General features: G+C 37.5%; 3 protein-coding genes and 1 non-coding gene across 5 annotated transcripts; 1 reads left to right on the top strand and 3 right to left on the bottom strand.

Moving 5' to 3' along the window:
• Positions 1-14,526: 14,526 nt before the first annotated feature.
• Positions 14,527-14,630, bottom strand: LOC113354642. Its single transcript, XR_003361975.1, has one exon. It is a non-coding gene; the product is annotated as a small nucleolar RNA R71 (small nucleolar RNA).
• An 18,618-nt stretch (positions 14,631-33,248) lies between these two features.
• LOC113352681 lies at positions 33,249-33,635 on the top strand. The gene has a single exon (XM_026596477.1). It carries the CDS (start codon positions 33,249-33,251, stop codon positions 33,633-33,635), a length of 387 nt encoding a protein of 128 aa, XP_026452262.1.
• A 163-nt stretch (positions 33,636-33,798) lies between these two features.
• On the bottom strand, positions 33,799-38,551 carry LOC113350355 (polyadenylate-binding protein-interacting protein 4-like). 2 transcript variants are annotated; one of them, XM_026594468.1, is made up of 14 exons: positions 38,228-38,551; positions 38,001-38,153; positions 37,438-37,574; positions 37,130-37,320; positions 36,754-36,931; positions 36,450-36,680; positions 36,176-36,264; positions 35,855-35,927; positions 35,716-35,749; positions 35,051-35,364; positions 34,778-34,924; positions 34,567-34,671; positions 34,367-34,429; positions 33,799-34,216 (listed from the first exon to the last, which is right to left on the bottom strand). In XM_026594468.1, the coding sequence occupies exons 1-14, from the start codon at positions 38,376-38,378 to the stop codon at positions 34,187-34,189; spliced, it is 1,896 nt and encodes a 631-aa protein (XP_026450253.1). In that variant the 5' UTR covers positions 38,379-38,551; the 3' UTR covers positions 33,799-34,186. The 2 variants fall into 2 exon arrangements, with proteins under 2 accessions (XP_026450253.1, XP_026450254.1); XM_026594469.1 differs by having other exon boundaries at positions 36,459-36,680; positions 38,228-38,550.
• A 6,310-nt stretch (positions 38,552-44,861) lies between these two features.
• On the bottom strand, positions 44,862-50,131 carry LOC113350354 (phospholipid:diacylglycerol acyltransferase 1-like). Its single transcript, XM_026594467.1, has 6 exons — positions 49,518-50,131; positions 47,839-48,061; positions 47,129-47,412; positions 46,677-47,004; positions 45,661-45,920; positions 44,862-45,552 (listed from the first exon to the last, which is right to left on the bottom strand). Exons 1-6 carry the CDS (start codon positions 49,955-49,957, stop codon positions 45,063-45,065), a joined length of 2,025 nt encoding a protein of 674 aa, XP_026450252.1. The 5' UTR covers positions 49,958-50,131; the 3' UTR covers positions 44,862-45,062.
• Positions 50,132-72,089: the final 21,958 nt, after the last annotated feature.

The raw sequence follows: 72,089 nt of genomic DNA, 5'->3' as shown, positions 1-72,089 counted from the left end.
ACATTTCTATGTAACGCAGAACACGCCTGAAATTGAGCCTTACATAGAGTAAGTATTAATTTGTTTATTTTCCTGTATTTTTTTTGGTACAAAATATAATAACATTGGTTATGTACATACCAGCCGACACAAGCTCTATTTGGAAACAAAATATTCTACTAAAAAGCGAGCATGGCTGGAGAAAGAGCACTCTAACTCTTTTGGCGATTGGTTAAAAAATGAGGTAATAGGTTGTAGAGAAAGTGTCTTGTTTGATGTGTTATATTCCTTTAAAGTCAAGGTTCATCCTAATAATGAATTTCACGTTGAAAAAGAGTTGGCAGACGACAGAGAAAGTATCACAGAGAATTTAAGATGGATATCACACGACCCGCACTATGAGGTAACGAAATGTACTGTATATCGCATCAATGGATATATGTTCCGCACAAGATCCCGTGATCGTAGAATTCACCAGAATAGTGGGGTTAGCGTCGCGGAAAATGACATGCACATATCTAGAGATGATGGCGTTACATATGGTAAAGCCTCTTATTATGATGTCTTGCAAGAGATATGGGAGTTAGATTACTGTGAAAGAAAAGTTCATCTGCTCAAGTGCAATTGGGTTGATAATAAACGTGGGGTCAAAAGAGATGCTCTTGGCTACAAGATTGTTGACCTTACTATGTTGGGATACAAAAATGATCCTTTTATTTTAGCCTCACAAGCTAGGCAGGTATTTTATGTCAAAGACCAGTTAGATATGAAAAAGTCCATTGTTTTTGTGACACCTCCCAAAAATTATAGAGATGCGTGTGATGATGGAAACGATGAGGAGTTCAGTACAGTAATCTTTTCTGGGAATGATAATATCTTGCCGTCTGTAGATCCACAAGACTTGGGTAAAGAATCCCGAAATGATTACTTCCGAACTGACTGTCGGGGTTTACTTATACGCAAGCCAAAATGACACACTCCCGCTGGTATGTCGCTGTATTTCATTTAATATGTGGTTAATCAGTTAGTGACATGATATTGATAAAACGAAAATGATGGAACTTATGTTTAATTATGTTCCTTAGAATGCTTTATGCATGTTTGCGTGCTTTATTCTTTGTAAAATGAGTAACATCATTCTATATGTGTCTCATATGGAACTTCAATTGAAATTGCTACTACTGTACTTGGAAACTTTCTACTCTGGTCACTTTTAAATAAATATCCAAGAGAATGAGAGTTGCTATGTTTTTGTCCTACTGCTTGGATATATTTATGGGCACATGCACTATAACTGCATGTTGTACTTGTATTTCAGAAATCTTTTATATACTTCATAACATTACTCAAAGCATACAGTGAAATTGAATTCGAAGTACTCCAAATTAGATTCATAACCCTGTAGATGTATGATGGAACCTCCAGTTCATTAACCACAAAAACAAGCATTTAAAATGATGGTGCTATAGGTCTTATGGTTCTCAATTTTATGGTGAAAGCATTTGGGCGCGGACTGATGCTTTTTCCTAAGTGAATTGCATGTAGCGGTTCACTTGCTTGTGTGAGAAGTTTGTATCGTGTAGTCTGTATGAAGAATACTGAATTCTAATCTCATTTTACTTGTTCCAGTTTGAACCCTCAACCGTTTTGAATACTTGGTGGACCCGGGAAAGCGTGAAAATTAAGCGATAAAAAACGGGCCTACAGTAATACCGCAAGTGCACGGTCGTCGGTTGTAGCTCGTGCAAGTACGGGTCGATCCACAGAGATTGGGAGTGTTTGGAGTTTCTAGCTATTTGGGCTCTAAATTGCTTTTGGGCCTTGAAATGGACTATGGTCTATTGGTCTCAAAACCTTATGTTGGGCTTATGAACTCTTAGCCTAACCCAAGAAGTAAATGTGGACTGGGCCCTTAACCTACTAAACTTTTAAACAATAAACTGGGCTTGGGCCTTAGTTAATGGAACTCTAGCTGGACCTCAGACTTGGAGTTGGGCTTGACTAGGCTTGGACTGAACTGGGCCTCAGAGGCTTTTGGGAGCTAGGCCTCAGTTATGTACACAGTAGACTGGGCTTAACTTCACCCAATGATGAAATGGGCTTCAACTTTTGGTTCTAACCTGGGCTTGGTATTGAACTGAGAACTGGGCTTGGTGACCTAATGATGAGCTGGGCTTGTGCTGTGAACCAAGCTCAGCTGCAGCAGCAGCAGTGGAAAGAGGAAGGAAAGCAGCAGCAGCAGCACAAGCAGTGGAAGGGAGGCAGCAAGCCAAGGGGAAGAAAACAGTGGGGCAATAATACAGAGGCAGTTAGCCTAAGTCAAAGACAATGGAGAAAATTTACAATGGAAGCAACACAGGGCAACACAGGGCAAAAGCAACACAGGGCAAAAGGATGAAAATTTACAATGGCAAAAGCAAACAGCACAAAAGCATTATGAGAAGGTGACAGAACACTGCAACTACAAGCAGAGAACAATGGAAGTAAACCAAGGCCTAAGCCAAGGGCAGGGGAGATGGTGAAGGTGAGATGGTGAAGGTGAGCCTAGGCATACTACTAGAGTGGGAAGAGAACTAGTTTGCTCACAGTCACTAGTGAGCACTAGTTTCTCCCCACTGCTCAATCAACACAATGCCTCAAAGCTAAACTTCTACCACTAACAGTGAACAAAACATGAATTTAAACACAATAACATAACATGGGAAGCACATAACAGTGGATAAACTTAGAACAATTGAGGAACTAAACATTAACATCACATAGTATTAAACATAAAACATCACAGTGAACATAAATGGAACAGCACAAAAAAATTGGAGAGACTGGCTAATCCAGCTCTCCCAAAATCAGACCAAATGACACTGGTTATTCCAGCATATTCTCTCACACACACCCTCCAGTTCTATTTATACCCAAAACATCAAATTAGGGTTATCACCCATTTTCCCAAAATCCCAAAATAAAACAGTACAATTAGGTTTACTGTTTTTCTAATGTCATGGGTCTAATTGAGACCATTTCCCTACTCTAATCCTCTCCTGGTACGGTCCCAACATGAATTAGGGTTTCTAGAGAAACCCCCAAATTACAGAGAAATTAGGGTTAGTGATACTCACCCAAATCGAGGAAATTTCTTCCATGTAGTCTCGACCCATGCTTCCTCTGACCTTCCTGCTCTTCTCGACTGCTTCAATTCTGTCTCTAACCTCACCTATTTCATCAACTTCTAAACTAGGGTTTTCGGGTTGAGAAGTTGATGTAATAGATGGCTAGAGAAGAAGGGGACGTGATGGTGGTATCTGCTACGGTCTGGGAAGAAGTGATGGTGGTGGAGAAGGCGAGGTAGTGACAGTTTGCAGAGACAGGGCATGGAGGTGGTGGTGGTTCTGCAACTGATTTTGGGAGAAGGGGAAGAAGCTCGACTGTTTTGGGAGAAAGGAAGTGTTTGTTTGGGTATAGGGTATCGGGTTCTACGGTGTGAAGCGGGGACATCAAGTGGTGATGTTTTGTGAGATGGGCCGTGGGATGTGAAAATGATGGATTGATCGGATGGCTCCAAGTGAAGAGACTGGTAGCGACCGTCGGATGCCTTGATATAACGAAGTTAACGGCGAAGATCGAGGTTAGGTGTTGTAGTGTTTAGCGGAAGTATCGATATTTTATGAACATGCATAAGAGCGACTGTAGGATTCAAATGCAATCTAATCTGAAGGCTTGGAATTTAATCACAATGGTGTTTTGCAGGGACTTCAGATTTTGATGAACGATGAAGAAGCGACCATTGGATGATGAGATGGATCCGATTTAACGGGTGAGAATGGAGGCGGGTGTGGATATAGAAAATGGGTTTGGGTAAGGGTTTTGGGTAAGGGTTTTGGGCCTTGGGTATGCCAAGCCCATATCTTCTTCAAGAACAATTCTTCCTTCTTGAGCCCATTCCTAGCTTTTTGGACGTGCGCTCCATTCTTTGCGGCTTCCTTGCGTAATTTCTTCCGGCTTTTCACCACTCTTCAGCTCTTTTCCGCTCCGCAAGTTATCCAGACTTTATTTATTACCTAAAAATGCAAAATTAAGTAAGAAAAATATTTATTCTTGAAAACAATGAAAATACAGAATATGGGATAAAATGTAGAATTACTGCACAAAAGATGAGTTAAATGCCAACAAAAAGGGATAAATATATACAATATTTGGCACTCATCAAATACCCCCAAACCTGAATTTTACTTGTCCTCAAGTAAAACAAAACTAAGGAAATCCTAACTATACCACTGTCGCTGGTCTCTCGAATGCATTTAGCGTATGCACTAAGCCTTTTAAACCACTAAGTGTCCCTAGTGGACGAGTTGAAGTCTCGTGAAGGTTTGCTTAGAACGTACCTACAAAGTTCTAGGTCAAAATATAAGCTCAGATTCCATCAAATGTGACATGTGCAAGTCAGTTAAGCTCACAGCAAAATGGAGATGTCAATCTAGCTATCAAAGGCACAATCCTAGCACTGATAACAAAAAAAGACATGTGATAAGAGTGTAAAATGTATCTACACATGTGTAAAGAAAGATCTGAAGTTATGACTACTAATCACCAAGAGATAGTTTCTCAGGCTAAGAACCGAGGTCGAAATCTAGCTAGCTGTCCGGACTTTACGAGAATTGTGAATGAGTTGGAGGTATTTCACAATTACTCGCGTTGTACATCAATGGCATACACCCTCCTTGCTTATTACAATGAAACAACAAAATGACTCTTTACATGACTCTTATTTACATTGACTACTCTCTTTTATTTTTGGAACAAGAGATGATGGAATTGATAAATACTTGATTTTTTTTTTTGTATTTTTCTGATATTTTTTTTTTTTTTCTGAATATACATCGTTTTTTTTTTTTTTTTTTTTTTTTTTTTTGATTTTTTTGGAAGAACTTTTGATACATATACAAAAGGAAACAAAAATTACATGACACTTTGCAAGAGGTAGCCCTTTTTGATGCACCCAGTTAAATTCGATGGTTGTCTTTCTTAATGTAACCTTCACCTTCTATCCCAACCAACCAAAGAACAAGCTAGTCAAGTTTCGTTCAGTATTCTAAAGTGATTGGCAATCGTAACTTCCTATCAAACACCTTGAAGATCGAGGCCATACATGTATTGGTAGATCGTGCGCGTGCAAATTTCTTATCACTATGTGAATTGTGCTAGAATCAGGGTGCCTAAATATCTAGACTAAGACTCCTAATAATTACATATTTGCACAAGAGTCAACATTTCAAGGTAAATGAGCTCCATTTTTATGATTTTTCATTTTTTTTAATTTTTTTCAATTTTGATTTTTCAATTTTTTCAAAAAGATGGAGTTTTGTTTTCAATTATGGCATATTATCAAAGTATCTACTTTTCACCCCCAAACCTAGACTAAACATTGTCCTCAATGTTTCAAAATATGAACAAAATTATAATACAACATATGAAGAGGATCATGTTGAGTAGAGAAAAAGGAAAGAGAATACCCGATTTCGGCGAAAGCAATATTAGAACTCCGTTATTCAAGGCAAGAATCCAACATATGTCAGCCGAGATCATATTGGATTAGAAAAATATATACAAAAGGAACAAAAGGGTTTTTAAGAAATTTTATCTACCGGATTATATACAAAAATTCACCATACACTAACAATCTAAAGAGTTGAGGATCAACCCAAAAGACAAAGTGTAGACATTTTAACAGCTTCACACAATAATAATATGATAGAAACGCAAGTGAAACTGTGAAACAAAATGAGCTACCCCCAAACCTGTATTTTTCAACGGATAAAATTTTGGAAACAAAATCTCGCAGTTTTGGGGGTTCATCATGCACAAGGTCTAGCTCGAAATGAACTTTGCTAGGGACGGGCAAACATGCTAATTCCAACTGTGGTTCCTCAAATGTATTATACTTAGAAGCGAAATAGTCCAAAAGGACTTGGGAAGCACACAGTTCCAAACCTAGATTAGGGACTCTCAGAAAAGTTGGTTTGACAATATCGGTACAAACCAAATCTAGGTTGGATGGAAGGCCATCAGATTGTGACTCATGTAGGAGAATAGGTACGTCATTATCAATCAAATCAAAATCTCCTAAATCATCTACACATGTCACATCATGCTCACAATCATCAAACAAATTGGCAAGATCACAATCAGAGTCATCAACATCATCAACAAATTTATTCTCGTGCATCGGCAAATCAGGAGAAATATCACAATGTGACCTAGGTAGAGAATCAGACACATCAAATATATTTTCATGCATATTAGTGTCTGCAGAAGATTCAACTATTCCTATGTCATGCTCATCTTCACAGAATAATTGTACGAATCCCATGTCAATATCAAAATCATATGAATTACAATGAGTATTAGAAAAAACAACATTCATGAAGGTCGAGGGCGAGAAGCCATATGTTATTGAACCAACAGGTTCCACAATATTTTCATGTTCTTCTAACATATCATCATAATCATCATAATCATCATCATGGTAGCATGCATATTGGTCCTCATTAACAGTGGTGGTGTCATTAGTCGATTCATGTTCCTCTAAATTAGGTTCGTATTCAACATCATTTACATGAATGGGACTAGACACTTCATTAGGGACAACATACATTTCCTCATGAATTTCCTCCTTTTGTAGGTGCAGCAAAATCTGATCTAAATGTGCATGAATTCGTGATGTAGATCTATCATAGTCTTGCTTGCAGAGTCTTAAAGCTTCTGTGGTGGAGTCTGAATTCATGGGAGTACCAAATTCTTCATGTTCAAATTGTGGTGAATGGTACATGTGTGCATGGTCATTAGGGTTTACAAAATATTGATCGCAACCCTCAAAGGATTGATCATGGTCCCAATGACTACCATCCTCACAATTTATGGGCATTTCATACCTTGGATTTTCTCTAGATTGCCTAAAATCATGCAAACTATGACAATTCTCAACAGGGTGGTCTAAACTACCACATGCGGGACATGCATAGATTTCAGGTTGCCTAAGAAAATTAGATGTGACAGATTCCTCATGTGATTGCATTTCTAAAGCTGTGATTCGAGCTTCTATTTGATCCATAAGTGATGATTGTGTGAGTGAGGCTCTAGCAGAATGTTCATTTTCACGTTGTGATGAATGATGCATGTGTGAATAGTTATTAGGGCTCATGTATTGAGGCTCGGGACTTTGAAAATGTCCATTATAATTCCTATAACTATTGACATCATGGAATGGGGGAGGATCACAATGTGAATTTGGCCCGTAAGCAAGTTCTCTAAGTGTTTTGTTTCCACTCCCCGAAGCAGGCCAAAATCTAGACATGATTGGCTCAAAAGCTAAGTAACTATGTACAAAGCTCAGAATTTGGTTTTTAAAGGGTTTGGATTTTTGGGAAAAATTTGGTTTTGGTGGGAGACATTTTTTTTTTGGTTTTTTAAAATTTTGGGAGCAAGTTTGGTTTTAATGGGTTAAAGAAGAAAAAATTTGGTTGTTAAAATGGGAGCAAGTAAAAATTTTGGTTTTTAAAGAGGGAGAATTTTTTTTTTTTTTTTTTTTTTTTTTTTTTTAAGAACAATAAAATGAAGAAAATAAAATTTGGTTTTTGAAATGGGAGCAAGCCCACTGTTGGTTTTGTGTTTGCTTTGGCCCAGCTAGGTTGAAAACTTTTGGTGGAACTGAGTCCAAAATCTCGGCCTAGAATTTGGGTACTCGGCCCACTAACGAGTTCAACTAGCGTGATCGGTTACAAGCTCAGCTGGGTTTAAACCCAGAATACAAGATACAAGTCCAAATTAAACAAGCCCACAAAAAAAAATTAAATACACAAGCCCACCAATTAAACAAACAAGCCCACAAAAATTAAACAAACAAGCCCACAAAAATTAATTACAAACCCAACAGAAAATAAAAGAAGCCCAAAAATTGGCTTTAATATTACAAGCCCACAATTAAAAATTGGAAGCCCACAATTCGGGTTCTCTTAAATGGGTTACCTTTTAAGCACAGCCCAGCTGCTCTGATATTGTTGCAAAAACCCAGTTGGGCTTTGGTTCTTTTCCTTGGTGGCGTCCCAGCAGCGGAAAAATAGGTTCAGAACAGCAGGTCCAACAGCAAATGAAGTGAAGCAGATGCAGATGCAAATGTTATGCAGTGAAATGCAAAAATAGCTAATAAAACTACAAGAAAAACACAGCACCAATCCCCGGCAGCGGCGCCAAAAACTTGGTGGACCCGGGAAAGCGTGAAAATTAAGCGATAAAAAACGGGCCTACAGTAATACCGCAAGTGCACGGTCGTCGGTTGTAGCTCGTGCAAGTACGGGTCGATCCACAGAGATTGGGAGTGTTTGGAGTTTCTAGCTATTTGGGCTCTAAATTGCTTTTGGGCCTTGAAATGGACTATGGTCTATTGGTCTCAAAACCTTATGTTGGGCTTATGAACTCTTAGCCTAACCCAAGAAGTAAATGTGGACTGGGCCCTTAACCTACTAAACTTTTAAACAATAAACTGGGCTTGGGCCTCAGTTAATGGAACTCTAGCTGGACCTCAGACTTGGAGTTGGGCTTGACTAGGCTTGGACTGAACTGGGCCTCAGAGGCTTTTGGGAGCTAGGCCTCAGTTATGTACACAGTAGACTGGGCTTAACTTCACCCAATGATGAAATGGGCTTCAACTTTTGGTTCTAACCTGGGCTTGGTATTGAACTGAGAACTGGGCTTGGTGACCTAATGATGAGCTGGGCTTGTGTTGTGAACCAAGCTCAGCTGCAGCAGCAGCAGTGGAAAGAGGAAGGAAAGCAGCAGCAGCAGCACAAGCAGTGGAAGGGAGGCAGCAAGCCAAGGGGAAGAAAACAGTGGGGCAATAATACAGAGGCAGTTAGCCTAAGTCAAAGACAATGGAGAAAATTTACAATGGAAGCAACACAGGGCAACACAGGGCAAAAGCAACACAGGGCAAAAGGATGAAAATTTACAATGGCAAAAGAAAACAACACAAAAGCATTATGAGAAGGTGACAGAACACTGCAACTACAAACAGAGAACAATGGAAGTAAACCAAGGCCTAAGCCAAGGGCAGGGGAGATGGTGAAGGTGAGATGGTGAAGGTGAGCCTAGGCATACTACTAGAGTGGGAAGAGAACTAGTTTGCTCACAGTCACTAGTGAGCACTAGTTTCTCCCCACTGCTCAATCAACACAATGCCTCAAAGCTAAACTTCTACCACTAACAGTGAACAAAGCATGAATTTAAACACAATAACATAACATGGGAAGCACATAACAGTGGATAAACTTAGAACAATTGAGGAACTAAACATTAACATCACATAGTATTAAACATAAAACATCACAGTGAACATAAATGGAACAGCACAAAAAAATTGGAGAGACTGGCTAATCCAGCTCTCCCAAAATCAGACTAAATGACACTGGTTATTCCAGCATATTCTCTCATACACACCCTCCAGTTCTATTTATACCCAAAACATCAAATTAGGGTTATCACCCATTTTCCCAAAATCCCAAAATAAAACAGTACAATTAGGTTTACTGTTTTTCTAATGTCATGGGTCTAATTGAGCCCATTTCCCTACTCTAATCCTCTCCTGGTACGGTCCCAACATGAATTAGGGTTTCTAGAGAAACCCCCAAATTACAGAGAAATTAGGGTTAGTGATACTCACCCAAATCGAGGAAATTTCTTCCATGTAGTCTCGACCCATGCTTCCTCTGACCTTCCTGCTCTTCTCGGCTGCTTCAATTTCTGTCTCTAACCTCACCTATTTCATCAACTTCTAAACTAGGGTTTTCGGGTTGAGAAGTTGATGTAATAGATGGCTAGAGAAGAAGGGGACGTGATGGTGGTATCTGCTACGGTCGGGGAAGAAGTGATGGTGGTGGAGAAGGCGAGGTAGTGACAGTTTGCAGAGACAGGGCATGGAGGTGGTGGTGGTTCTGCAACTGATTTTGGGAGAAGGGGAAGAAGCTCGACTGTTTTGGGAGAAAGGAAGTGTTTGTTTGGGTATAGGGTATCGGGTTCTACGGTGTGAAGCGGGGACATCAAGTGGTGATGTTTTGTGAGATGGGCCGTGGGATGTGAAAATGATGGATTGATCGGATGGCTCCAAGTGAAGAGACTGGTAGCGACCGTCGGATGCCTTGATATAACGAAGTTAACGGCGAAGATCGAGGTTAGGTGCTGTAGTGTTTAGCGGAAGTATCGATATTTGATGAACATGCATAAGAGCGACCGTAGGATTCAAATGCAATCTAATCTGAAGGCTTGGAATTTAATCACTATGGTGTTTTGCAGGGACTTCAGATTTTGATGAACGATGAAGAAGCGACCATTGGATGATGAGATGGATCCGATCTAACGGGTGAGAATGGAGGCGGGTGTGGATATAGAAAATGGGTTTGGGTAAGGGTTTTGGGCCTTGGGTATGCCAAGCCCATATCTTCTTCAAGAACAATTCTTCCTTCTTGAGCCCATTCCTAGCTTTTTGGACGTGCGCTCCATTCTTTGCGGCTTCCTTGCGTAATTTCTTCCGGCTTTTCACCACTCTTCAGCTCTTTTCCGCTTCGCAAGTTATCCAGACTTTATTTATTACCTAAAAATGCAATAAGTAAGAAAAATATTTATTCTTGAAAACAATGAAAATACAGAATATGGGATAAAATGTAGAATTACTGCACAAAAGATGAGTTAAATGCCAACAAAAAGGGATAAATATATACAATATTTGGCACTCATCAATACTTGACAGGGTTTTTCCCATATCTTGTGAAAGTCCTCTTTGTAAGAAGTCTTGACCACAATTTATGTTGAGTTGGGCTGACACCTTGTATTAATTGTTGTGCCCTCGTTCTTTCTTCCTTGTTTTTGTTGAAATGAGAACCCTATTTTCCTGTTGCAGGTTAGTTGTGGCTATTCAACACTCTACATTGTCCCTGAGATTTGACGAAGTCATTTTTATGCCATCAGATGCCTCTATAAGTTTGATACTTGGATTGTAGGACACGAACTCTGCAATCGCATTTTTATGTCATTTTTATGCCATCAGATGCCTCTATAAGCTTTGACGAAGTCATTTTCGCATTCATTTTTATGGTTTGTTTTGTCTTGTTATATAAAGAGCAAAAGAAATGCATTCCTACTGCAATCGCAGTTTTGGAATGTCTGGCTCCAATATCAATTTGATGTAATATTTTTGTTTTTTTCTTTTTGAAAGAGGTAAATAAAAAATATTGGTTGTACATCTAAATTTTTTCATTAAATATATTGGATAAAAATATACAAGCTTTTGTGAATTGATAAGTTAAACAGGTTTGGTTGGTCTCACAGATGGCTCCCATCGTTTGCAGTCCCTTCTGGATTTGTATGAAAAGTTTAAGATATGGTTTCCCATTTTGGATTTTTGGCGTGGTTATCAATAATGTATATCAGGAATTCTAGGAGAAAGTAACACAATAGAACTCCACTATACATGTTTTATTTTCACAAAACACTCGGCTGCACCCGCTGTATTGTAATTCCCTTGGAATCCACAATCACTTGTAATGTATCCTTCTATACACCAGAGCATGAGGTTTTTGTATTGCAGTGAACAAGAATAAACATTATGCCAGCATATGTTGCTTGAAAATTAATCATACTAGGAGCATTAGGCCTAGAAAAGATTCAGTAACAACCATGGCTAGTACTTTAAAAGTTAAAACTAAATGTCATGTGTCTAGTGGATCTGACGCTATGGTCACAATTTGTTTCTCGTGTAGCCATATCATAATCCTCCCAAAAAAAATGGTGTAACCATATGTCAATCTTTTGTCATGTTTGATAAAATGTGTCTATTCCTTAGTATATGTGATAAGCACGCAAGTACGACACTTTTTTACCCACATTTATACTAGCTAGGTCTCGATATTTATCTAATAATATTGTTTTAAGTCAATTACAAGAATTACAATTGAAATCTATTCACCCGTAGAATAATTGGCTAAACAAGGATCTGAATGGCGTTTCCGAAAACAAAGCCCAGGGCACCAAAAGAGATAAGGCCTATGGTGATCTTCCTTGTATGCCCATGTTGCTCATGGCTCGAACCACTTGCTTAGCTGCATCATTTGACTGCCACGGCTGTAGTTCAGTGGAAGGAAGAAATGTCATTATACCAAGCATGTGAGCCGCACGAGTGGGTCTAAGAATAACAGAAGGAGTGGCTGCTTATGCACCACATTTTCTTATCATCATCTTCTCGTCTTTGTCAAAAAATGAAACATTCATTTCTCACCCGAGAAGCAAAGTAGCAGCAAGACAGATCTGTGAGGTTCTGAAATGGAAATGGAAATGGGTTGTTGACCTAATTTTGGTGGAGCTAATCAATTTCAATGAAGGGGATTTGAGGAAAGAATACATGAATTGTAGCTACAAAAATTTGGGAATTTTCGGAGTGCAAAGGCATGAGCGGTGATTCAATTGACTTGACTTAGCGCCTGCAGAATGAGTTCGATTGTGAACTGGTGATGCTCAAGGCATCTCTTCTCAATCAATTTGTTGTTGATATATCGGGTTCTCGATTTTCTAGTGGTCTTGATAGCGAATTAGGTCTGAGTTTTGGGGGTTCGAAGTTAAATGATGATGTGTACTTGTTTAGTGTATTTGTGGTTTAAAGTATTGAAGGGTCCTTACTGTGAATTTTGGTCCAAAGAAGAAGAGATTAACAGCAGCAACGTTCCAGCAGGCGATGAAGTTAGCTGAATAGGTTTGATGTTAATGGAATAGAAGCTGGGGGTTTCTCGGTGGTTGATTACTTGCAGTTTTGTTTCAATTCCTACAAGGAGGTGCAGACTGTGGCCGGAGTTGGATGTTATGTCCTGACTTTGAAAGGCCCTTAATTAAGAAAGTGGAGGTTTTGATTGGACTGGGCTTTGGTGGTCGCTGTCACCAATACAAGAGAAGAACTAGAGTGCTATTTAAGGCAGGAATGAGGAGAAGAAAGGGGACGCCGTAATCAGGGGTAATCAGGGAAGAAACTAGGTTTTCCTATTTTTCTTTCTGCAATTCATATGCTTTACTTGTTATTATCTATATTATTTTTGATGGCTTTTAAGAAAACCATGTCTAGCTAAACTCCTCATTAGGGTGAAATATGAACTTGTAGGTTGAATTTACTTGTGTTTTCAAACAATGGTTTCAAAAATAAAAGCTTAACGTAATGTTTGTGTTTCTCAAGATTGGGTTGTTTGTTTAATAAGTTTTTCATATTTTAAGCCATGTATATTTCATAGTTGAATTCTTGAACAACATCCATATAGAACCTTGGTGATAAATGATTTATGATAATCCTATGACTACTTATGCCTTGTATGATTAGTGCTCAGGATTTCTACCTTATAGGTTGAGAAGAAACGTATCCTCTTGATAATCCTTATCTACTGTTCTTAATTGAAATATCTTCCATGTTTTGATAGCTAGGTTTGCTATTGTTCATGAGTTAAATGAGACCTTTGTGAGAGACATAAGTGAAACTTTAGCCTACAACGGATTCCGTAACCCTAATATTTCTACATCCTTGATTACATATCATTATAAATTTGCTTTATTTTACTTGACATCTTATTTTCTTAATACAACATCTCTGAAATATTGAATTTTGGTTAGTTCGGTCTTGATATTAATTAGTAGTAGTTTTCGCACTCCTTGAGGGAACGAACCGTGCTTGCTATTGTGTGCTATTTTTGACACCGTGCACTTGCGGTAAAACAAAGTCGCTCTACCGATCCATCAAGTTTTTGGCGCCGCTGCCGGGGAGTGGTTGCATAATACTCTCTAATTGATATCTTTTTGTATATAGCTTATTTTTATATTATTTTTGTACATAATTTGTTTTTGTTTTTTCATTTAGTTTTTTTTTTTTTTACGTAGCTTGTTTGATTATCTTTAGGTACCTTAGCTTGAAGAGCGCAACTGGAATCTGTCGAAAATAGGCAGAAAAGTAAGTATTTCGCTGAGCTTTTGCAAGGTGAGTTTGAACTGAATTCTTCATTTTGTTAGCTTTCGCAAGATCTACCTAGTGGTTGGGTAGAGAATTGTTTAAATCGTCTTGTTAGAGTTAACTCTTTATACATGACGGGAACGAATGGTGAGGGTACGAACCCTCCGATTAAAAGTTTGAGAGACTATATGTATCCAACTAGAGTCTCTCAACTTTCTTGTATTGTTTTTCCTACCACCACAGCAACCTATGAGATTAGAGCAACCACATTCAAGCACTTCCTAAATTTTATGGCGAGGAGAATGAAAATCCTTACTACCACATTAGAGATTTTGAAGAATTCTGTGGAACAATGAAATTCAAGGACTTAGCTGATGAGTATCTTAAACTTAGGTTGTTCCCTTTTTCCTTAAAGGATAAGGCTAAATCTTGGCTAAACGCGTTAGCTCCTTCATCAATTAGTACCCTGGAATGACATGACTAATATATTCTTGCATAAATTCTTTCCTAGGCATAAAACTACTGCCATTCGTCAAAAACTATATAGTTTTTCGCAACAAGAAGGAGAATCTCTTTATGATTATTTAGAGAGGTTTCATGATTTCTTGTTACAATGTCCACACCATGGGTTTGACACTCCTAGGCTCACGTTGATCCTTTATGAGGGATTAGATTACAAAACATTTACTATGGTAGAATCACTTTGTGGTGGTAATTTTCCCGATAAAAGTGCTGAAGAAGGTTATAAATTTTTGCATGAAGTAGCTGAAAAAAACCAAGAGTGGGAGGCTACAGAAACCATAAGATCAGTAACTAGTAGCAATGGGGTTCACAGAGTTGACAATGACTTCGAGGCCAAGTTCGCTGGTTTGACACGAAGACTTGAGTCGTTAGAAAGAAAGGCTAAAATTAAGCCTGTTGATTTTATTACACATCCATCTTATATTCCTAGCGATTTTTCTAACCAAAGTATTCCTAGTTTGGGAGAAATACTGAGCTTGTTTGTGCAGGTTACTCAAAGATCTATGGCGAACTTAGAGCATCAACTAGACTAGCTTGCTAGCCAACTGAATGAGCGGGAGAAGGATCAGATCTCGCGTCAAATCCGGCCCAACTCCAAGGGTCCTTTTGAGGTAAGCACATCTGGTGCTAAGCCGACTCATCATGTCCAGGCCTACTCTACTCTAAGAAGTGGACGGATCGTTGATAACCATGTTAGTGATCCTGAGGAGAACGAGCAAGTTAGGAACCCGCCTACCATTAAACAGGTAACTCCTTCAACACCAAAGGAAACGAATGAAACCGAGAAAGGTAAATATGAAATTTCTTATGTTCCTCGTGCTCCTTTTCCTCAAGCATTACTACCCCGTAAGAAATGAGTTAGCTCCAGTGACATCTTAGAAGTGTTTAAACAGGTTAAAGTTAGCATTCCTCTCTTAGATGCCATTAAACAAATTCCTTATTATGCCAAGTTTCTAAGAGATATGTGCACTGTGAAGCGAAAATTGAATGTACATAAGAAAGCTTTCCTTACTGAACAGGTAAGCTCGATTATTACAAAGAAAACTCCACCCAAATTTAAAGATCCAGGTTGTCGTACGATTTCTTGCACTATAGGAGAACATAGAATTGAACATGCATTGTTAGATTTAGGGGCCAGTGTGAATCTCTTGCCATATTCTGTGTATGTGCAGTTAGAACTTGGTAATTTGAAACCCACTAATGTTACCCTCCAATTGGATGATAGGTCCACTAAAATTCCTGGGGGAGTGGTAGAGGATGTTCTTATACAGGTTGAAGGTTTTATTTATCTCATTGATTTTATTGTTTTGGATACTCAACCTGTTCTTAATCCTAGTGGGCACATTCCTGTCATCTTAGGTATACCTTTCTTGGCTACCTCAAATGCGGTTATCAATTGTCGTAATGGGATCATGGAACTTACTTTTGGAAATATGAAAATGGAGATAAACGTGTTTCTCCTTTCAAGTTCATCTTCGATTTTTGAAACCTGGGAACATGTATGAGTGATTGATAGTGCGAACGATTATACTTGTTGTTACAATGAGAATCTCAAAAACATTTCTGAAAACTTTGCAGATCGTGTGGAGTTTATTGAAACTGAATTATCGGATAATTGCTTATCTTATTTTGTCGATTCTGAAGATCGTGTCTTATACGAAACTTCCTCATTGAATCATTCCTTCATTGATCCATCTATTAGTTCTCAGAATGCTTGTATGAGGATTGAGTATATGGATACTGGTCAGGTAATTCAGAATGACAAAATGGAACAGAAGTTTGTTTGTCTAGATCTTGATGCCAACTCCGATTATCTCATGCTTGCTGAAAATTTTAGTACATTGTCGCTACTGATCTCTAGTGAAAGTAATGTGTCCAGTGGAGTTATTTCAACATTCTTAGGGGAAAATTTAGGATATAAGACAAGTGTTGACATGTCTAAACATCATTTGCATGTTATGCTTATATCTGAGTTGTTTCACATGACCAGATGGGCAGGTTGGAATTATAGTCCTTTTAGTTGCAGGGTTGATATCAATTTGTTCATTACTGTGGGCTTTAATCCTTATTGTTGTATGATCCTATTTTTAGTGGACTTCGTGTGTTGGGTTGATCCCCAACTTTTCAGGCTTTACATATATGTTGGCAGGTTGTTGTTATGCATCAATCTTCACTTTGTTTGAGACTACTTGCTGCTCGCAAGAAGGGAACAAATATCGTTCGCTTCGTGGGAGTCAACCCATCAATTTTGTTCCCTTCACTCTATCTTTTATTTTCATTTTCCTTAGAATTTCCTACCTTAACTCTACGTTGGATGACTCAATTACATTGAGGACAATGTAAAGTTCATTATGGGGGAGTGCTTAAGTATATATAGATTTTTGGTAGGCATTTAATTTCGTTATGAATTTTCTTCAAAAAAAAAAGTATATTTATAAAGAAAAAAGGGATCAATTTTGTGAAGACAAGACCAGCTGTTGAGCGGGTCTTAAAAATTCACTTTTTGCACAACATGACCAGCTGTTGAGCGGGTCTTAAAAAAATTTCTTTTGTATAACATGACCAGCTGCTGAGCGGGTCATTCTGATTATCAGTCTCACTGTTTAGCAGACTTCTTTAAGCCATTATTTAGTGGTTTCGTCTTGTTGTTTAGCAGACACTTCTCAACCACTGTTTAGTGGTTCGTCTTGCTGTTTAGCAGACATCTCCCCATCTCCTATTTTATCCAGCTATTGAGCTGACTTCCTCATCTCCTATATTATCCAGCAGTTGAGAGGATACCCCTATCTCCTATATTATCCAGCTGTAGAGCGGATTTTTGTTTTGTTTTGCTCGGGACTAGCAAAATATAAGTGTGGGGGAATCTGATAAGCACGCAAGTGCTACACTTTTATACCCACATTTATACTATCTAGGTCTCGATATTTATCTAATAATATTGTTTTAAGTCAATTATAGGAATTACAATTGAAATCTGTTCACCCGGAGAATAATTGGCTAAACAAGGATCTGAATGGCATTTCCGAAAACAAAGCCCAGGGCACCAAAAGAGATAAGGCCTATGGTGATCTGCCTTGTATGCCCATGCTGCTCATGGCTCCAACCACTTGCTTAGATGCATCATTTGACTGCCACGGCTGTAGTTCAGTGGAAGGAAGAAATGTCATTATACCAAGCATGTGAGCCGCACCAATGGGTCTAAGAAGAACAGAAGGCGTGGCTGCTTATGCACCACATTTTCTTATCATCATCTTCTCGTCTTTGTAAAAAAAATGAAACATTCATTTCTCACCCGAGAAGCAAAGCAGCAGCAAGACAGATCTGTGAGGTTCTGAAATGGAAATGGAAATGGAAATGGAAATGGGTTGTTGACCTAATTTTGGTGGAGCTAATCAATTTCAAAGAAGGGGATTTGAGGCAAGAATACAGGAATTGTAGCTACAGAAATTTGGGGATTTTCGAAGTGCAAAGGCATGAGCGGTGATTCAATTGACTTGACTTAGCGCCTGCAGAATGAGTTCGATTGTGAACTGGTGATGCTCAAGGCATCTCTTCTCAATCAATTTGTTGTTGATGTATGGGGTTCTCGATTTGCTAGTCGTCTTGATAGCGGATTAGGTCTAAGTTTTTGGGGTTCGAAGTTAAATGATGATGAGTACTTGTTTAGTGGATCTATGGTTTAAAGTATTGAAGGGTCCTTACTGTGAATTTTGGTCCGAACAAGAAGAGATTAACAGCAGCAACGTTCCAGCAGGCGATGAAGTTAGCTGAATAGGTTTGATGTTAATGGAATGGAAGTTGGGGTTTTCTCGGTGGTTGATTAATTGCAGTTTTATTTCAATTCGTACAAGGAGGTGCAGACTGTGGACGGAGTTGGATGCTATGGCCTGACTTTCAAAGGTCATGAATTAAGAAAGTGGAGGCTATGATTGGACTGGGCTTTGGTGGTCGCTGTCACCAATACAAGAGAAGAACTAGAGTGTTATTTAAGGCAGGAATGAGGAGAAGAAAAGGGACGTCGTAATCAGGGAAGAAACTAGGTTTTGTTATTTTGCTTTCTGCAATTCATATGCTTTACTTGTTATTATCTATATTATTTTTGATGGCTTTTAAGAAAACCGTGTCTAGCTAAACTCCTCATTAGGGTGAAAGATGAACTTGTAGGTTGAATTTACGTGTGTTCTCAAACAATGATTTCAAAAATAAAAGCTTAACGTAATGTTTGTGTTTCTCAAGATTGGGTTGTTTGTTTAATGGGTTTTTCATGTCTTAAGCCATGTATGTTTCATAGTTGAATTCTTGAACAACATCCATATAGAACCTTGGTGATAAATGATTTATGATAATCCTATGACTACTTATGCCTTGTATGATTAGTGCTCAGGATTTCTACCTTCTAGGTTCAGAACAAACGTATCCTCTTGATAATCCTTATCTACTGTTCTTAATTGAAATATCTTCCATGTTTTGATAGCTAGGTTTGCTATTGTTCATGAGTTAAATGAGACCTTTGTGAGAGACATAAGTGAAACTTTAGCCTACAACGGATTTCGTAACCCTAATATTTCTACATCCTTGATTACATATCATTATAAATTTGCTTTATTTTACTTGACATCTTATTTTCTTAATATAACATCTCTGAAATATTGAATTTTGGTCAGTTCGGTCTTGATATTAATTAGTAGTAGTTTTTGCACTCCTTGAGGGAACAAACTGTGCTTGCTATTGTGTGCTATTTTTGACACCGTGCACTTGCGGTAAAACGAAGTCGGTCTACCGATCCATCAATATGCATGTCTAATAAACCCGATATTATGGACACATAAACAAACCAATTTGGCTAAATAAATCCTCTTTCTGTCACGGATTAATAGGTGTGTCTACTGTCATCCTACACTTCAGACACATACATAATTATTTAATGTGGCCATATATGCATCTATGGCTACATGTGATGGGATTAGACTGAAAACTATGACCAAACGATACCCTTTGGCTACAGTTGATGGGTTTAGGATTAAACCCGTGACAAAACGGTGCACTATGGCTACATGGTAACACAAAATGTGGCTATAGTTACATTGATGACCAATAGCCACGCAAATAACCCGAAACGTGCCTAGGCTGTAAACCAAAAATCGTGGCCTATGTGAAGGTTTGTACTAGTGGAGAGAGACATTCTTATTGAAGAAAAAAAATTTATTCGACCTCAACTCCTTATAGAAAGTGAAGCTGAGTTTAACTAGGCTGCTAGGGTTCTGAATGATGCTAGAAATAATCTAGGTGTAAATGTTAGTCTTCACACTGATCATTCTACACTGGTCACAGAAATTATTTCCAATTATGAAGGTCATTTGTTGTTCTTTGATCTTCATTCATATTTTCTAAGAATAATTGTCTGTTATCTTAACTCTTTTGTTGATGTTTCGCAGAGAAAGAGAAGTAATATCAAAAGAGAGTTTCAGAGATAGAAACTCGCTTGGCTGCTAAGGAAGAAGAATCATCTGCTCGTAACTCAAAGTATCAGCAATTGAAAAAAAATTGGTTTAACTTAGTCCAGAAGAACAGTAGCGATGCTAATCGTTCTCGTGAGGTTATTGTTAAAAGAGTTTTCCTAGAGAATGGTATTCCTTTGTCGAAATACAACTTTCCAGCGATTCCTGAAAATGTACCAATTCCTGATATCCAAGTTACTGATGGAGAAGAAGATTCCGAAGAAGAAATTAGTGATTCTGAGTCTGGGCAAAATGAAGAAGATGAAACTTGATTGCTTCTTCTTGTAGTAATATACTTGTAAATTCTTGTAAATTCAGTTTTCATCTTTTTAATATGATTCTTCTTTCTTTCGCTTCATATTTATGACTTCTTCATATGCATGTGAGGCTTATCAAAATGGGGCAAATAAGACTTCCTTTTGCATTCCCATTCTTGCCTCTTGTTATTTGGCAAATTTTGATAAACCAAATATGATTGGTATACTTTATCATGAACTTTTTTTGGTGCGAGCATATTTTAAACATTATGAATAATTTATTTATTTTTATTATCTATGAGGTCTTATTTTTGCCTTCCTATATAAAGGTCTTATGTTGCCTCTGTTTATGTGCGACGAAATCGCAGGCAGTCTTTACATCATAGTGTATTGACCCATTGATCTCGTCTTATCATTTTCTTGTATTATTTCCTCTTCAGGTTAATTCGCGTAAATACCACAAATCTTTATACTCGTATGAGTTAAAATTCTTGTGATATTTACGAATTTTGACACAATTCATCTCCCTAATGGAGGGTGTCGTCCTTATCTTCCCCCTGGCTGCCCCTTCAAGGAAGCTTACCTCTATCGTGTTAAGATTATGGCTCTTCCCATCCGGATTTTCAACAACCAGTTGATTTCGCAATCTCGCATACACTACCTATATGGTTTATGGCAGCAAGATCGCACCCTAAGTGGGGTATCTTCAGACCGAGTGCATCATAGTCATGACTTGTCAAGAGTGGAAAGGTACGCTCCAGACGTCCCGGGCACTCTTGACTCAGCCGTGTACCTCGGCGCCCTGATCGAGTTTCCGCACTCCTTGGGAGAGCCTTTCTCACCTTAGTCTCTCAATTTAAGATTTTTATCTTAAAATGAAATGTTAAGGTATCTCTCCCGGATGGGAATTATCGTTTTATTCTCACCCCAAATCTCCACAACTCAAGTTCCGGGGTCGGTGTAGCCTTCCCTTGAGTCATGCCTTATATGTCTTTCCAATTATGACGTGCGATAGGTCTTACTATTTTGCCTCTTGCATATGAGCGAACTAGGGTGCACGCCATATATGGATTCCTATCCAATCTGATAATAAATATCATTTTCTGTAGCCTTTTATAAAGGTCTTATTATAAAGATTTCTCTTTGTGTTTTCTTATTATGGATTTACCATATGAAATTCAAGTTTCTCATTCCAATCTTTTAACTCGTACAACTCTAGTACATAAATGTTTTTTTGAATCACCTTGCTCAAAGAAAATCATACACATTCATTCTACGCATTTGTCTTGTTCACTTTTGAATCTTCGTAAATTCGCATATGTTTATAACCATTCAATTGGTATTGTGCGAAAAATTCCCATCTAATAAACATTACCATCTAGTTTGTTTCTCTTCCTCATGATGATTCTTGATTTTAAACATTCCCATCTAATAAATTCTATCACTTCGCATACTTGTTTCTCAACTTTGTACACCACATCAAACATCAACCATTAATCTCTCTGCTCTCTGACTATCTGCTGCATACTTTTTCCAATTCCTTCTCTTGGATTCTCTTGCTTCGCATCTATCAACATCAATTTCTTGACAATTTTTGCTTTCAACTGTGTCCCCTCTTATAATTCCAACACCCTGAGGTAAAGGAAACTTGATGCAAAAACGAGTATACCATGCAGCCATGGTCTTCAAATGAGAGCATTATATGGTGATTCAACATCCACTACACAGAATGTGATATCTGTTGGTAAGATTTATAGAAGAATTCGCATAGTCACCTCCCCTTTTGGTTTGTTCGCAGAACCATTAAAACCATAGATTTTGTATGTTGAAAGGATCAACTCATCATCTCTTCCACCCATTGTTTTATATATGTGATAAAATAGAATATCCACAGAACTTCTAGTGTCTATAAGAATTTTATTTATCGCCCAGGTGTTTTTCTCATTTTCTTCCTCATCTTCTTCTAACGGTTTTGGATTAATTCCCAATCTCACCACCAATAGGCACTCATGTGATGCTTTTCCTTCTGGTATTTCATCTGCGCTGAACGAGATTTTCTGCCTTTACCAGTCCTTCAAAGATGATATTTTTGCCAGGTTGAAAATTGACCTTCCTTCAGCATCTCTTGCATATACTCGACTTAAGACATTATCATGAAAATCTTCTATGTTTTTGAACGGATATATGATCGAGTTACAATATAGATTATTTTCCTTCGCTCCCACTTCAATAACAAATGTACTCCTGTCCTCCTTTGAATATTTATTTCCTTGAGGTGGTGGTGGTGGTAAATTTCTTGGCTGATTCAGTAAGAAATGGTCCAACTTCCCTTGCTCGATCATTCGCAATATAATCTTCCTCACATTTCTGCAATTGCTTGTTGTGTGACCGTGGAATATATGATAGACACAAAATTCTTTACTCCTTCTCCCTGGAGGTGGCTCTTCGCCTGTATTATGTGGTTCTGGAATAACATCCATTAGGAGAGCAGCTTCCCATACTTTATCCACTGTAGTGTTCAACTTTGGCAGATTTACTTGTTCCCACACTATTCTTCCATCTTTCTTGTTATAATGTGTTTGCTGTCCTGCAGAGCTTTCTGGTTGAATTGTATCAGTACCTCCATATTTTTGAAGTTGCTTGTCTCTGTACTATTTATCAAACTCTGCTTGATCTGCACTGCCCATAGCCACTAACTTTTGTTCCATTTCCGCATTACTCCTTCCTTGATTACCTTGCGATGTACTCGCAACAGCATTTGTGAGCCTCGGAAATAAACTTGTATTTCCACATTTCGAATCAAATATTGCAACTGGGTAAGATTTCATGTCTCTTTGCTTTTCTTCGAGGGCTATATATTCTTCTTGAAATTCGCGCAGTTCCGACATTGTGATTGTATCCTTTACTCTGAAAATTTGGGTATATAATAGGTCTGTTGCAAAGAGAGCATTAATGAATGCGAGAATAATATGTCTCTCATCCACCCGTCTTCCCATTTCACTACACATTGTTCTCCAACGAGTCGTTAGATGACTCAAACTCTCATTTGTTCTTCTGCGAAGTCCGAATGAAGTCTCAATCCCTGGTCTTGATAGATTATTACTTATGTATTGCCCCAAAAAAACATTTTGTAGATGATGAAATGAACCGATGGATTCTACAGGTAGGCCTTCAAACCATTTCAAAGCTTCTCATGCTAGACTTGCAGCAAAATATTTGCACATTACTGCATCATAATTTTTCCACTGCAATAAACATCTAGAACAAGCTTTCACATGTTGTATCGCACATGCGCTTCCATCAAATATACTTGTAAATACCGGTAAACTGCACTTAAATGGTATCGATGCTCTTTGAATTTCTTTTGTAAATGGAGTTTTTCCAGCTTCCTCCACTTCTTCCTCTAGTTGTTTTCTTTCAACATTTCTCTTTGTAGTCATCATTTCTCTTAATTCTGCCATCTCCTTAAGAATTTCTTCGCTTAATGATTGATCCAAATCCTCTCGGATGGGTCTTTTTAATCTTGCTTGTCTCAATCTATTCTCATTATTTTTTTGGTGTATTGCCTTTGTATCTCTTGTTGTTCAGTTTCCTCTCTTCTTTGCCTACGCCTTTCAGTATTTGCTTCAATTTGTACTCTATCATGTCATTCTTCATTGCCTGTGTGATCATATCGATATCTTAATATTTCTCTTTCTTGTGGTGTAACTCGACCCTCATCTATTTCGTCTATACGATGAAGCTCGCGTCCCCTTACTCGATTATCAATATGACGCAATCTGTTTGTAATTCTCTTTCTTCGAATTCTTCCCTTCTTCTCTGTCTATCTCTCGCACGTGCAATCTCTCGCTCGCGCTCATATTTGTATCTCAACATTTCTCTACCATGTAATATAATTTTTCCTTTCCTTGGATCCTCTTCTTTCTTTTCACAATTAGTATTTGCACGACGAAGAAGTTCGCGTGGGTGTTCATATCAATTAGTTGCTGAGTCAATTATACATCTCTTTTCCCTTTGATCTTCCAAATTTTCATCTTCTTGCGAGTTTTCTTCAATGACTTCCATATGTTGCCTTCGCCTATCATTTCTTCGATTAGATTGGCTCTGTCGGGAAGAACTCCTATTGGATCTTGATCTTGAGCGTGTAGCACTCCTTGACCTTGGTTCTTGTAATCTAAGATTCTCTTCTCGTAAATCATCATTTTGACGGATTAAATTCGCACGCTCCTCTTCTTCTCTCTTTCTTTCAATTATTAATTTTTTCCTAAGCTCTGCAATCGTCATATTTCCTTCACTCGTTGTAATTTGTTCTTCGTTCCCAATTCTCTGTTCTTCGTCTGTAGAATTCTTCATCGAAGTATGGACACTCACTCTATCATAATCTATATCATTATTCTGTCCTTGTTCTCGCTAAGATCCAATTGGAATTTCTGTTCTTTGATGTTCTTCCATTCTTTCCTCTTGTTGCTCAAGATTTGTAATTCGTCTTCGTTCAGCAAGTCTGTGGCTTCTTCTAGTTGTAATTCCTTGTTCAACAACAGACTCGATCCTTACCATTTCTAAATTTTTAGATCTCACTTTTTTCCTTCAAATCTATGATATACTATCAGGAATTAGCATCCAAAGCTGTTTCTAGCGCCAAAATTGTAGTTGTAAGAAATCTTACAACTACACTCCACTATAACTAATTCAATCTCTAGATGATCATATGAATTCTTGATTCTATTAACAAAAGATTAGGAATGTTTACAAGATAGATTCAAGTATTGCAACAATTCTACTTGAAACCTAAACTCACTTTCTCTCTCTTCATATCTCTTTGCAAGACTTGTCCTAGAATCCTCCTACAAACAATGATCTCTCTCTTTTATATAGGATTTTTACATAGTGGGTGACAGCTAAGAATCCCATTATTTTCAGGATCATTATGTGATATATTCGCTCATATACAATCGTTTATCTTCGCATAGCATCCTTCTTCGCACGATGCTTCATACTTTACTCGTGACTTTGCTGACATTATCTGGTGTGTCATCTCAACTTTGCTGTGTACGATGCTCTTCGCTTAGGTTGTACTCTTTACTTCGCGTAATTATTAACGTGTGCGATATTTAATTCCTGCACATTAGTTATAACTCAAGACAACAATGGTGTTCCCTCATCCATCTGAAAAGAAAAATGTACCACTTAAACAAATTAAAAGAAGATTACTTACAACAGGAAGTAAGTGAATGATTGGAAGGCCGTGCATTATTGACTCCTGTCCCAAACGGGGTCAAGGCAGAAGACCTGACATGACAGAGCAATTTGGTACAGTTTTCAAAAGAAGAACTTGACTCCTAGTCCTTGTGTAATCTCAAATCTAATGACTAATCCTTTACGACTAGAGGACCGCTTGCTTGCAAGGTGGGAGACTTAAAATGCCGATGAAGGAATCAGTTTGGGTTTCTATGGTTGTTGCTAGTTATTGAATCATTTGCGCTAGTAAATCTAGTTTGCTTCTTCAATGATTTAGTTTTTCATAATTCATGTTGGTGTGAAGTAATTGGAAGATAAGATAAGATGTACATTTTTTTTCCAATCAAGTTTACAGAGAAGAACAAGATCTAACCAAGTAGAACAAACTGAAATCGCAAAATCAGAGATCCACTAAGATTTGAAATTGAGAAATAAGACTCAAACTGAATAACCTATTGCTAGAAGTGAAGATAAAGCAAAGGCGCACGAATAAACCTGTCGATTCAACACGAGAAAATCGACTCAAAAACACTGTGTTGCGTTCAATCCTACATTGATCTAACTGTAGGATCAGAATCTCGCAGAAATAATGCCTTAGCGAAATTATCAGCAACACAACACAACATCGTTGCGGAACAATTTCAGAAATGACATAATAAACGACGTCAACTAAATCATGAGAAAAATGTGACGGTCCTGCGAAAATTAGAGAATTAGCGAGATTAACATTTGTAAGGTCGCGAGAATGTCGCAAGCCATATCCGAAAATAAAGGACATATTAGCTGTCATCCACTATGTAATTCCCTATAAATAGCCGCTCAGTTGTAAAGAAAAGGGAGAGATCTTTTTCTGGGTGAGAAACAAGTAAATAGGAGAGAGAAAATCTAGAGCAGTGGTTATTCTTGATTCCTTTATCTTTTCTTGTAAGATTGTTCAAAGATTGATCAATAAATTTAAGATTGTTAATCTAAAATGAGTTGAATGTTAATGAAATCTTGTGAGGGGTATAGCGAAGGATTTCCTACAACTACATTAACAACTCTAAGTTAGTTGTATATAGATTGATTCTTTGGTAGAATCTCCACCATTTGTTATTTGGATTATGCAGGCTCCATACCCATCAAAGTATTTTCTCTCCATCACCGTCCTTTTTCAACATCTGCACCAATGAATGAATCTCCACCGAACTCCTCAACCTATGCATGGAGGAAAGCGTCGACCAATACATCAAGAACATCTCATAAAGGAAATCCCTCGCATGCGTTTCCTTCTGTTAATATGAAAAGAACATCCACAAAAAAATATGAACCTAATGATTTCTCTGATGCTCGGGGTTTGATGAGAGGAAGAAAGAGTTTTTTAATCAAAAACAAACTTCGGCTTCATCTAAAGTCTCTAAATCTTCCTCGTCTTCTTACCTTTCTGCATATTCTAGCTCTAGTTCTGCTTCTTCCTATTCTCAAAAGGAGAAAGAGATAGAAAAAGATATCCCTCCACCTTGCAGAATCAACTTAGAAAGTTCTACTCATTTGGATAATCAACATCGACTTCAAAAGCCTGCTCAAACCTCTCCACAAAAAAATAACAACAATCAACTTTCTTCGAATCCACCTACAAAGAATATTCAAGAAACCCAGGTATTTCTGTTGACGGAAAGAATGCAAGAGTTGATGCAGACACATCACAACAAATGCCTAGCCTTCCATGTTCTCGGAGCCAACCCTCCATTCCCTACTCTAAGAACAGCCATTAGGAATAAATGGAACCCAATGTTCTTCAAGCATCTTCAGTCAGAACCAAGGCTTTATGAATATAAAATCCTCATGCACCACGAAAGTGACAAGCAGATTGTTCTGGATAACAACCCATGGATCATTGAGAATATGGTATTGATGTTCAAAGATTACAGTAAGTACTCAAAAGACCCTGCTGCTTGTTTTAAGAAAGTGGCTTTTTGGATTCAACTGTTTTACCTTCCTATGTATTTTGAAGACAAAACAGCTATAAAACAATTACTGTTTAAAACTGGTAGAGTTATTGATGTTGATTTGGAGGAAAAACCAGTGAGAGCTAAGGTAGAAATGGACTTTTCTAAACCTTTCATGCCTGGGATTATGATAAACCATGAAGGACTCACTTGGGTCCAATTTGCATACGAATACCTTCCTACTATCTGCTATCGTTGTGGGTTCTTAAGGCATGTAGCAAAAGATTGTGTAAACTTTGCCAATTTTGAACATGCTGTACAAGACACTAGGTTTTCCAGATTTTCCATATCACAAACTAAGTGGAAAAATGAGAGCTTCAAGGCCTAGACCTACTCAGATAAGTTTCACTCCAATATGTTTACCGGCACATTCAGTCTCTCAGCATTCAGATGATGCACAAGGAGAACATGCAGGCCAAAATCAGCGTCAGAGAGGAGAACTACAAGAACATGCAGGACCTTAAAGAACAAAGAAGGGGAAGGAAAAGATGGAAAACACTGAATCGTTCACAGACGAACTTACTACAGAGCTCACACCACCGCGTCACCCGATCTACAAGCCGGTCCCAACTCCACTATCATCAATAATGGAAAACCTTGGCAGGATGTGGACCCCAGTTCCGCCAAATAAGCAGAAAAAGAATGTTGGTACTGACCTGCAGGCTGCCAAGATAGCTCCGTCAATCCATGTACCTGCTAAAACTGTTACAGAACATCCAAAAGACAGCTTCTCAGTGCAAGTACCAAGGAATGACACATCAGTAAAAGCGGCGCCTGTCAGCTACAATGAAAGAATGAGTTCCAGCTTTCATATTAGGACCCATTTTGGGAGTCCAGCTGCGCCACCACTATCTCAAGTAATAATACCTGATGCTGGCAGAGCAAGGATTTTTCAGCCCAAACTCAACCCGTTTGCAACTCCAACACCGCAACAACTTGGTGCCACCATTACTAGTGTCACCCCACCAAGCCAGGCTCATACTATTCAAAGCTCGTCATCCTCTGCCAACAAACCAATCTCGCTTACTCATTTTTTCAATCAGCGATATATTAACATTCTTGAGTCTTTTCTGCAGGATAAAGACGCCCAAGTGAACATAGTTGTATTGATGAAAAATGGTGAGCCTAATGTCTCTGTAACCCAAAACCATTTCCTACACCCACTATTCAAACCCATAATCATCACATTCCCCATTCCCCCACATTTCAAACTCACATTCATCAAACCCCCTCACCTCAACCACCACCACCACCCACCACCACCACCCCCCACCCCCATCACCAAAAACCAGCTCCAACAACCAAGACCAATCACCCCCCCCCCCCCCCCCCCCCCCCCCAACCACACCTCTGGTAACAACTCACAAACAGGTTATATCACCCTCTTCCTCAACTCAATCCCATATCCAAACCATGCCCCATCCTTCCACATATCAAACCCATTCACCCCAAAACCTCCATCACCCAAACTAAGCCCCAACAACAACAACCAACCCCAATTCATACCTACAAAAGGAAAGAAAAACAACCAAGGAAAAGCCTACCACACCATCTAAACATACCTCCAACCCCTGATTTTGGTGCGTCACCCCCACTTCCTAAAACTAGAAAGTTTGCGTCTGTTGCTGAACTTTCCAACCCAATCCCTCCAAGATCCCTTCAATATGAGATCCCAACCATTAGAATCTGTAAACCGAGATCAACCAGATACCTTCACCCAGATCAATCGATCAGGCCATATAAACCTTCTGATATACTCCCTCAAAACCAAAACCTCTCACAACACCCGCAAAACCAACAGCAAAACCCAAAAACCAAACCTTCCTGGAAACTTTCTTTGGATGACGAGATTGATGCTGATGCAACTAAGACCTCAACTGGTAAGCGAGATGCTGGATCAAGCCATCACTCGCAGTCACCATGAATTCGTTAGCTTGGAACTGTCAGGGGATCAACAACACTTTGACTGTTCACAAAGTGCGTGAATACTCACGCAGCATACATCTCTCTTTGTTATTTCTTTCTGAAACCTTAGCTACTAGAAGCACTATGAATAGTCTTTGTAACTCCTTAGGCTTTGATGAATGTTTTGTAATTCCTTGTAATGGACGTAAAGGTGGACTATGTTTAATGTGGAAGGTACACCTAAACGTCCAAATATTAGTGGCAAACCAGAACATCATCCATGCTTACATTGACTGTGTTTTTTATGATCGTCCTTGGCTATTCTCGGGAATATATGCTCCTCCTCACCAACCGGCAAAAAAACATTTTTGGAGCAGTCTTGCGAACCTGATTCCAACCCCAACGATTCCTTGGTTATTAATGGGAGATTGCAATGACATTAAATTCCAAGAGGAAAAGCAAGGTGGCAACATGGTTAGTCCAAGGCAAACAAGAGATTTTGTAACCATGATTAATATCAATGGCCTGATTGATCTTGGATACATTGGTGATCCGTTTACCTGGACCAACAAGCAAGTTGGTGAAGATTACATAGCAGAGAGACTAGATAGGGGAATGTATAACCAGCTTTGGCTACAGTTCCAACCAGACATGGTAATTAAACACCTACCCAGGATATCTTCAGACCATACTCCATTGTTACCGACAAAAGAAACGATGAGCAAAGGAAATAGAAGCTTCAGAATGGAACATCTTTGGTTCTTCCACCCCCACTTCAAATCGGTTGTTGAGGCTGCATGGATCAAACACTACATCCTAACCCACCTCAAAACCTGCTCCTCAAGTTAAGAAACACTGCTTCTAAACTACAATAATGGGCAAAAAATACTTTCGGTCACCTGCCTTCTTTGGTCAAAGCGGCGGAAGAAACAGTACACCATGCACAGTTACAATGCAGCTCTGCTTCAGGTGATCATCTTCTTCTTTGGTTAAACAAAGAAAAAGATGCTAGAAACACTCACCTAGTGCTGGCACACTGCTTGGAAACATACTGGAAGCATAGATCAAGAAACCGATGGTTACAACAAGGAGACCTCAACACTACATACTTCCACACTCAAGCTTCTATTCACAGAAGAATCAACTACATCCATCATCTGCAAACGATGCAAGTACATGGACCCAAAATGATATTGAGTTATCCAATTTATTACTCAATCATTTTGATAATTAATACAGGGGTCCCCCAACCTCCATTGATGAGAGCTTATTTGATAACTTCCAACCTATGCTGACAAATATTCAATGTGAAAGCCTAACCATGGCAGTTACTCATGAGGAATTCTCTATAGCTCTTCAAGGTATTGGTTCAGAGCAGGCGCCAGGGACGGATGGCTTCACTGGCAAGTTTTATAAAGAATTGAAGACAACAACATACACAACCCTATGGGAAATGGTTCAACACTTCTTTCATTTCAATCATCTCCAACACCCCATCAACCACACCCACTTAACCCTCATACCAAAAATCCAAAACCCAACCAGCCCCAACCATTTCCGACCCATCGGGCTATGTAATGTTGCTTACAAAGTCATTGCCAAAATCTTTGTCAATAGATTGAGGCCCGTTCTCCAATTCATTGTGAGCCCATTTCAGAGCGCATTCATTCCCAACAGAGCTATTCACGACAACATATCCAAAACATATCCATTGCAGCTGAGTTATTCCATCATATCAGATTTTCCGCACCAACAAAAAACCCCAAAATAGCACTGAAGTTAGACATTAAAAAAGCTTACGACAGTCTGGATTGGGGCTTCATCGATATGACTCTGAAAAAGCTTGGGTTCCCAGTCAGGTTCATAGAGTACATCATGACTTGCATAACAACCGTAACTTATGCCATTAAAATCAATGGAACGATCAAGGGTAATATCAAACCAACTCGTGGATTTACGTCAAGGAGACCCCCTCTCTCCATACGTCTTCATACTATGCGCAGAAGTACTGTCAACAAACTTGGAAAAATTGGAAATGCAAGGCAAATTAGAAGGACTGAAAATATCCAAAAATGGGCCATCAATACTCCATTTAATGTATGCAGATGATTTGTTAATCACTTGCAGGGCTAAACCAGAAGCTTGTTTAATTCTTCAACAGATGTTGCATACCTATGGTTCAGCCGCAGGACAAGAGATAAACAAAAGAAAGTCAAGCATCATTCACCACCCAAGACTATGGCCGGGCAAAGTACTTGAGCTACAAAACACCTTTCAGATCAGTACTACGTCGGATCCAAGTAAGTACCTAGGGGTAAATTTCAAAAGAGGCAGAAATTCAGCTCATATGCACGTGGAGCTATTAGAAAGATTGCAGAGGAAAGCTCAAGGATGGATAACTAGATGTGTTAACCAAGCGGGAAGAGTTATCCTGATCAACACATCGCTCACTCCAACAGCAAACCATGTGATGCAGACTCAAATGCTACCAGCACACATACATAAGAAGATGGATAGAATTACAAGAAATTTCCTCTGGGGTCATACTTGCCAGTCATGGAAGATGCATCCAATTGGTTGGGACAAACTGTCAAGAACAAGGAAAGAGGGAGGTGTAGGCATAAGGAAAAGCAAGGAGCATAATGAAGCATTATTGCTCAAAAGAGTGTGGCATTTGCATCATAGCAGGCAATCGATCTGGAAAAGAATGTGCGATGAGAGATACTTACACAATCGCCCAACACTGGAAAAACAATACCACAGACCACCAAGTCAAACAGCAAGCCCATACTGGAAAAATTTAACTTAATATAGCTTCTGTTTTGCAGGATAATTGTTTTAAACAAATTGGAGACGGCCAAACAACTCCCATCAATGATAAATGGATCAACCAAAACTCACCAATCACCACCAACTTACCACCTCAAACTAAAGTAGGAATGCTCATCCACCCAAACTCCAACTCATGGAACCACCAGGTAATCCTACAATCATTCGACCCCATTACAACCCAGAACATCTTAAACATTCACTTACCAAGAAACCCAGTTCAAGACAAGTTTGTTTGGCCGTACAATAAACAAGGAGTATACACAGCAAAATCGGGCTATAGATTACTCACATCCACACCCTCTCAACCACCCAACACCCACCTCCACAACATAATCCAACTCCCGTGGAATTTACCCAAATATGGAAACTTTTTTGTCCACCAAAAATTCGACTTTTCTTATGGAAAGTCTCTCTAAGAGGATTGCCAACCTTTGACAAACTCCATCACTTCAACCTCACCCCAACCAACCTACGCCCGATACGCAACTCTCAGAGAGAAACTGAACAACACATTTTGTTCGATTGCATCCAAGCTACCCAACTATGGAACACCATCATCTACCACCTCCCAAGGAGCCCAAATACATCACCCACATCATCAACAACGGCGAATACAAACCCCCAGAAACCAAACAGCATGCACCAGGTACTTAGCTCACAACTATCAACAAAAACAAAAGGTATCTATAGTTTTACATTGTGGCATCTATGGCTAGCAAGAAACTCACATGTTTAACAAAGGAAGCAACTCACAACTACTCAGATCAAGGATATAGTCCTAACTATGTTCGTAGAATATGAATGGGCACAACAACACATTATACCATACAGCCCAGACCAACCACCGCAACACATCCAAACTACAAAATATAGAGACGCAACAATAATGGTAGGATGGACGGCACCGGAAGAACATTGGATAAAAATAAACTCAGATGGAGCAGCGAGAGGACAATAGGGACCAGCAGGAGCAGGTTGCATATGCAGAACACACACAGGACAAGTAATCATGGCATTAGCAACGGCTCTTGGACACACAACAGGCTTAATGGCGGAAACATGGGGGCTACTACTCGCAACAAGATTAGCAAGGCAACAAATGTGGCAACCGGTATGGTTCAAAGCAGATTCACTATCCTTAGTTCAGATGACAAAAAATGACAACGAGAATTTGCCATGGTACATACAAGGAATGCTACAAGAAATCAAGATGCTAATGACGGAGATCCCTCAGGTAAAACTCACACAAGAATACCGAGAAGCTAATCAGGCAGCGGACAAACTAGCAAACGAGGCAATAGAATATCAACAACAACACCCAGCGGTATCAGCAACAAGAATTTGGGACAACCACTGCCAACCTTTTATATCAAATATTGTAACTGTAATCAACTAAATTTGTCAATTCAATAAGGTTCCCCCTGCCAAATGGGGGTTCCCAATTCAAAAAACAAAAACAAAAAAAATCAGATACAAAATTATAGTTTCTGTTACTAATTTTTTTTTGAAACCCTATAGAAGCTAACAGAGTTTAGCAAGCATAAAAATACGTAAAAGGCTTAATTAATAATGTACTATATAAGAAGATTATATAAAGATAAAAAAAAATAGTTAGGTCAAATTGGTCTTTAACTGTCAAAGGGCTGAGTCCCGACCACATCACCTGGTCAAAATCCAGGAACCATCCAACAACGACCCAAGATGGGAGACAAAAGAGAGATGAGAGACAGGGATAAGATGGGAGACAAAAGACCTAAGACGATTTAGGATATTGCTCTAATTTATATACATATGCAACAAGCATGGGCTCAAGATCAGGCTATTGTCCTACAGTAAAAGGCTGACACAGCCTTACAGTCAATATAACTATGTTCCTGAAGTTTTTCTACCAACGAAAACCACCAGGACATTGCGCGAGCAAATGGTATTAGCATGCCAACTAAGGAATCAAGAATCTCTTCGCTTAGACGTCATTTCCTGTCAGGACAAGAATAAAACCAAGTACAACTTGTTACTACATTTCATTTCATCGTCTGAAAATCCACTTTTCATCCCAAATGCAGACTTTTATGAAAATATAATTAAAAAAATGGAACAGCAATCAAAGAGAAAGATCAGTTGTCTTACATGAGGATAGGTGGGCATGTTTAGACCTTGTCTTGAATGGCTAAGACTCGTCTGCTGCACATACTACAAAAGAGAGACGACTATTATTAAGTGTTTATACAAGATATAAAGTACAACTGCTTCCTCATATATTTCGAGTTTTTATGTTGTTGAGTTGACCAGCCGAGGGTTCTCATAGTAAATGAAAATTAGTGACATACCACAGGGGGAGGTCCAGTTGGATGGACAAATGCTTGGGGAGCTTGGACTGGTGCAGCCTGAAAACCGTACATAACTGGCAGTGGTGCAGTAAATACTGGTCCAATCTAAAAAACAGACATGGCGTTACTGATAGGGACGATATGCGTGTAAGTATCTAACATACAGGAAACATTATTTCAAGCAACTATCCGAAAGTAAGAGAGAGCTCACCCCAAGGCCAACTGGTAGGCCGTGCATATATTGGACAGCAGAAGGAATAGTTGGAAAATAGTATGGAACATCAGCAACTGGCGAAGGAGGCCTCAATGGGGTTGGCGTAGGAGTGAAACTCTTTGCATTTGGATTCAGCTTGAACTCCTTTGTTACAACATTCCATACACATAAAATATCACAAGATTCATCAGCAAGAATTAAAAATAAATTGCCAAAAGAAAAGAGAGGCAGATAACAAGACACAAAGGCATGTATAGAAAGGACACACACCCTAGCAAAAGGATTCAACTTCGATTTCTCTGATGATAACGAGCTTATTGAAGAGCTTGGAGACAAACCCGGACTACTAGAAGTAGGCACAGCAGCAATACAATCTGAAGTTGATGATATAGAACTACCAGATTTTTTCCAGGGACGGGAACCATGTGCTTTGCCAGGTCCCCTTGATTCTGAAAACTCACTTGAAGAAACCATTCTTTCCTTAGAGGAGGAAGTACAACATGAAGGTGAATTTTCCTTGGTACTGGAAGATAAACTCTCGTTGTCAGGAGTAATTTTTTTCTTCTCCAAGGATGATTGCATAACTACAGCAATCATAAGTACAAGTCAAGAACCAGAACGAAATAGAGCAATATTATTGAGAACTAATTCAAGAAGTTACCAGAATGGTACGAGCCAACAAAGGTGAACGAAAAACTGAACATCATATTTTTTAAGAGAAATATAGTGCCCAAAGGGTCTTATATCTTTAAATGCATTAGGGATTCAATGGTGCCAAAAAAAAATGTAAAGACTTTCTCAAACATTCAAATAAGTTGTTTGTTCATCAATGAGGTTGAGATCTCTTCAAGGCATGAAAGTAGCTTAACCTTCTACGCAGTCACCTTAAAAACGAAACATTGGGCTAAGAAATGAACAAAATGCGTTTAACATACCAGCAGAGTTCAACGTTTGAGCCGCTTCCGCGAGCTGCATTTTGAGAAAGAGCATTAAGTGAAAGTTAGTTACATTTGCCTGCTCTAGGGTAATGAGCTGTAATCCAAATTTTTGCAACAAGACCAAAATCTAACTCACAGTTCCCTGTCCTGTAGTCTTCAGTTTACATTTGTCTTCCTGATGATGCTCTCCTGACTGGTTCTCTTTCATCCTACAATACAATTTATAAGAACCAAGTTAAAGAAAGTTGAGAAATGCATCAATCAGAAAAAGAAAAAAGAAGCTGAACCAAACAGTTTTTCAAAGTTGCACATGAAAGATCAGCTATTAATAGAAAATCATATAGCAAAGGTTCAACATCTCTATAATTTTGGTTTGCCCAATAACAGTGACAATGTAAGCCAAAGAATCAAACTACTACTGGGAACTGAACTTGGATAAAGAAAACTAGTAGCACACCTTCTCTCCTTATCTTGTCTTGCTTGATCACTAAATCTCAACCAGGGATGATCGCGGTGTCTGTTATGGTGGGAGGACGATTCTTTATTCTGCATGGCATATAGAAGCAATAAATATATCAACTTTTCCTGGAAACTGGAAATCAGTTCCTGCATACATATTTAATATTGCAATAAAGAAGGCACACTGAAAGTATCAACATCTACAACTACTAATTTTTCCTGTTCCAAAAGAAACTGGGAAAAGATTAACCAGACATGAAAAAGTGCATTACATTTCTTACCTCTGATGACGCTGTAGCTCCATCATTATTTTTTCCTCTCACCATATCAGAAGACTTGCTAATTACAGAGCTAGAAGAACCTCCAAATGTTTCATTATTTAGTGAATCCAAATTAATCTCATCTGCTTCTTCCCATCCGCTATCATCGTGACCTCTGAACACTGATGAGTATCTAGTCTCCTCATCGATATTGCAATCATCATGAAAGTGAATGCCTCTTTCCTATGGAATGTATCAATCCATTAGCAACTGAGAGATGTTAATATTAAGTACCAGATATCAAGTTAATGTTCACCTCTGCCAAGTGAAGATCTTGAGTGTCCTCGGCCTCGATTTCTTTTGCTATTCTTAATGCTTCCCTTTCTAGCTCCTTCATTTGCGGACCTTTCACAAGCTTTGTGGTATAAATTTCTTCATCAAAGGTACTCTCCACTCCAAATAATGTTTTATTAATTTCGAACTGATCCCATTTCCTGTTAAGGAAAAATTATATAAGGATATACTGGGAGAAACATACTATCAAGTACAGGAGAAATGTAGACAGTTAAAGATGATAACCCCAAAATATGATACATATAGATATATCAAGAAATAGCAAAAATTGAGCCACTAAAATAGCTAAGAGGGTGGCCTGAAAGCCGCATTCAATTCTTAATCTTGGTACAACACACCTATTGTCAGTGGCATCAAAGACATTCTCAAGATCAGGACACCGGGAATCATTATCTTCAGGGATCCAGCGCTCGAGTTGTCTCCCTTTCCCAGCCAAATGTAACTTAGATATTGAGGAATCAATCATTATATCCTGCCGTTTTTCACCTTGGAGTCCTTTTTCCACATCATTCCCAGTAACAGACACATCCTAACACAAAATACAACAATTAACATTCAATGAAACGAATTTAATGTGTGTACATTTCAATAAACAATCTGGAATAACAAAATCTCAATTACTGCAAAATTCAAAATGCAGTTTCACCTTTGCTAAAACTTGCACAAGCTCTGTAGCAGGTATTATTAAAGTCTTCGAAGGAGGTACTGTAATGATATCAGGATCAAAATTCTGTCCTTCGCATGACCCATCTTTTACCAATCGAGCCATTTTCAGAATTATACCTACAATCGAAAAGCAGCTAATCAATATACTAAAATCACAAACAACAGTTACATAACATAGTGAATCAAAAACATTCCGCGGATCAATCACACTTCTGGTGCATGCATTCTAGGTAGCAGCATTCCACATTGCCGAATGCCAACCATTAACCCAAACAAATTTCCCATCAAACAGATGCAGCACCAGGTTAGATGAGCACGCAAATGTGCAATCCACAAATCAGTCTTTCATAGTGTGATGGACACCAAGCATTCACAATCCCACAACAATTTCCCATCCAACAAATGCAGTACCAGCTCATATGCACACGCAAATGCGCAATCTACCATAATATTGCAAAAATCACAAAAACTACATATACAATGTAGTACTCCAGCTAAGTCCAACTAAACCAAATAATCATAAACACACGAGAAAATACATACCGAAATCTTTGTCGTCGGAAGCAGCATTAGTCGAATGAAAAATTCCAGAAAATACAGACCCATTCTTGACATAAACTTCCACTTGTTGTCCAATTAAACATGTAACCACATAAATAAGTCTATCATGTCCAATTTTACCACCATCACGACCACCTGTACACAATAAACCAATCTCTCTAAGAACCTAGGTCAAAAAAAAAAAAAAAAAGCAAGTGAAGTGAAATTACCTTCAGTGGTAGTAGAATTGTTACTAGGGTTTACTGATTTCGGAAACTGTACATTACTACCATCCTCCACCACTCCACTCCCCTGAGAATCACCTCTCCGACGACTGACTCCGTTACCAGAAACCCTTGGTTGTTGCACCACTTTCTGCATTCTGATTTTTTGAGTTTGAGGAGATTCTAAGTGATTTTGGAGGGTTTTAGTGACTAGAAAACGGTGGTGTGACGATCGAGAACCTCCCCGGGATGTGAGATTTCGGCGGGATTGAAAGGTTTTTTTTTTTTTTTTTTTGGAGGTTTGGGTTTTTGGTGTTGGAGAAGAAGGTGAAAAGAAAAGGAGGAATTTTATTTCTTAGCACATACGAAAAAATAAAATGTGGAACAGTGAATGTTAATGAAACAGCAAGGCAGGGAAAGTGTTTAGTGTTGGTTGGGACTTGGGAATGTATGAAAAAATTTGGGGAATGTAGGAAATTCGAACTGGGTGGACAGTGCAGAGAATGGAGTGTGGAGGTGTATTAGGTTTAGTCAAATACTTTTCAATTTGTTTGACTATTATCATGCTTACGTGTCAAAAAGCAATCACGATGTGGACGGTAAAAGAGTTTAATATGGCTTTGTTTGGAGCATAGGGGTTAGTGGAAGCCCGCTGGCTCAGCAGCATCTTAAGCTCCATTGGTGAAGTACCTCTTACCCAAGTAATTTTGGTAATTGCTAAATATCCTTGAGTATTCCCTAATGTGTTAGGATTAAACTTAGATTTTGATTTTATCTTTTTAAGTTAAGAGGAAGGATTTTGGGAAATTTGAGCGATGTAAGAGATTCTAGTGAGGAATTTGACGTCGGGAATCCCCGTTACAATCGGTATTGAAACGTCTTAGGAGTCAGCATTGCATCCCTACTGTTGGCATTAAATTATAAACGATCGACATTGAAAAAATGTTTTCGAACATGTTGTCCGAGAATAATTTCATAACAGAGATATTGTACCTCCGTCGGGATAGATGTAACTATTACATACAATACCGACTCCAAACATGTACAAAAATCTAGAGAACCTTACATTGGAGTCGGCATTGTACTTCACCGCAAAACAATGCCGACTGAAGCTGTCGGCACTGCATTCATCTTAAAAATAATGTCGAGTACTGCAATCGGCATTGCATTCATCTATCGATCAATGCCGTCGGTTCCTCTATAACTGACAATTACCTAAGTTTTACAGTTTATTTTTTAGATTTTTGTTTTGTTCTTTGTTGAGCTGCAGTTCCGACTCCAGGATCAAGGCAATGCCTAAAACATTGTTTCGATTTCGTTTTTTTTTTTGTAGAAGTTATGAATTGATGAAGAAATATTTGGAATCGTTAATCAATCACGATGAATCGAAGAAGGGAAGAAGAAGAATAGAGTACTATCGATTTAGGTTTTAAGGATTTCTTTTTATTTTTATTATGATAAAGGACAGAAAAGAATAAGAAGGGGGTACTAAAGAAAATATCCCCTTAGCCAGATTCCAACGCCTATATAATCGTTAGTATTTCTTAGTTATGCGTTCTTATCTTAGCTTGTTTCAGTAATGCTAATCATGAGTCTCGGTTATTATAGTGCTAATTGTAGTATTCCCTAGTTGTGCGTTCTTATCTTATCTTATCTTATCTTAGCTTGTTTCAGTAGTGCTAATTGTAGTATTCCCTAGTTGTGTGTTCTTATCTTAGCTTGTTTCAGTTACTGATTTGAACAACACCTAGGACATATTGAAGCTTCATACTATTCACTTCGCTCGGTTAGTTAAAGGTTTATGATTTATTTTAGTTAAAATAGATAAAGATTTTTAAATTTTTTCTAACTTTTTTCTGATTTGTCCCTTCATTGAAATTATATATTAGACACAAGGAACGATTTTAAGAATTAAATTTCAGGGATATATTTGGCAAAAATTTACTCTCTCACTTTTCTTAACATGAGTGAGAATATCTAAACCTTCAACTAAATTTGGTCGGAATAATCATGTCATTGGATCCTTGCCCAATAACAATACCTGATATATGTAAGTTACAAGTGTTTTAGAAACACCTATTTGATATCATGTTAAAATCTCACATGCCATAAAAAATACTGGCTTGCAAAGTTAAAACTCACATGCTCCAGGTTTATTATGTTGTCGATATTGATAATGTAGTTGGACTATTTTTCTTTACATTTTTTTCGTAAATCGTGTAAAGTAAATTTGTCCAAAACCTCCTAAACAAATAACATTCCTTTGGTTGTGTCGCAATCATTGAAACTTTCTTAGAGGATGACAATAGCCGTTTTCACACACTATTAGCATCAAAGCAATTTTCAAGTTATTGAAATAATCATAACGAAACATTCCAAGACTACACCAAATGATTGTATCACGCAAACCATGTAAGATGTTACTCAGAAATTTTCACATGATATAAGATGAACTTGGTCGAAGCGAAAGATTGCTAACACATAAAATATGTAAGCGAGATAAACTCAGCTCGAAATCTCAAATGTGTATATAGAAAACTATATCGTAATACGACTTGTGTCTCAATATAGGAGATAGAGTAGAAATAGGCTTTCCAAGTGATAGATGAGTTTAAGTGTCCACATACCTTTTGTCGATGAATTTTCACAAGCTCCCCTTAGTAGTTCTTCGTCTTCAAATGATGAACGTCGTGAAGTCTAAGCTCAACTACACAATTTATGTCCTAGTCCGAGACATCTATACAAATAGGCTAGAAATCAAGACTTATAGTTTTGATCACTAACATTGACAAACATGCTTGAGATAGCAACGCATGCGAGTTCGACCGAGCAGTTCTCTAACAATCTCCCCCTTTGTCAATTTTAGTGACAAAACTATCAATACATATGGATTACAAAAATAAATAAAAATTCGTAGCTTCTCATTCAAATGCTTGATCTCCTTGGCATCTTCAACACGACTCGAAAACTTCGTCACTTCCAAGTACTCCATGATTCTAAACGTGTTCAACTCAGCATCATAGTTGTTGAATATCCGTAGCGATAACAATGATAAAACAAATGCTCTCAATCATCGTTATACAATGTCATTGTATTATTACACAGCATCAAAGTTCAATTGTATCACAACTTTGACAACAATACTATGGTGCTATGTATCAGTCCCCCTTAGTCAATACTTCATCTTAACATGAAACGACTCCCCCTTACATAATGATTTGTAAACCATATGTATTTGTAGTATGAAACTACACATTAATTCTCCCCCTTTTTGTCAATATAAATTGGCAAAGGTACGAAAGCTAGTGGGATTCCCATGAAATTTTCATAGAGATTCTTCATGACAAAAAAAGAATAACATACCAACTTATTTAGATGCAATCATAAAGCCGAAGCTAAATGCATTCATCAAGGAGTTTATAAATATACAAGATAACCCCTATAATATTCCACAGCCGCACTCCCCACAAAGATTTGGCAATTAATCACAAGTTCAATTAAGAACTCTCCCCCATAATATGTCATTCCCGAAAGACAACAAAGGCGACCTTGCTTTTACAAGAAAAGAAGGATTTCTTTGGATATAACCAAATCACATGAAAACATGGATTTGAATCCAAAAATCTCAATTGAATCAACCACAAAAATGATCAATTCAATTGGTCATGCTCGACACACGAAAACTTACGGAGCAACACAGTATGTGCACAAAAATGTGGATCGGATATCGACCAGTACTGCGGAATATACAAGAATTCGTTCTATTTTTCATCACTATTTGCACAATGACATATAATAGACATAATCCTTGTAAACAAAAGTTCATCATTTCTTCCATCAAAATTTGTATAATGACGTAAAAGGATTTAACTTTTGTTTGTCAAAAGTTCATGCTATCTTTTATCAATACTTTCAAACCGACATAATAGAGATAACTTTTGAACAAGTATGGGACAGTCACAGGTTCACGGACGTAAACAACATATCCCATAACAATTTGCAACATATAAAATCGTAAAGATTAAAATTGCAAACATCATCTTCCAAAAGACTTAGAATTTAAATAAATAAATCTAAAAACATGAAGATGAAAACGTTGGACATAGCTATGTGTACTCACAATAACGGTTATTCCAAACCCTAGTTATTCTTCTAAAAACACAAGAAATAAATTCTCATAAGAAGATTTACTAGACATTGAGACGTCTGAAGAATTCTTTATCGTCCCCGAACTCCTTGTCGTCAACAGCCATAGGTACATAAGGTTCGTGAAGAAAGGAGTCAATTCCAACAAACCTTCTAGGCTGAGGATGTCGAACCAGGGCCTTCTGAAATTTTGAGAGTTCTCATAACAAAGGCCTTTATTTGCTGAATCTCCTTCCTTGTTTCCTTCAACTCTTCACGAACACCAGAAAACTTCTGAGAATTCGAAGGAACAACTCTTGGTTCCTCACATTCCTTCTTTTTCTTTTCAAAGTTGGAGGTAACGGAGATTTCTTTTTTTCCTTAATGATTGATGGCTTAACAATCATACTAACATCTTTTCCATCAGAACCACATGATGCTTGGAGTATCCATACGTGTATGGGTTTCTGAGAGGAAATCACAATTTAAAGTCAACAGGCAGTCTTAAGATGAAAAGAGTTTCAGAGAAGGAAAATGAATGTAGGGTTACGGAACCTTTACCACACAAGTTCACGCACGCACAATCACAACCTTAAAGAGAGTAGAATTGTCGAGAATAACCCTTTTTTATTGATTAAACAGGGAAGTCCCTTCCAATATGAAAGAATTCCAATTTCACAAAATGCACGGAAAATCTAAGCAAACAAAAACATTATTTTCTTAAGTCCTGAGGTGTGCACAATCTTGTTTTTTTTATCAGGCACATGAGACAAGATGCACCAAAACAACACAATTAAATTGTGCTGCTGTGAACAACAATTTTTCCACCATAACCTTTTTTGAAAGGAATTCATAGAACCTTGTCTTTCAAAATGTTTAGACCATACTCTATTTTCTAGTGGTCTTGTCTTCTCTTTGGAAACTAACTTCTTTGAAGAGGATAAAATCTTACATACCTCAGCGGTTTTTTGAACAAGTTTGAGCTTGTTTGCTAGCCGATTTGCTCTTCGTTGAAGTTTATTGACATATCTCATCTTGTGTTTGTACTTGAAACACTTTGAGAGTTCATGACCTTTGAGTGAACAATAAGAGCATGTCAATGGATAAGATGATTCAGACGCCCGAGATGTACAAGCTACTAGACACAGAGTGGAACCTGAAAAATCAGACAAAGAGTTTCCCGAAGAAAGGTCAATTTTTTCTTCCAGATTGCTTGTGTCTCCTTCTGAAAGAATATCAAGATTGATATATGTATTGCTACAATTATCAAAATCAATATCTTCACAAAGAAGCGCAACACTTGATTTTTCGTCTTCATTGGAATCACAGTGATCAGACATTTCATCAAGAGTTGCAGCAAGACCTTTGTTCCCAGTGTATTTTCTACGGTTTGGACACTCATTTAAACACAGTTTGATCACTTTTTTAATAAGTTTTAATTTATGTTTTACCAAGCGTTCAACTGCTTCGTTTTACGCAACATTACACAACAAGGTACAGCAGAAAAGTGCTTTTATAAAAAGCAGAACGGTTAACGCGTTTGGATACAAATCTGCTTCTGACTTCTGCTTCTCCAGAAGTAGAACTCACAAGCAAAACTATTTTGCTTCACAAAATACTGACTTTTCTGCTTGTAGAAGTCGTTCTGAAACTTTATTGCCAAACTGACTTCTGATTTTTTGACCTCCGTAAGTCAAAAAACAACTTCTGAGTGTGCATCCAAACACACTATTAGTTTGGTATTGTTGTGCTTTTTACAAAACGATTTTTTGTTGTGCTGTACTGTAAAAATTAAACAATTAGACGTTTGATAAACTATAATATGTAAAGTGTTGTAGAAGCAATAAACTGTAAATTCTGTTTGGACAATTGTTGTGTTGAAGTGCTTATGATGAGAATGACGAAAATAGACATGGTTTAAAAGATTTTTAAATAAAACTCATCTATTAATAATAAAAAAATACGCTATTTTTTATTTGAAATATATTTAGTTTAATCATAATAACCATGTTAAAATAGAGAATAGATTATTTAAAATTTAGTGAGTCCACAAATTTTACTTTTACTGATTTGAAAAGCTATTTTTGGATAGCTTTTAAAATTTATTTGGCATAAAATGAAAATGCCATTGGAAAAAAGAACTTTGATGGTTGTTACAAGTTGGTTACAAAGCAATCCCAAATGCGCTTTAGCCTCGCTGTGTCAGCTACCAAGAATCTAACATCCAACAATCTTTTTCACTGCTAGCTTGATGCATGAGTCATTTACACAACCACCTCTCGTCAGACCAACTCTTTTGATGCAAACGGTACAAAGAAAACCTCCGGTATTAGCTACTTCAATGCACACTATATATGGTGCCTATGTCAACAATTCTTGTGAGAAAAAAAAATGTCAAACAATTCCAACAATTGGTAACTGGGACAACCACGTCCACCGAGAAGGCAACCAAGCTGCCGATGGTCTGGTTCAAAATTTGTGTCCTTATGTCAACCGGAGTTTCTTCGTAACGTCATTGTAAATAAACTGACCAGATTCCACTACTCGTGTAATCATCTTCCTGCTTTACATAATAATCAATAAAAGGGTTACAGTTACACTGACCTTTTAAATTACACTGCCCTTTAAGGAAAAAAAAAATAGAATGAAAAATAACATACAATGTACAGATAGCCAAATCAGTAATGAATGGTATAGCAGTAAGGTGTATCTCAAACTACAATTTCAATTTGATTTTTTCAGACCACTTGAAGATATCAGAGTGAACTTGATCACCGCCTAATTCTTCTCCCGTAGCTCCTGCAGCTACCCTTATAACATCTTCAATGAGTGCAAAGTTTCCCATTATGTCAACGTGTGCACCACTCTGCGTTCCTCGACCTTCTAGGAGGTTAGAGGGAGGAGCATGATCATATTCTCTATTGTAAGTTTTAATTCCAGAAGGGTTGAACCGAGTTTTCCCACGCCAACCTTTTGCACACATGTAACCAGCACTTAGAACAGGAACAGTTTCATCTCCATCAGCTGTATAGACACCGCCTTTAAGACAGCTCCCTTCTTCCTCTTTGCCACTCTCAGCTGAGGTATCTATCTGAAATGGGATGTAGCACTCACTGGTCGGAGTCAATTTGTATACGTATGATCTCTCAGTAGGTATTCCAACACCATACATAGAAAATATCTCCATGTCAGGTGCATTTGGCAATCTGCAAGTGAAAAAACCATTAGACGGAAGTAGAAAAATGTAGTGATCATTGAAAGGATCATCCAGATTCATACTAGACCAATGACAAAGATACCATGTAAACCCTTACTTTGTTTCCAAGGGGTTTGACCAATATTTGTAGTGATCATACAAAGGATCATCCAGATTCTCAGCTATACCATGCGAGAAATGAGCATCTCCACGTTTCATCATCTTTGGAGCAACAAAATGGAGCAGGTCTATAATTGATCCGGCAGTGTAGACCTTGTAATCTGCAACAGCTTTGATACCAGCAAAGCCCATATCATGGTACTCCGTCCATACATCATCACAAGTCGAATTCGCAAGGTTGTGACCTTTAAAAGCGTCCTGTACAATAGTTACATCAGCAATTTATAACAATAGAGGATTTTTGGAAGTTATTATTGATAACTTGATATTGAACATGCCATGATAGTATGCACACATGTCTAATGATATGATGGTCGCGGAACATGGTCCAAAGCTTAAGAACTGACCCAAGAACCTTAAACAAAATATAAAGGTTTTAATTAAGGACACTGCAAAACCCTTATGCTTCTGACACTCCATAAGATCATATTCATGAGAGGGTTCACATATCAATGGAAATATGAGCATTCAAGAATACTAAAACATAGACGTGCAACTGAAGATTTAACAAATTCCTTGTCAACTTACTGCCATTTTCAAGAGACTTAAGCCCAAAATACCCTTGAAAACAAGTTTATAAAAGCAATCAACCTAAGACTTAGTTACTGCATGACGGAAAAGGGCTTTGCCGACCCTTTAAACAGCTTAATAATATTTGTCAACGGGGCCCATCTGGATGTCTGCAACTAACTTACTTTCAAGGAGGTGATAGCTACAGGAAGGCATCATGCAGATATACCAACTTCAAAACTTCCTAATGGTCAACATCAAAGAGAACTACAGACATTTATAGACTGGTATTTGTTTTCTGAAGATCCCATAGTATCTTGGCAGAACTCAGCTTTGAGCCCTTTGGCCTTTTCATGGTTTCCACAGCCATCAGACACAATTCAAGGGGTATAAAAATTAATTCCATAACTAAAAAGGCAGAAGATATGAAAAGAGAAAGCTTACCCTAAAATCTATACGTTCGATCGCAGATGGATGAGCGTCTGCTACGTCTTTCCCAAATGATACCATCCGCCCGTAATGTGCCTTTTTAGTTGTACACCCTTCGGCGACTGTCCCATTTTGATCTACAACCTGGGAACTGTTGCTCTTTCGTTTTTTCAGATTGCAAACATAGCCTTCTTCAGGCGACCAGTCAAGACCACCCCATATAGTGTCTCCACCCTTTGGTATCATCGACATCGTTGAATCCCATGTACGGGTCATCCGCATTACATGTTGCAGAGTTTGAAGACGAAACAAGTCTTTATCCAAGACACCTGGTGCAATGGCCCTACATAAAGGAAATCTAATCAGTCAACGGTAATGCAAAACCGAAAGCATGGGGATGAATATCACAGACAAAACTTAATACTATTAGTTTCCTTTAATACAGATTATATAATCTCAAATAGTACCTTGCAACGGCAACATCTTTTGCTTCAGAGGAGAAAAGTCCTGAAACTGCCTTTGGAACCCCTAAAAATGGTCCACCTATGTTCATCACTGCCTTTATATGATTCGCACACCAATCCGGTCCACCACCACCACCCATGGGAGCGGGTGCTTCAACCCATTTCATGAAGTGCAAGAAGTACAGAACACCCATTGAGTGTGGAATGACAACAACCTTTTTACCACCATTTGTCGCCACCATGACTTCTATATTACTTTTAATTCGGCTAAGGGTTTGATCCCGAACCTAATAAATTCAATATTTGAAATTCATTATTGCTGCAAGAAAGTAACAAACGCAAAACACACGTTGTTGGAAAAGTTACACTAAAATATGCCACTGAAATGTTTCTTACATCAAAATAGTCCATTTTGTTACTGATAGACCAGGAGGCGGGTAAGAATGATTGAAACAAACAAATCAATTTATTGTTCATCAAAGTCTCATTTGATTGAATGACCATAATTACGAGGGTACATATATCTCAAAGATGTGGAACACATTCATATATTTGCATCAACTTTTCAAGGAACTCATTTTAAGAATTTCTCAGTGAATGATCCAACACAAAATGAGGCTTTGATTTATTCTCATCGGGATTGAGGGAGGCAATCTGACAATAGCGGAAATTGAATGAACAAAAAAGCAAGAAATGTGCGAACAAGTGATTACCTCAGTATTCTGAAATGATATTCTCCAGTCATATGCAGCCATGTACATGGTTTTCTCTTCATAACCGATGCGCGCCAAATTGGCAATCAGGACTGCCCATACAAAATATCCAGGTGCAAAATAATCTGCTGCAACAAGTCCAGTGACCGGCCTAACTCGTATACCATCAGGATCCAGACCAGTTTCGTTGTTCAGTGACATATGTTCAACCCAGCATAAAGGTCTGCAGAACATTCAACCAAACAAGTTCAATAATATCATTCAGAATATATTTCAACAGACAGGAGAATTAGTCTACCCACTTCTTATCTTATGAAGGCAAACTTCAACTCCGACATTCATATTCCGGTACAAAAATTAAGTGATAACAGAAACCACATTCTTAACAAGACAAATGCAGCTATGCTACATCTAATATGTTCGCTTTCAATTTCATAATAAGCTTTACTGATCTATAAGCAATAAATGCAAAGTACCATAGATTATCAGCAAGATGCTCACAGGTCTTCTTAGCTTCTTAGCAGTATTCGAAAATGCATGTAATATGTAATTAGGTCATCGATTTGGTTGTTTGCGGTTAATATGACATTCATCCTATATCAACTTAGCATCTACTGTTCCAAAATCTGCCTCGTGACCACTAGAGATAGCTTCCTTCAAAGTCACTTTTCCGACTATAAAGTAAGATATTTAGAGATATCTTTTCCTAAAAATAAATCCGAAAATTGAAATCTCAAGTTCAACAACCTTGCATAATTCTGTACCAACTACAAGAATAAGGTATAATAATCTCCTACTGACAACTTAGTTACATTCAAACACTACTTTAAGAACTTAGGGAAATGATGATGGGATGCACAATTGCATCCCACGAGGAACAAAATCCACAGTCCAACCTTGAAGCCTCCAACTAACTAATACTCCAATCATGATAGTAACCAAAAAATAACAATTCCATACAAGTCAATACTGGAAAGGTCAAATCCTTTATAAAAAGATACAAATACAACTGTTTGATCCATAGATCTATTATAACCACTTACAAATGTCTCTCCCAAAACCATAACAACATCACATGTAAACCTGATAAGAGTTACACAGACTTACTAAACCTGATAATGAAACTCCCAAAAACAGGAATACCCAATACACTCCAACAGCCGTTATAAGTTGCTGACATCTATGCAAATCATGTACTAGCTTTTACACACATCAGACATCACCAAAAAATCCTTTTCCAGGGTAACCAAATTAGAGTTTTACTACCAACAGTATGTCACTACTCAGGTTTTCTCTGAAGTACAGAAATTTCCTCAAAAAGTAATTGAAGGTACTGTTTTTTTCTTCGGACAATAATCACAAGACGAATGAAATTTAGCTAATTTCTCTATGAAACGTATTTCTTCTTATAACATAGACAAAAAATTACCTATCTAAATGACCTCACAGATGCTTCATATACACACCAAAATCCGAAAAGCAACCCAAATCTCAGCAGCAGTCAACACTACTTTTCCACATACGGGGTTTTCTCAATACAACAAAACTTCCTAATAAAGTAATTTGCAAGGTATGCTACTTATCAACACGCAAAGTCGAATTCCTAACCAAAATTCTCTTCAATTAAATCACTAAAAAAACATCAAAATTTCCTCCAATAAAATTAAAAAAGATAATACCTTTTGTAGACTTCACCAAATGTACCACCCCAAAGTCTTTTCCTAAACAATCCATCAGCACAACTCTTTCCTTCCCATAGCTCAAGACCACCAGTAACAATCCCAGGTACAAATACAACAGGATGTTTAGCAATTAACCCTTCTTTATGTAATTTAAGACCAGGCGGATCAGGTAATGGACCAGTTATTGCTTCTGTTACATATTGCGGAAATGATGCCGGCATAGCATTATATGAAAATAATAACAACCACCATATTGAACACACACATCCTATAAACCAACAGCAATTATCAACACAAGAGAATCTCCCCCCTCTCTTCTTAGTCGATTCATCTGTTGACGTTGATGTATTTTTCTTCTTATCGTCTTCAATTTCATTCTCATGAGTCTTTTCTGGTGGTGGTGGTTCTGGTCCTTTTCTTCTTCTCAAGATTGACATATGAAATCCAAATACAATATATAAATACAATCAAAGGGGCGGTGAAAAGATTGGATTTTGATGATTTGGGGGTGTTCTTATAGTTGCTACAGAGTTGATCTGGGTGTTGCGGCGGTGGTGATGGTGGTGCTGGGGATTTTTCAGGCAATGGGGATTGTTTCCAGGATGAATGAGATTTTGCTGGCTTTTTGAGGTTGGAAATAATGTGGGTCCTACAATTTTAGCAAGAGTCTTACGTGGCATAAATCTAGATGGGGTTGATCGGACGGTGTGTAGAGAGTGTTGGAAAAGGGAGATATTTTCAAGCAAAAGTTTGTCATGGGGGAAAAGGAACAACAACCAACTCCATTATTCATCTGCCAGTATTCAACTCCAAAACTATGAGACCAGTGCCGGAAGATGAATAATGGAGCTGTTGTTCCGGTGGAAAGTGTTCGGGCCGGTGTCTGATAGAGTGTGATCGTGTGCATTTCGGTGTGGATATCCATGTTTGGAGTATAGCAAGTTACCCTGTGGCTTGGAAAACACTTTGTTTACTCTTTTTTTTACAATCCTATTAGAGGGGCGGGATGATCCATTAGAATGGCGGCAACTTAATAGGACAAAAAGGGTCATTATATGGTAACTCATGTCACTTCTTATCAAAAAAAAATATATGGAAATGACCAATTAACCATTATTATTAATAATCAAGATTAGTGATGATAATTAAGATTAATGTTGATAATTAAGTTTCACTTATAATAACTCTAAAATCAGATTTTTAGAGTTAGAAAAAAAAAAGTTGTGAGGAGAAGAAAAAAGAAACTTTTGTGATATTTGTGAAATTCTAGATTTTGATTCACTCAACCAAAATGAGTGATTCCAGTGGCAAATTTGAGATTGGTGAATCTCTATACGATAGAGAAAACAAATACCCCATACCTCCTGATGGAGATCCTGATATGGAGTATTTGTTAGATGGTAGAGATGTTTTAACCCCCAGTCAAGGTCAATTTCAATCAATTGAAGAAATTAGCCAATAAAGTGAAGAACCAGAGCCTGAAACTGACCAGTTATACTTCTAAATTAGTTCCCATTAGTTTTTTGTCGCTCAAAACTATCTAAAATACGTAAAAAAATCAAAACTTTTACATTTTCAGAAGAACTTACGGTTGGAATCGTGCTCTTGACCAACCGTAACTTTCATAAATTATCGAATACCAACCGTAACTGGTTCAATTTGGGAAAACCCAAACAGAATACCAGTTACGGTTGGTAAAAAAAATCAAAATCAAGAACTTACGGTTGGTATTTGAGTTAAATGAACTGTAACATCAACCAAATATGTAGTTACGGTTCCAATTGGCGTTATTACCAACCGTAACTCACATGCTACACAGAAATTTCAATTTCAATTTTGTTCCAAACCCTGATTTTTGATATAAAACTAACTTCAATCTTCGTAAACCTTCTTCTTCGGCATTTCTAATATAGTTTTCAATCAATGATTATCAATTTTTCAAATTTCCGATTAATCGAGGACGATGAAAATTCAGCTTTAATGGAAGAGGAGAAGAGAAGATGAAGATGAAAAAAAAAACTGTTTTGATTTTTTTGATTCATTAGGTTTAGAAATAAGGGAGGACAATTATGTATTTTCAACCAAAATAGAATGGGTAAATTAGTCAATTTACAACCCTATAGGAGACCCCCTAACCAACTAGAGGGACATTGTTATCACACTTGCCGCCCTTCTAATGGAACATGCCGCCCCTATAACAGGATGTTTTTTTAGGAAGCTGTTTGATTATTGAACTTAAACAAATAACAAACTTGCTGGAAAATTGAAGAAAATGATTAAAGACAAAGAATAGTCTCAAAAGAAACATAAAAATAATAAACCGAAGACATGAAGTTGGTAAAGGTGAAAGCAGGGACAATGTGACCTCACCATTGTCAATAATGGGATGCTTTTTTCTTCTTTAGTCAAATTTCAATCTAAAGGAAACAAATCAGTAAACAACAATCTCATCTTTTCCACAAAGAATGAGGATGCACGTTGGGTATGGCATTTCCTGAATGGGGAGCAATGCATACATCCAATTTAAGTACATACATTACAATATGGTTGTAGTTGACGGTTGGAGAAGAGACTACGTATTAAATACGTACATGTGAAATATTAGCTCATACATGACTTCAGCTTATCCCTTAAATTTAAACTACCCAGTGTCTTCCCCCATGTCACAAAGCCCATACACTTTTAAAGGGTTCCAAAGGCATTCAAGAAGCACCTCAGTCCTCACCCCGTGACATGTTTGGATATCAAAATAAAAGTGGTTTTACATAAATTTTAGTATCCCGTGAAATTTGATAATCTCTGTAACAACAATTTTAACATTTAGAGCGTAAGAAGTAACAATCAACTATATTTTGTGGAGCAAGAGGGCTAACAACACCAATAAACCAGCCATCCCTAACCAAAAATTGTACTCGTAACGTTTTTCTTTCCTTGTTTTTCTCTTTCGAAAATGGTCGGGCGTTTTATGCCCTCGAACTTCTTGACCACAAGATGAGAGTTCATCCTGTGACCCATGGCAGTTAATGCCTAATGGGGTACCAAAAAACCATATACAAAAAGCATTTTCCAGTTTGTGTTGTGCGTGGTTTGGTACCCTCCCATTAGCAAGGTTGGTGTTGTTATGGCCACCTCCACTTTTTCAATTGGAAGTTCAAGTCCCCTTATTTCCATTTTTTCTTGGACACTTTCTTTTATTTCTTTGTTAAGAATTTCCATGAGGATTTGCCAAGAAAATGAAAATACTCCCTAGCCTAGTTAGCAATTCGGGATTCGGCAAACGTACGGAACGGCAAACGTACGAGTATTATACGGTTTTATAAAATCCAGATTCGGTCCAAAATTCGGTCAACGGGACGTGATTCGTCAGTAATTCGGAACGGCATACGTACGTGTATAATTCGATTTATAAATGTGAGTTCGGCTCTGAAAATTCGGTATCTATATATAACAAATAATTTGTATTTATAAGGTCATAGACCAATTTTTATGCATATGTGTGAGTTATTTAAAGAAAAAATAAACTTAATATGATGATATTAATAATATATACAACATTAGTTATCCAAGAGGACGTCGTATGGTGGTTTAGATGCTTGGTTAGTGAGTTTGAGATCTCTCTCACCTTCACCTTCAAATCTCTTCAGTCGTTTTTGTTTCATAAAAATTACAACACTTCTAATATTCGGTCGTGTATGCTCGGAAGGCAGTAAAGCCCAAAAAATGGAGTCTTTGAAAAGTAAAAGTTAAAGAATTTATGGCGAATTAAGCGGACGTATCATTCGGAATACGTAAAATTCGTGAACGGTTCGCGAATAATCCGGGAATGCCACATAATACGCGACTTGGATTCGGAGTTGCAAACGTACGCGAATAAGACGGTAAAATTCGTGATACGGAAAAATTCGCGAATGATTCGCGAATCATTCGCGAACTTACTAACTAGGCTCCCTAGTCCCTCCTATTCAAAAAGAACGGTTTTTTTTTGGGGACCCGTCTTTTTTCTTTGGGGACCATTATTTTATTTTGGGTAAGACATTAGAAGTAATTCTAGGTCACCCCTAATCTAAATATTTATATTAATACCAAAATTACCCTCCTGATTATTTTTGTATAATGATTAGTTAGTGTGATTAATCATGGATTAAGGTTAAATTAATAGATTGTTTTTTTTAAAAGTAGAATTATTGAGTGACTAAAGTGATAGAAGAAGAAGAAGAAGAAGAAGAAGATGGAGAAAAAAATTATTTTGAGATGGGTGAATTTGGAGAAAAAATATCCTCTGGGTACCGAAGTATGCTTGTAACTTAGTGAATGTTGTTATAGATGGCCTAAAATATCTTCAAAATCGAAATTGTAACAAAAAAATTTCAACTAGGTCAACAAAGTTCGGTTAGATTATATGAAGAACATGTAACCGAATTTTCTGCAAATGCAGTTCGGTTAATAAATCCAAAATCACAGGCAACCGAACCAGAGCTTTAATGGAGTTTTTGTTTGTTCGGCTAGCTGATGAAAAATCAAATGTAACCGAACTACTATGCTTGAGTTTACAGAGTTTGTTCGGTTCAGTCGACTCGACCACGTTGTAACCGAACTTTAAACAACAGAGTTCAGTAAGTTCGCAAAAAAAATTTTTTTTGCTATTAAACCGAACTCAACATTTGGCCATATAGAGAAGAGTTCGGTTTTGGAATTATTTTTGCGACTCAACCGAACTCAGGTGTTCGGTTAGGCAAAAAAAAATTCTTAGCCGAAGTGTTCTTCGTGTTCTTCATTTTTAAAAGTTCGGTTGTAAAACTAGGGTTTTTTTTCAAAATTATCTTAACCGAACTTACTATTGTAACCTCCAAATTCAACATATTTTGATGACTACGACTCAAAATTTGAATCAAAAACGAATTAGAAGTAATGGGTTTGTGGGAAAATATTCATGGATAGGTTTTTTTATAAAAGATTGATTAATCGACGATGAAAACTCAATGAATCGATGACGATGAAAATTTGATGATTTTTGATTAGATTTGTATACGATCAGGTTTAGATCATCATATATTGATGAAGAAGAGAAGAAGAAAAATTGTAGAATAGAGGAAGAAGAAGTTGTAGATTAGTTATAATTTTAATTAGGTAAATGGGTAAACTAGTCATCTCCACCTTTTAGGACACCCCTTATAATTATAGGGAAGGTGGCTAATCAAATCATGGTCCCCAAAAAACCCATGGTCCCCAAAAAATGAAACCTATTTTGAAGCATACTCATTTTTTTTGAGGCATACTCATCCATTATATTATCTAGAGTGGGTTTATAAGGGGTGTCTAAAGGTAGTGTAATTACTTATATATCCCTAAACAATTTCAATTTGTCATAGTTCCCTTATCCTCAAAAACCTAAAATTAAAAATCAAACTTTAAACTTAAACATCTAGGACTCCAATTCAATAAAGAAATTAATCAAACAACGGAAACACGAATAGAAGTGAGCGACGTTGGAATGCGAAATCCAAATCTCAATTGCTCTTAGATGTATTTTAGAATGTATGCGTAACAAACCCATCTTGTTTTTGATTGATTTTATTTTGTTTGATCGGTAGAATATGATTTCAAAGATGAAATTAGGGTTTTCAGAAGATCAGTTCGACTGATCTTGCAGTATCAATTTTGAGCCGAACTTAGTGTATGATTTAGAGAAACACTATGTTCGGCTAATGCGACTTTACAATATTTTCAGCTGAACCTCAATTTTCCAGTCGAACCTCAATTTTCCAGCCGAACCTCAATTTTTCAAGCCGAACCTAGTGGATGATTCAGTTTCTGAGTGAATTTCGGCTGATAACTTTTGAGCCGAACCTCTGTTTTTTTGAAATTATACCTAGGTTCGGCTGACAAGTTATCAGCCGAACCTAGGTATAATTTCAAAAAAACAGAGATTCTGCTCAAAAGTTATCAGCCGAACTATTCATCTGGTCAGCAGATCTGGGTTTTAAAAATTCAATTTTTTGGCAGATTCAACTTATAAAAGGAAATTAAACCTCGATAGAAGTTTACCTCTGATTTGAATCACACATTTTGGTCACTTCTAATCACTAAAATCTCAAAAGTCAAAACCCAAGTTTTTTTTCTTCACTTCTTCTTCTTCCTCTCAAAAATCCCAACTCTCTCACATAAATTTGATTTTTCTACTAATTCACCACTAATAATTTAATGTTTAATCAATCCTTAAAATTCATACTTAATCAATTCTAATCATAATCATTTACACTAATTATATAAGGGTAGTTATGCCATTATCAAAAATGATGGATGAGGGGTGATGTTGTTTTTTATTTAGTGACCCTATTTTGGCATTATCTAGTATGCCTCAAAAAAATCTAGTATGCCCCAAAATAGGTTTCCAAAAAATGATTCTTCAAAAACTTAGTCCGTTAGAAAAGGCCCATATAGCATCTCACTGGCCCATAGGCGACTGAAATTGGAGTCCCCTGCGGAAACTACAAACCACTTGAGGTGAGCAGTGAGCTTATTGTTAATATTCCAAATGCGTGAAGTTACATGCATTTTGGATGAGCCAACTACCCTTTTTTAACACATACATTACATATATACTTCGTCGAGATTGCAAGGGAGCTCTAAAACTGTTTATATATATCCATTGTTTCTGCTTCGTTATGGAATGTTAATCAACAATTTTGTGCTCCATAAATCTTTTGTTTATGTATTTTCTTTCTTGTACAAGAGAAGTTTGAGATATTGGAGAAAACTTAAAGAATCGCAAAAACAATGCAACTTTCTGAGCTGACTTATTGATGGCAGCACCAACAAGAAATACTTAACCTGGCAGAGGAATCTGGAAATAGTTCCGTGGAGGTTGTATCCAAAAATACACAGCCACCATTAGGTACAAATTCAGTCGAGAAAAACTTCTTGGTGCAACTAGAGTTACTTTTGATGGGCGAGTAAGTAATAGCAAGTACTGGTGTGAATGGAATCGGTAGGTGTGCAAAGAAAGTGGTGAATGTATCGCTGGTACAGGAATTCAAGGAGCCTTCAACTTGACTAATCTCCAGTATGGTATTTTGTCGTCTACATCCATGGTTGGACTTGTCACAGCCTCACCAATATTTGCATTCTTAGCAAAATGCTATAGTGGAATATATGTGTAAGTTAAGTCAACAGTAGTCAAATGAGTTCTGTTCTGTGTCCAACGGTGGTTTCAACATATCTTGTCCTATAAATATCCAGTAATAAAATCCTACCAGTTGGACAAAATCATTCTAATAAAGTGTAGTAATGTTCGTTTCTCATGGTATCTTTTAGGTTCGACCAAAATCAAAAATTTACATCTCATGTACATAAATTGTTTTGGTAATCTTTTACACTGATCATTGAATTAATATCATTTTCATACCCTTTTTGATTCAAATCAAATTTTTTGACATAATTTTTACTGATTTAGGTCAATTTTCGAATCAAGGTTCATCTTTGTTTTCTGATCTTTATCAATAATTTTTCTCAGATGTGTCCATGTCCTTGTTGGTTTACTCGAGAAGACGAGGTACAACTATTAATTTATCTACTTCCGCTGCTCAAGATATGGTAATGCTCTTAATTTATCTTTACCATTCTTTAATATACTCCCTCTTCCATGACTCCGTCCCAGTTTAGAAGAAGGTGTGGCCGTGTGAATGTTTTCACGCAGATTAAGAAAATGGAAAGAGAGTAAATGTTTTCCATATCTACCCTGAATAATACGTCGTAATAGTTGAGCCTGTATTATATGAATTTGTAATTTAGAGGATTCTTTAAGAATTTTATTTTCGAAGTTGACCCTATATTATATTTTAAGTTTTTGTATGATTTCAAAGCAACGACAAATTAAGAAAGTTTTGGAAAAAATATGGAAACCTTCAAATAATATGGGATCAGTTTGAGTCGATCATTGTTTCAACCGATTTGTATGGATTTTATTGGGGAAGAACAAATCAGTTAAATAATGGTTAATGGTGTTTCAAGCTTAAATCTAAAGGGGGTCTATTGGAGAAAGCTAGATTGTTTTGTTACAAGTTGTATGAAGTCAACTTTTACTCCTTCTATTTGTGGTATATCGGGTCTTTCAACTGTTAGGAAAATTTAGTCCTTAATTTCTTGAAGTGAGTTTCAAAAATCAGTTTATGGAAATGAAGAATATGTCAAGAAATCAGTTTCACAATTCAAAGAAATCCGTCTATTCATGTGTATCTTCATAATATCAAAACAATAAATAATTCTTTAATTAGCTGTAATAGGTGAGAGAGTCACTGAATCTGATTTGATAATGCATGTTCCGAATGGGACGCGGAGAGAGTATGATACTTTTTTAATCTGTACACAAAATAGAGAGGTCTCATTCACTTTTACATCAATTAACTTAGGTTATTAAATCATGAACAATGACTCATTGATCAACAACCCGCTTAACTTTGTATAGGTGGAATGTAATTCCAGTAACAATTTTGCTAGAAAGGGCTAGGCAATCCCTAGAACTCGGGCAATTTCAAGAATACGTATAATTTCAAGAATAGTGATTCTCAGGAAGTTACTTCTGGTAATGGGAATGGAAATGGTAGAAGAGATTTCTCTCAAATAGAACGACATATTTGCAGAAGGAGTGGTCACTATGTTAGTAGGTGTCATTTTATATATCATTCTCCTATATTGAGTTCTATTTCTACAAATGGTGCAGTAAATGCTTCTCACAACATGATTTTACTTGTTTGAGTAACTATGCAACTTTTTCAGGTCCTTTTACATCTGATTTTCCACAATGACTTGTTGATTCTGGTGCAACTTCGCATATGACTGAAGATGAGGGACTTCTGCAGAATAATTTTTTCCTCAGAGGCAAAGAAAAACTGCAAGTTGGCAACTTATAACTTCAAGTGAAACTTCTACAATTCAAACACCTGAAACAAGTTTTAGGCTCAACAATTTTTTTTACTTATTTTAATATTGACACATGTTAGTTTCACTTGTATAGGTGTTGCTGAATCAATAATGATGTTGTTAAAATTTTGGTTTGGTTAAATATAAGTCATGTTAGTAGCAATATATATGATCAGCGACAATCTAAGCTTTTAATAAGTTCATCAGACTATTAAGCCGAGTTTAAGCTAGTTCCAAATTCGAACTTATTACTCCAAGCTTCCCAACTTGGACTGAGTTAATCCACTTTGCTCCTGATATGAAGCATAATTTACTTTAAATAACAAACTTGACTAAGGATAGCTCATGTTACTTTAGGCTTGATCCAGAAAAAAAATGTCAAACTCGTTTGGGTATAAGATTAGAGATTCCATTGGAGATGGTAAAATACCTTTCAGATTGTTCAATACAATTCCAATAGACAAAATCGTCTGGGATCCAGGAAATCAAGTTTAATATCTCAATAGCTTTAAAATTTCTTCTTTTGCTAAATCATGACTCTTGCTACCCTTCAATTTCTTAAAGATATTCATGTGATAAATGATTGTTCCAGATTTAACGACGTACTATATGGTAGATGTTTCCTGAAGGGTATAAAAACAAGAGACATCTTGTAACTAGGGCATGAATAGTAGAATATGCAGTTGATGCGTGTGGGTAGTATACTGACTAACGACCATCAAGTCAATAGTTACTGACTTTTTGAATATGGTCAAGCTAACTCCGTATGTCCCATTTCCAAAAGTTAAACATAAATAATGATCATTTTACAAAACTTTGAAAACCAATGTTAAGATAGAATATTATTTTCATTGGATATCTTATTCATTAAAAAATAACCGGTTAAACTAATTGTTTTGTTAGTCTACAACCATTTTGCATCAAGTGCATATTTCACGACCAAGATCCTAATTAGATTATAAACATACAAATATTTATAGAAGTAATATATCTATCATTATTTCATTTCAGTCAACGAAAAAGAAACCTATTATTGGGACGTCACATTCCAATAGAGGGGCTTCACATGGATTACTAATGACAAAAAAATTGGTTATGGGGTGGCTTAAAGAAATAGTAGATGTCTAGGATACCCATCCATTAAAAAAATAATAATAAAAAAACAGTTCTCTGATTCTAATCAACAACAATCATCATTGACAACAACTCAAAATCGATCATTATCAACAACCCTTCCATCAATTAAACCTATATAAAAAAATAAAAAAAAAACTAATTAATTCTTTAATTCTAATAAACAATAAGCCAAAATTAATAGATTTCAAACAAGTTCAAAATATGTTAGATTTTTTCAAACAAATTTCAAAAGATCGATTTCAGAATCAGTTACAACTAGATTGAAAACTAGTTTCCAGCTGTTTCATGTGATTTACGGATAGAAAAAGAATAACCCTCAACCGTAATTGCGTTGAAGAATGTCTAGTTTTTCTAGCCATAATTGTTTTATCGTTGGGCTCGACTTTGACACAATCTAACCGTAAATAATCCTAGAATTTCCTTTTTTTTTTTTGCAACTTGTTTTACGGTAAGTTTAGATTTTTAAAAAGACCACCATAATTGTTCTTCGGTTGGGCCGGACGTCATAAAACTCTATTCGTAAATACTCCTGTTATTGTTGATGATAACCAGAAAGAGAGGGTCTTACCCAACGACCCAAAGGTAGGGGTGTGTAACGGACGGACGGTTGCGGATTAGGGGTCACCCGTAACCGAACCGTCAAAGTTGCGGATTTGCAAAATTGAACCGTGACCGGCCCAATCACCCGCGGATTTAACCTTTGCGGATCCTGGTAGGCTTTGAAAGGGGACAGAAAATAAGAGCAAGAGGAAGCCTACATGTTATAACCGCAAGTGCACGGTGTCGATTGTAGTATGTGTGTGCAAATACGGGTCATTCCACAGGGACTAGGGTGTGTGTTGAAATCTTCCTAAGCTAAAGTTATCTAAACAAGTAACTAAGTGGCAGTGAGATAGTGAACCAAGGAATAACTGTGAAACAATGGCGTTGAGCCAAAGGCAGTGAACTAGTGTAGTGAATAAAAGAAGATGAAAGTAAACAGTTGTGGGAACACTACTAGGGTTTTTGAATCCACCACCTAATCTTAGCTAAGTAATTCAGTTACGGTGATGTTCTTGTCCCTTGTAATGGATGTTGGACAAGATACAAGTCTGCCATTTATCCAGGGTGATCTGAAGATGGATAAATAATCACAATTGAAGTGTTTATCCTAAGCATTAATTGTCTGATTAAAGCACAACTAATCAAATAATAAATCTATTCATTTAAGCTTGAATTGCAGCACAGCAACATAGAAGTATTCCAACTACCTAGGTTGCATATAACAAACAAGGTGAAAGTAATATGTTGTAGTACAAAGATTAAATCTACCCTTAAGCAATTAAGCACAGCAAGAACACTTCCATGAACATGAATCAAATTAGCAGAAGATTAAGGGTTTCATCTCCACCCCAGCAAACCAAATTAGAACATGCTGAACATAATTAACATTTGAGATTGAAATTAACTGAATTAAGAACTATAATTGAAATTCACAGAACATGGATAATTGAGGAACTGGCTAGTCCAGTCCTCTTGGTGGTGCTCTGGCTAATCCAGGCATACCCACAACAGCACCAAACACCTTCTATTTATACCCAATTTACATAATTAGGGTTCATACACCCAATTCCCAAAAATACCCAAATACAGTTGAAATTAGGGTTTGTTGAATCTTACCCATACTTCTCTGATTTGCTTCATAGCCTTCGACCCATTCTTCTGCTTCCTCCCATGCTTCTTTGGTGCGAGTTGGTGCCCTAATCCTTACCCCTACTCCAACTAATATTAACCTAATTCTTCACTGAGAGGAGAAGGTGAAGATGTAGGCTGATAATAGGTGGATAGAAGAGTGATGGTGATGTGTGAGGGTTTGTTTACTCGAGCTTTGCTCGAGTTGGTGGAGGAAGCAGGAGAAGGTGGTGGGAATGGTGGTGCGGCAGGGTATGGTGGTGTTGCAGAGGGTGAGGGAGAAAGAGAAGAAGTCGATGGAAAATGGATTGGGGTGCGTTTGTTTTGGGTATAGGGTATTTGGTACTCGGGTGTTGAGCGGGTTTAGCAATTGTTGATGAACAGCGAGGATGCGACGTTGGATGCGAAGATGATGGGTCGATCTAACGGCGAGACAGAAGGAAGCGAGGAGCGACCGTTGGATGCGGAAGTACAACGAAACTGACGGCTCAAGATGGAGTTAGGTGCTGTAGTGTTTGACAGGAGCTTCAGACTTCGATGCACGACGATGAAGTGACCGTAGGATGCATCTGTGGATCCAATCTGACGGCTACGAGCTTAGGCAGGCTTTGGGCTTGGTCTTGGACTTAGGTTAGAGTTTGGGCTTAGACAATTCTGAGCCCACTTCTTCTTTAAGAACAAATTCTTCCTTCCAAGCCCACTTCTAGTTGATCCGGCTCTTGCAAACATCATTCTTCGCTGCCTTTCTGCGGGAGTCTTTGCCGTTTCTTTGATCTTTTCACTTCGTGAGTTAACCAGGCTTTATTTAGTACCTAAAAATGCAAAATTAATTAAGAAAAGTATTTATTCTTGAAAACAATGAAAATACAGAATATGGGATAAAATGTAGAATTAATGCACAAAAGATGAGTTAAATGCCAAGAAAAATATATAGAAATATGCACTTTTTAGCACTCATCAGATCCGCGGATTGTACGGGCCGGTTGCGGATTAACCGCGGATTTGACCTAGTTTTGATTGTACTTGTTGGGCCTAAATTCAGTTAGTGTCTTAACTTAGTTTTGATTGTATTCAGTTAGTTAACTTAGTTTTGATTCTATTTGTTGGGCCTAAATTCAGTTAGTGTTTTAAGGACTTTACTTCTTTCTCGTTGGGCCTAAATTCATTTAATTAACTAAGTGATCAAAGAACTTCACTTCTTTCTCTTTGGGCCTAGGTTCATACTCAGGTAAGAAAACTTTGCTTCTTTCTACGGTTGCGGTAATCCGCGGTTTTCAAATGACAACCGCAACCGCATCCGCACCGCATGTGGATTTGAGAATCCCATCCGTATCCGGCCCATACGTCTTGCGGTTTGGGTGAAATTCGTAATTTTGCGGACGGATGCGGATTAAATCCGCGGTTCCGGTTTTTATGCTCACCCCTACCCAAAGGTCGTTCCCAGCAAGGTACCAAGATTGTATGGTGCCTTCTGAGTTGGATGTTAATCTATAGCATAATCCTTATGGTAATATAATATTGCTTGCTCTTTCGTCTTCTTCATGATATCCGTGTTCAATGGGAGCTACATGAATCCAGCCTTTATATTTCTTAACAGTCATTGCTTAAAAGTCTCTGGACTCTCAACCCTAAAACATATTTCCACGAGTGAAGATCTTTAAGATTTTGTTACCTGGTAAAATAATATAAAAAATATTAAGATCTTCAAAACCTAGCCGATCAATTAGATGTAGTAAATTTGGCCCAAAACCATGACCATTGGATTAAGTACAAGTCAAGATCTCTTCCATATATAAACATTTAACTTACTGCTAATTTATTAAACATCCCATCCAACCGTAATTTTAGTCGTCCCCAACCATAATTTTATAATGTTAACCGTAAAAACTAAAAACCAACATAAATACTTACGGTTAGTAACATAGTCACGAGACCTAACCGTAACTGGTTTACGATTGGATTTTCCCAATTTTAACTGGTTACAGTTAGGAGTTCATCATCACCTAACCGTAAATTAATCATACGGTTGGTTATGAAGGAAAAATCCAACTATAAATTAACCTAAAAAGCTAAAAAATTTCGTCAATTTTGAGAAATAAAAAGAACATTGGTTGGGTGATTTGAGATCTAGGGATATAATTAGAAAAAAATCTCCAAAAATTTCTCTCCTTTTTTTTCTACTTTTTTTCTCACCAAAATACTACACTTAATCTAATTTTTTTATCAATAACTACATAAATTTTTTATTAATCTAATTATTAGCTAATTAGATTATTAATACTAACACTAACTACATGAGAGTTGTTTAGTCATTATCAAATTATTTTGAACAAGGGGTTTTTGAAGTTACTTATGGATGACCCGTTTTTGTCCTATTAGGTGAAGCCCTCTATTGGAATGCGAAGCTCCAATAATGGATTTCATTAAAAATTCAGCCAATATCACAAGTTGTAAGATAACAGTTTTGGACAGAAATGTCTAAATTTGTAAATGAAGATAACAAGACCGCCAGGGATTTTTTTTAGATAACGGGAGAAATTTTATTAATGAGTGACGGGCGTAATATGCCTATCAAGAAGAGTTTCTAAACAATCAGGAACATTTGATAGTTCCTCTAAATTTAGCTTTTCCTTCCTCACTTTCTTAGCTAAACTATCATCTCAGTTATTAGACTCTCTGTTTACGTGATTGAAACTCCAAAAACTGAACGTCTTTAACAAAGTTTTAATATCTCTGATTATTTTCCTACACTCCTATCTAACATAAATATTTTCAGCGTTCAACTACGTTCTCTGCATCTGCCAATAACTTGATCTTAGTATGTCATGAGGCTTTAATCCAACTCAAAGCTTCCAAAATAGCCATGCATTCTCATTCCTCTAGATCCATTACTCCAGCTGCATAGGATCCTTTGAATCCTTTGATTTCACCTGCATAGGACAAGAGCACCATTCCGGTGTCACAATCATTAGTTAAATGATCAAAAGAAGCATCTATAAACAAAGTAACAACACCATCAACATTCATATTATGCATGGAAGTACTACAACCTAAATTGGAGGTACTGATTGTCATATCTCTAGTATATGTGTTTTGATTAAAGTATAGAATCTGATAATTAATTCTAGAAGAAGTATCAATAGGGTTGAGGGTTTTATCCTGAAAAATGCATTCACATTTTTCCTTCTAGATGATCCATCAAGCTACCATAAGTGTTTTCCTCCATATGTCTTGTTCTTCACTGCTTGAATTGCTAAGGTTTGAGAACCATGATATAATCCATTCTCTGATGCTTTGAAAATTAAGGAGAACTTGATCAACATTGATATTCAGTAGGCTCCACACATCCTTTGCATGATTGCAAGTAAGAAGTAGATGATACAAAGACTCATCACTTTGTTGACATATGTTGCAGTGAAATTCAGATGTGCTATTGCACTGAGACATTCTTGCTCTGGTAGGCACTATATTTTTGAGACACTTCCATATGAATAATTTAACTCTATGAGGAAGCTTCATTTTCCATAGTGATTTCCACACAGATGTGGGAACATTACCGATAGAAATTTGATGTTGTACTCTTGATTCATTGAGTTTATTATATGCACTTTTGACAGAAAAGTTGTCACCTTTAGATGGTATCCATCTTAGTACATCTTCTTCAGACAGAGATATTTGCATTCTCTTAATTTTCTCAACAACATCTGGAGCAAAAAGCTGTTGTAATAGATGAGTATTCTAGTTATTAGTACCAGGAATGAAGAGCTCACACACAAAGACATATTGAAGATGAGAAGTATCAACTGGTTCAACCCTGGAATGGAAGCCCAATATCCATATGTCCTTCCAGATTTTTGCTGTTTTCCCATTATTAACTTCAAAACAATAATTATGTTGAAGTATTGAAAGTCCAAGCTCAATGCCCTTCCATACCCATGAAGAATTTCTTTTAACTGGATCAGTGGGGAGAAAATCTTCTTTTTTGAAATATTTAGCTTTAAGGACTCTACAAACTAGCTGGTCTTCTTGATGACATAATCTCCATGCCAACTTGGTTAGTAGGGCATGATTTAACTGAAAATGCGGGGGTCTAACAACCACACCCAACAATTCATTTGGCAGTCTGAGAGGACTTACTCCAATACACTTTCTAGAGAATCAACTAGACAAACAGACTCAATCTAGATTAAAGTATATCAACGAGTTTAATATCTCTAACTCTTAATCCAATCCGCAATCAGCAAATAGAAATCTGCGAGCCTGATTGAATATAAGAGGAATTACTTGAATGGTACCAAAGACCAATGTTCAAGTGTCAATCAATGTAAATCAACAACCAAATGTTGGATATTCTAATTGATTGATCTTAACGCACAACCTGTGATATTTCAATTGTATAACAAAATATAATGCGGAAAAGAAATAATCACAGACATCGGAATTTTGTTAACGAGGAAACCGCAAATGCAGAAAAACCCCGGGACCTAGTCCAGATTGAACATCATACTGTATTAAGCCGCTACACACACTAGCCTACTGATAGACACATTTTTGTGTCTAAATTGTCCTCAATGTCTGTTTTGTTGGAACTCGATTTTTGTACTAATATTGTGTTTTTATGTATTTTTAGGAAATAAATATTGTTGGAAAATTCGGCTCGAAAAGTTCCTCGGAGCACCCCCGGAGGACATTTGCTATACGGACCCCCACTTTTGCAATGTGTCACCCACGACTATGTGTAGCCCATTTGTCCACAACACCCATTTGTTATTCGGCACCCAGGACGTTGGATAAGGTCTAACCATCTTCTTCTCAACTTTAAATCAGAAAAGTGGCGGGAAAAGCTAACAGGCTACAGCAAAAATTAGGGTTGGCATTTTGGACGGGATTAAAGGAGACTCAACGGCTGGAAATTGTTGGGATGACTAGACTGGTCTTAACAGGCGTGGTATGGTTGATCTTTTCGGACAAATTTGGCTAGATAATCGTGTGGAAGAAAACATGGCAGTCCGTGCATGGGAGAGTTATTTCACGGGATTGCATGAGTTTGAACGATTTCTCAGCATGTTTTGTTGACTCGAGCAACATTTTGGAGCGTGTCAGAGGTAAATAAGGTAGATTCAACAGCAACAAACGTGTAGGAGAAGGATTATTGGAAAGAAAATATTCCGAGAATATTACCCTTCACTGCCGAATAAAGAGAGATTACTGTGAGTTATTACAGAGGATTTTCTTCGCCTGTTGAGTATAAATATCATACTTGGGTAGCAAAGAAGTGGACGGAGAGTTTGAGAAAGAAATAGAACACCACAGAGTAGAAACACCAAGTTGCAGAGAGACCTGCTGCTGCTGCTGCCATTGAAGAACACGAAGAACGGACCATTCAAGACCATCGTTTTCCAACAGTAACAACAACTCACACGCGAGGGTCGTACATCAGAGGCAGACTTATTTGCGTTTGCGACACAGAGCCGTGAGTCTTAGAGCAACAATAACAGTCACATCCTCTGTATCGTTTTTTTTTTTGGTTTGTAATATAATTTTTACAAACCCGATTTTTATCATAATTCTCCCATTTTCATCATTTGTAAACACCCTTTGAGCAATAATAATGATTTTTGAGCGTGTTTCCAACATGATGAGCGGCTAATTCTCCCACAACCAAGGCAATAAGGAAGCTATTTACGCATGAATAATTGGTAACTATTCTGTTTTCTCTAATATTTAATTATAATTCACTCAATCACTGCTTTTGCAGAGTTTTAAATTGTTTGCGTAATTTTCCTAATCAGTTGTGATTCAATTAGATAGGTTATGATTTGTTTAGATAATCTATGCTTAAGGGATACAATTGATGTTTGAGAATTTGCTTGATTATTAGTGAGTTAAGATATAAAGGACTTAAAAAGAAAATTAGAGTTTTGGATTATTTACCATCATTAATTCATGTGTAATAGTGGAATCAGTGTCTTGGTTATTTTTCATATCAAAGCCAATTTTGTAATAAGTTTTCTTTATTTTTAAGTTTTATAAGTCTAAAAATCCATTGCTTTCACAAGCCTCAACGATCCTTTTTACTACAACTCAATTGAAAAACACATCAATTTTTGGCGCCGCCGACGCGGACTTGTCTTGAGCTAGAGTTTTTAGATTTTTTAGGTTTTTATTTGTTTTTATTTTATTTGTTCCTCTTTACGTTTTTGTCTTTTCCTTATAGATTTTGGAATTTGGAGCGAAAGAAAATTTTTCCAACGCTTTGGTGAATACTTAAAGACTTGGAGTAAAAGACAAAGCGAAAGGAGCGAAAGAAGAATTTTTTTTTTTGTTTTTATTAAAAAAGAGAGAAAAAAAAGAGAGACATTTTTTTTAGACTTTCCTTTTCTTTTGGACTTTGGACTTGGACATTTGGACATTCTTTTATTTTTAAACCCTACGGAAGGGTAGTATTAAATATTAAACTGTTTGCAGAGAAGGACAGTGATTACGATATCACCTTGGCTCCTCGGGTTCGTACACGACATTGGAGTTGTGGCCCGAGTCGACTTCAGCGGTTGATCCCCGTCTGGAACGAGAAGTAAGTTTGACGAAATACTCGCGAATCCCCTGTCAGCGAGTTACTGTATTTCTTCGTTTGCATATATGCTGAGGACTTGAAAACGGCTGCTTCCAAGTAAAGGGCAAGGACTGGCCATACAAGAGAAGGGTTCGGATTTCATCACCGTTCTTTTCTTGCCCGCCTTAAGAAAACAAAACCAAACGCGAACCTAATCCTAAAATTTGGAATAGAACGAGACCTATAGGGTAACGATCTTAATAGGAAAGTCGTTCGAAAAATATTGGTTACTCTTTTGAGCATACTTCGAAGTTCATGATGGTTTCTGTGAGTTGAATGTGTGACTGCGCCGCCTTGGAATGCGGTGAGGCCTTGGGTATCAAAGCTCTACGCAGCTTCCCTCGCCTCTATTCAACTTACTTTGACTCGGATTGATTCCAGAGGGGTTTTCTCAAATTGTAACGAATTTCCATTTGAAGGATTAGAAGTTGGTCTAGAAACAATCTAAGTGGAGCCATCATGCTTTTTGTTTGCTAGAAATCAGTAGGTTTGCTGTGGTGGAGTCAGCCTTGTTTGTGTTTGCATAGAACTTCCCTTCCTTTTAGAATTTTTCTTTTTCTTTTGTTTTTCTAGTGTATGCCCGAGGTTATTTGAGAGCGGGCTTGGAAAAGAAACACTCTAGGTCGTTTGATTAGTGATAAACCTAGTAGTTCTTCTTGTGAAGGCGGGGAGCTCGAAGACTCTTCTTTTGAGAGCCCCGTTTTTGGAAACTTCAGTTTTGAAAATCTGTCTCTTCGTAAGGAAGGTACCCCTAGTACTTCAGCTGTGCCAGCGATGGCAACTTTGAAAGATTATATGTTCCCAACTAGGACCAACCGAGCTTCGTGCATTAAATTTCCAGCCAATACGGCTAATTTCGAGATAAAACCTAGTATTCTTAAGATGATCCCTATATTCTTAGGAAAAGATGACGAGAACCCTTGTTTTCATATTAGGGACTTTGAGGAAATCTGTGGGACAGTTAGAATAAAGGACCTCACTGATGAAGTTTTGAAACTTAAGATGTTTCCTTTTTCCCTGAGAGATAAAGCCAAGACCTGGCTGAACAACCTACCATCTGAATCCATTGAAACATGGCAGGAACTTATTGCTGCTTTCTATATGAAATTCTACCCTAAGCATAAAACTGCAGCTGTTAGGCAGAAAATTAGTGTTAGTGTGCAACAAGAGGGAGAGTCTCTTTATAGGTTTTTAGAGAGATTCAATGATCTCCTATCCCAGTGTCCTCACCATGGATTTGATAAGATGAAACTTGTTGAGATTATTTATAATGGTTTAGACTATTCGACCAAAGCCATGGTCGAGTCTATGTGCGCTGGTAAGTTCACCAGTAAAAATGCTGATGATGCTTTTACCTTCTTAGGAGCTATTGCTGAAAAATCCCAACAGTGGGATTCTTGTGTTTAACCCCCTAAAAGACTCTTGGTCAATAGAAGTAGAACCAATGTGGTAGATACAAGCTTCGAGTCAGATGCTAAGTTTGCTGCTTTGTCTAGAAGGTTAGAAGCTTTGGAATTGATACAGACTAAATATAGGTCTCTTGTTGAACCTGATGATAGGATTAGAGCCGCTCAAGTCTCTAGTTGTGGAGTAGAGCCCAATAACTCGTTTTGGGAAGGTCATGTTAGTGATGAACAAGCCCATGCTGTCTATAACAACTCTAGGTTTGAGAACCGTCAGAAGTTTGACCCATACTCAGAAACCTACAACCCTGGTTGGAGAAACCATCCTAATTTTTCTTGGTCTAAGGGCCAGAATCAAGGTCAGTCTAGTAATTCTCAGCCTCCCCCAGGTTTTGGTTATGCTAAGAACTCTTCAGGTCAACCCCAGTTTCAGAACCCTTCGGATAAAAAGATCACAAGTTTAGAAGACACTCTAGCCTCGTTTATTAAAAACTCTGATAAGATCAACCTAATGGTTGCTCAAGGGATAAAAGAAAGTAAAAATATAGGTTATGCTAACTCCCAAGCTATTTCTGAGTTAAAAAACCAGGTTAGTCAGATAAATGAATCTTTGAGGGAAAAAGGTAAGTTTCCTAGTCAAACTCAATCCAATCCTAAAGCAGAGAAATCGTACAATCATGTGAACTCTATTACAACCCTTAGGAGTGGAAAGAAAGTTGACAATAAGGTTTCCATGCCTGATAGTGAACATGCTGTAGTTCACCCTTCTGAGCCAGAAAATGAGGAGACTGATAGAGTCTCTAAAGATACCAATGATGGTCCTGCTGAGCCCGGATTTGTTCCCAGAGCCCCGTTTCCCCAGCTGCTAGTTCCAACTAAGAGCGAGTCGAACTTTAATGATATGTTGGAGGTTTTTAAGCAGTTTACTATCAACCTACCATTGTTAGATGCGATTAAGAAGATTCCTTCTTATGCTAAGTTTCTGAAGGATTTGTGTACGCGAAAGCGAAAACTTAGTGTTCAGAAGAAAGCCTTCCTAGCTAGTCATATTAGTTCCATTATTCAGAATACCACTACTCCTAAGTATAAAGACCCAGGGTCCCCTACTATTTCTTGCATAATAGGTAAATACCGTGTTGAGAAAGCTTTGCTTGACTTAGGAGCCAGTGTGAATTTACTAACATACCATGTGTACCTTAAGCTAGGACTTGGTGATATGAAACCTACCCTGATGACACTTCAGTTAGCTGATAGGTCCGTTAAAATTCCTCGTGGTGTGATCGAGGATTTTTTTATTGAGGTCGACAAGTTTATTTATCCAGTGGATTTTGTTATCCTAGATACCCAACCTGTCCCTGTCCCAGACCCAGAGAACCAGATACCAGTGATTTTAGGTCGCCCATTTTTAGCAACATCCAACGCGATCATTAATTGTCGAACTGGTATTATGAATTTGTATTTTGGTAATATGACTATTGAGCTGAACGTCTTTCATATTAGTAAGCTACCCTCTGAACTAGATGACTCGAGCATAGAAGAGGTAAACATGATAGGAACATTAGTCGAGGAGTCATTACCAAAAACTTTGTTAGAAGATCCGTTAGAGAAATGCCTAGCTCACTTTGGGATTGATTTCGATGATGATAATGTGATTAATGATGTGAATGCTTTGTTAGATTCAAACCCTTTGTTAGACACTAGTAATGGATGGAAACCTAAGTTCGAACCACTACCAGTTTCTAAGTCTACCCTAGTTCCTTCGTTAGAAGAGCCTCCTAAGTTGGACCTAAAACCATTGCCAGATACCCTGAAGTATGTGTTTTTAGGCCCGTCTGAGACTTTACCTGTGATTGTTGCTTCCGACTTGGATAGTGATCAGGAAAGTAGGCTAGTGACCGTCCTTCAAAATAACAAGGAATCTTTAGGGTGGACCATAGCAGACATTAAGGGTATAGTTCCTAATGTTTGTATGCATCAGATCTATTTAGAGGAAGATACCAAACCTTCTAGGGAGATGCAACGAAGACTAAACCCTAATATGAAAGAAGTATTTCGAACCGAGGTTCTTAAGCTGTTAGATGCAGGCATTATCTACCCCATTTCAGACAGTAAGTGGGTCAGCCCCGTTCAGGTTGTTCCCAAGAAATCCGGTATTACTGTAGTCCAGAATGATAACAATGAGTTAATCCCGACCCGAGTGACCACGGGTTGGCGTGTTTGTATTGATTATAGGAAATTGAACAAGGTCACTAGGAAGGACCACTTTCCCCTTCCCTTTATCGACCAAATCCTAGAGAGATTAGCTGAACATAGTCATTACTGTTTTCTAGATGGCTGCTCATGATACAATCAGATCGTTATTGCCCTAGAAGACCAAGAAAAAACTACTTTTACCTGTCCCTTTGGTTCCTTTGCGTATATACACATGCCTTTCAGGCTTTGTAATGCCCCTGCGACTTTTCAGCGTTGCATGATGAGCATATTTTCTGACATGGTAGAACGGTTCTTAGAGGTCTTTATGGATGATTTTTCAGTGTTTGGTTCGTCTTTTGATGAGTGTTTGCATCATTTGTCATTAGTGTTGACTAGGTGTAAGGAAAAGAATCTAATGCTTATTGGGAGAAATGTCATTTCATGGATCTATCAGGAATTGTTTTAGGGAATATCGTATCTTCTAAGGGTATAGAGGTAGATAAATCCAAAGTTGACCTTATCAAGACTTTACAGGTCCCAAAAACCGTAAGAGATATTAGGTCATTCTTAGGGCATGCAGGTTTTTATCGTCGATTCATTAAGGATTTTAGCTTGATTTCTAGACCTCTTTGC

Source organism: Papaver somniferum, chromosome 2, assembly GCF_003573695.1.
Source record: "Papaver somniferum cultivar HN1 chromosome 2, ASM357369v1, whole genome shotgun sequence".
Classification (NCBI taxonomy): domain Eukaryota; kingdom Viridiplantae; phylum Streptophyta; class Magnoliopsida; order Ranunculales; family Papaveraceae; genus Papaver; species Papaver somniferum.
The sequence above is the reverse complement of the archived record's forward strand: the minus strand, read 5'-3'. Positions and strand labels throughout refer to the sequence as shown.

Coding starts and splice junctions, on each gene's coding strand:
- LOC113352681 (XM_026596477.1), top strand. CDS start 33,249: ATGGCATTAGCAACGGCTCTTGGACACACAACAGGCTTAATGGCGGAA.
- LOC113350355 (XM_026594468.1), bottom strand. CDS start 38,378: ATGCAGAAAGTGGTGCAACAACCAAGGGTTTCTGGTAACGGAGTCAGT. Junction 36,932..37,129: donor TTTGATGCCACTGACAATAG/GTGTGTTGTACC, acceptor TTTCCTTAACAG/GAAATGGGATCAGTTCGAAA. Junction 34,925..35,050: donor AGTTGAATCCTTTTGCTAGG/GTGTGTGTCCTT, acceptor GTTGTAACAAAG/GAGTTCAAGCTGAATCCAAA.
- LOC113350354 (XM_026594467.1), bottom strand. CDS start 49,957: ATGTCAATCTTGAGAAGAAGAAAAGGACCAGAACCACCACCACCAGAA. Junction 47,413..47,838: donor TATCATTTCAGAATACTGAG/GTAATCACTTGT, acceptor TGAATTTATTAG/GTTCGGGATCAAACCCTTAG. Junction 47,005..47,128: donor AAAGATGTTGCCGTTGCAAG/GTACTATTTGAG, acceptor TCCTTTATGTAG/GGCCATTGCACCAGGTGTCT.